The sequence below is a fragment of the Akebia trifoliata genome, chromosome 8 (genome assembly GCF_017979445.1).
Source record: "Akebia trifoliata isolate Shusen 1 chromosome 8, ASM1797944v1, whole genome shotgun sequence".
Lineage (NCBI taxonomy): Eukaryota > Viridiplantae > Streptophyta > Magnoliopsida > Ranunculales > Lardizabalaceae > Akebia > Akebia trifoliata.
In genome coordinates, this window is record NC_141382.1 from 5,474,254 (window position 1) to 5,546,342 (window position 72,089).

General features: G+C 33.6%; 3 protein-coding genes and 1 long non-coding RNA gene across 5 annotated transcripts; all 4 read left to right on the forward strand.

Moving 5' to 3' along the window:
* Positions 1-10,528: 10,528 nt before the first annotated feature.
* LOC147395678 (3-ketoacyl-CoA synthase 11-like) lies at positions 10,529-12,959 on the forward strand. The gene is made up of 2 exons (XM_086451633.1): positions 10,529-11,497; positions 11,979-12,959. The coding sequence occupies exons 1-2, from the start codon at positions 10,751-10,753 to the stop codon at positions 12,768-12,770; spliced, it is 1,539 nt and encodes a 512-aa protein (XP_086307759.1). The 5' UTR covers positions 10,529-10,750; the 3' UTR covers positions 12,771-12,959.
* A 15,245-nt stretch (positions 12,960-28,204) lies between these two features.
* LOC147395679 (3-ketoacyl-CoA synthase 11-like) lies at positions 28,205-33,433 on the forward strand. The gene is made up of 2 exons (XM_086450608.1): positions 28,205-29,133; positions 32,300-33,433. The coding sequence occupies exons 1-2, from the start codon at positions 28,375-28,377 to the stop codon at positions 33,080-33,082; spliced, it is 1,542 nt and encodes a 513-aa protein (XP_086306734.1). The 5' UTR covers positions 28,205-28,374; the 3' UTR covers positions 33,083-33,433.
* Positions 33,434-35,256: 1,823 nt separating this feature from the next.
* LOC147395680 (uncharacterized) lies at positions 35,257-38,525 on the forward strand. Of its 2 annotated transcripts, none has more exons than XR_015180530.1 (3): positions 35,257-37,647; positions 37,771-37,880; positions 37,984-38,525. It is a non-coding gene; the product is annotated as an uncharacterized LOC147395680 (long non-coding RNA). The 2 variants fall into 2 exon arrangements; XR_015180529.1 differs by having other exon boundaries at positions 35,258-35,775.
* A 16,777-nt stretch (positions 38,526-55,302) lies between these two features.
* LOC147395681 (3-ketoacyl-CoA synthase 11-like) lies at positions 55,303-58,971 on the forward strand. The gene is made up of 2 exons (XM_086451538.1): positions 55,303-55,985; positions 58,130-58,971. The coding sequence occupies exons 1-2, from the start codon at positions 55,356-55,358 to the stop codon at positions 58,898-58,900; spliced, it is 1,401 nt and encodes a 466-aa protein (XP_086307664.1). The 5' UTR covers positions 55,303-55,355; the 3' UTR covers positions 58,901-58,971.
* Positions 58,972-72,089: the final 13,118 nt, after the last annotated feature.

The following is a 72,089-nucleotide window of genomic DNA, read 5'->3' on the forward strand; positions in this document are numbered from 1 at the left end:
TCAGTGAGCCAAAAGAGATTAATGAATGTGGGTCATTGGGTGCGACGTATCTGTGAGCAACACCTCAGTTTTCTAATCTTGGCCTTGATTCACAAGAGATCATTTAGAAATGCAAATGATATGCATTGCAAATCTTTTGTGGTGGAAATGCAAATGAATTTACATGTACTTGATAGCCACAAGAAGATCTCTTGCAAAATCATTTTCTATGCTTAGTTGATTTTTTGCAGTGCAAAATTTGTGCATTTATTAATTTTTTATTAAAATAAAGCATGGAAATATTTCCAACTTATTCAATCTCATCAAAAACACTATTCTAATTACGAAAAACCAACACCTACTACGTTAGCATACATATGAATTTACAAAAGTACCCGTGATCAAAGAATTATTCAAATTATAAAAATACCCTCAATACTTAACATAAATATACCTTTACAAAAATATTTCCACAATAAAGGATATTTTCGTAACAACTTTCATTAGATGTATTGTTATATGCCGAAGTAATGGCACTATGTGAAAAGGGGTAAATTTGACAGGTCCGATGAATTTGATTAAATCCAAGCAAATTCAACAGACCTTGGTTTCGAATTTACCACTTTTTTCATTTAGTATATGAGAGTTATTTCTGTAATTTTCTTTTCAATATGGGGGTATTTTTATAATTTTATAAAGTATAAATGATTTTATTTATTTATAATTTGATTAAGTTCTTTAGCGAGGGATATTTTCATAATTTTGGAATGCATAGGTTGGAGTCAAATAATTTTCAAAATGATTTGCGATACTTTTTTATCACAAATCATTTGCCGAAATTTCTTTTGAATAATGGTGGACCATGAAAATTCTTTTTAATGTACTAAACAGTGCGGATAACTTGAAAGATAGTAAAAGGTTGAGATGCATAGATTTATGGGAAGGGACATAAACAAATAAAACATGGAGTCAAAAGTATTGTGGTAAATACATATCCCGATAATATATATGCTGTGTATACCTAAGATGAATATCAATTGCTGGATTTTTTATTTTTGACCTCAATTCACACTTTGCAGACGTGGAGGTGTGCACGAAACCAAAAAGATTGTTTTTCATTTGGATTCAATTGAAAAAGTATCAATGATTGCATGGGCACCTCTACATCAGCAAAGTGAGATTTGATGTCATACAGACCAAAAGAAGCGACGGGTTTGCTGTTTTTCTTGCGAAAAATTAAATTTGTTGTTAAGAAACAAAGAAATTATGGAATTCACCATGAGAAACAAATGAAGTGCGCAGTGAATTGTTGCTTGAAACAAACAAAACAACAAACTCGTTACTTTGAAACAAAGAAGCAAATAACTCAAAGCTTTGAAAGTTTCAAAGCGATGAACTTGTCTTTTAGAAGTAGAGGATTCACCACTTTTAGTTAGTCAAAATAGTAATCTATATATTTTCCTCACATTGAAGGTGCAAAATTAGCTAAGTTGGCAAGTTTTGTGGAGAATCAGATGACGACTCTACAGGGGCAAGTTATAATATCCTGATCATTCCTTTTGTTTCGAAAGAGTCGTGCTGGGGTGACACAAAGGGAGACACAAGGGTGACAAAAACTCGACATCTGTAGATGCTTTTCCACTAAGTATACTGTGATTCTCACAATTCTGACGAGGACATGCATACATAATCGTAGATGATTTTTACACGTATCATGAGGAAATACATCTATGGTTATGTGCACATCCCACGCCAGACTTCTGTGAATCGCAGTAAATGCTTTGTGTCATTTCAGCATTTTCCTTATTCTCTTTAGTAATTATGGGCTAAGATCTCTAAAGCCTATTTTTACTATTTAGGTCTACTCCTATCATCCAAATTGATTCATGAACCCATTAGATCACATCCAATACTCATGTGATTGTATGCCCAATCATCCATTTGTGTACAAAGACTTCCAAAAAGAGAAGAAGTTGAGTATGTGAGTTTCTCACACTTTAATAGGTTATGGGTACAACAAGTATAAGCTCAAAGCCCACTGGCTTAAAAAAGAGCCTGATCTCCATGTTATGACTCGTGGAGGTCCATTCTATTTTAAGGTCCATAAAGGCCTTTGCAATGATCGAGCCCATGAAAGAGCCACCACTGAACCCCGGCTCCTTATTGGTCCTTTACAGACCATTTGATTATCAGATTGATATCGGATTCATATCTGCCAGGTTTCAGTCTTGCCTAAACTAATCAGGGCCCTAGAAGCCCATTTGAGTTGAGCATGTTGCTTATTGTCCTCATATCATTCATCTTCCCTCTCAGGCAACAATTGCATGTTCCTTATTCAAAGGAATATGCGATTGCGGGAAGGTATTAGAGTATTGTATTATGATGCCTTGTATTAGGGTATACAAAGATACACCGAATCATTTTAATTAACATTGTAGTTAGAGTAGTTATGGAACCACTTATAGCAATCTTCTCTATTTAATATGAAACTCATACTAGAGATCTGGGTATTCATTTAATCTTGTGTTTGGTTAGAAAGTATCGTGCATTCAAGATTGAATTCGGTCCTTCCTAGGTAAGTGGAAAATTATTCTAAACCTGATTGGGTGTCATTCTTGCCACATGGAAGCTACATAATTAGATGTCTTTAAAGCTTGTTTGGAAAATCAATTTGTTTCCAAATTATGTGCAAACAGCCACATAAAAGAAAAGGAGGAACGATGTCTCAACTCGGAGACCACAATTTTTAACAAATACTAGTGTCAAAAAACAAAAGGAGGAACTAAAAATCTAAACTTTGTCAACTAATTAACCAATATATATATTTTTTTTGCCAAGTAAACTGACAAACAAATATATGTATTATAGAACAAACTAAAACAATGGAAATAGATAAACGAAATTTGCACTTAAACATAAGAAACACAGATTCTTCAATTATTTTAGATTTTAAAAACACAACAGAGAATTAAAAATGAAAACTTAGAGTTTAAATTTTTATTTTGGATGTTCTCCGGTGCACTATCATAAGATGCAATTCCTTGAATAATTCTATTGAAACGTAATCTGCACAATAACCAAGAATGGGTAAGAACCAATTTTTTATTGATGTGGTTGAACTTGAATAATATTACAGGTTGCCTTCATACCTAGAATGGGATCAAATCATAACATAATAAAAAACAATTTATTGTAACTGAACCTGGTGTAACTTTGTAGATTGCCTACGTACCCAATGTGAGATCAAGTCAAAGTGTATTTCAATAAGATATTTTTGGAATTGCTTTACAAGGAAAGATTAGGTTGGAAATCTTCATCAAAGGCAGTGTGACGAGTCCTTTTTTGTTGGCAGAAATGCATCATAAATGCTCAACCACACTTGTGTATCTTTTGATATATCACTTCCTTTTTCAGATTGTTGTCCATCAAGTCTAAAGGACTTGGAATAATTACTAGATGCATTATCATCATTTTCTTCCAATGCATCCATCTTGATTTAGTTGCGCATGTTGGTATAGAATAACACGTGCAGTTCCCTCTTTTTTTTGCTCGACCTAGATTTGGGTAAAGAATCTTCTTTTCTTTGATATGTGGTAATCGTCCAAGCTTCATCTTCAACATGGGCAGGTTGTAGTAGTTGATGTGTAGATCGTAACATCGCACATGTAGGCTATATCGTTAATGAACATGATTTTCCATTTGAAGAGTATTGTTGATGTTGAGGTAGAGGGAAAATGATTTTCCCCTAATTTGATAATGCCCCCAGTACAGATCGAAGATCATTGGCATTAGAGGATTTCAATGGGAGTTGGAGTGGAGCCAATATTGAACATGAACTCGTCAAAGGTATTGGATCGTTGAATTCGAATGTAACTGTCATCATGTGTGTAGTGGCCAGATTATTTTCAGATTCGAGTTCAATTTTTTCTTGATAAACCAAACCCATGATTTCTTCTTTCAAAGTTCAATACTTTTTAAGCGAGTAATTGATCATTCGGTGGTTACGACAATATCTTAGATGATCATCATGCTCTATTTCTTCAGGTCTGTTACAAGGAGACAACTTGGTCAGATCCGACTTTAATAAGTTGTTGAACATGTTGGAGATATCAGACTCGTGGAAAGGGTATTATTTTACTTTGAACTCTTTTGGTGTTAACAAAATTGTCGATGTGTCTTGGGATTTGTCAACTTTAGGCTTCCCATTTTTTTTTGTTGACGTTTTTATGGATGAAGTGAATGTAATTTCTTCTTTTTGAGATAATATTTCATCCTTTAACTCAAATTTTTTAGGCATGGCTGGTCTTAGATCCTCATGTGTAGCGATACTTTGCTCCATCTCATGGGCTTGTATGGCTAACTCCTCGAAGGTGTAAGGCTTGTTCATTTTTAGGATGTACAGAAGTCCCAATGCATCCCATGAATGCATATCTCAATGGCAAATGACTGGAAGAATCAGTCTATGTAGTCAAGAAGTAAATTCCTCTAACGCTCGATATATTCGATAATTGGTTCATATTTTCTTTGCTTGATAAGGGGGAGTTTCACCATACTTACTGTCTTTCTAGTACTGTATAAACGAGTAAGGAACTTACTTTCGAGTTGATCCCAACTGTCTATCAAATTGGGTTCCAAGTTGGTGTACAAATTAAAAGCTTTTCCACTGAAGGAGTGAATAATGTTTCACCATGAAGTTACCAGGTTGTCGTAACTTTGCTAGCGTTGTCATAGGTTTCGATGAAATAGGTAATGTGTTGTTTTGAATTGTCTTTTCCTTTGAACTGTTGAAATTTTGGTGGTTGGTATTTTGTTGGAATACGCATTTGCTCAATGCATTGGGTATAAGGTTTAGATTAGAACAACAAGGATTGTGGCATGCCCCCTATATTGAACACAGATGGTGTCAGTAGTTATTACTTATAGTTGTTGGATGGAGAACGAGGCGACATATCATTGGGGAAGGTCTCCTATAGCATTTTGCGAGCCTAAGTGATATCCTCATTACGCATTTTCATACGGGGCGGTATACCTTTCATGGGTAAAACCTGGTGTTTGATTCATTTGTTTTATCTTTTTACTCCAAACGATTGATTAGGGTGGAAATTTGAATGTTCTCTTTCATTGTATTTGTCAACCTATTGATGGTGTCTACTATTTAGGCTAGTTGTTCTTTCATTATTAATGCTTTGACTGTCATCTTCGTTCTGATAGAAGTGTGAGTCTGTTGTAGATACTCTAGCTTCGAAACCTTTGGGGAGATTGATAAGGTCCAATAAAGTCATTTTTAGGATCGTAATTACACAAGGTTTATCGACACTTAATTGTTATTTTTCCAAAATAAACATGAATTGTATTAATTTGTCAAATTATCAAAACTAATGAATTTTCTTACTATTTTCAAGTAAAAAAAGTAAAATTCAGAGGCAAATATATTTATAATAATTTTTGTTACAATATACGAGTCAAGAGGAAGCCACCAACCAAATCTGAGAGCAATTCGTCGCCACGTCACCACGCTACTGCATCACCCTACCACTTTGCGATAATCTTGAGGAATTATGCCTCGAGATTCAAACCAAACATGTTAGACGCTTTGGCCATTGTAATTGAAGGCTTTTCTCTAAATAAAACAAGCTAAAACTTGATCCTACAACCAGATTAAAAAAGCTATAAATTGAGGGGTTATCCTCTTCTTCTTCCAAATTCTCTATAATTCTTTTGATTTTTCTTTTAGAAAGAGTTCTTGATTGTAGTGAGAGCATCAAGAGTTTTTCTTTCATCGTTCTTTTTTAGTTCTAGTTATAGTTTTATTGTAAGATCATCAAAGAGGATTCAAAAGGTAACATAGTTATCTTCATCTTCTTCTCTACCACATTTTACTTATTTTACTATTACTGCAACTTGCTCATTGTGATGATTGGCTAGATTTTCCTTAGAGAGATCAAGGATGCCATAGCAAGTTCATCTTAATATTGTTGTTCTAATTCTATATCTCTACTTTGACTTGTATTATTATGAAGCCTCTTAAGATGAGATCATTTTACCTCTGATTCAAGCTTTAATGATTATTGCTTAGATAAGTTCAAGAATAATCATGATCTGTGATGAATTGAGATATAAATCGAGATAATTTCTTCTAAGTTCAGGATTCACATGGATATTCTTTGGTTACATTCAATTTTTAATCGATTTATCTTCCGATCCATGAGCAATGACTTGTTACATGGATCGAGTTAAAATTAGAATTCTTCAACAATAAAGATGACTTGCAAGGGTTGATTTGAACTCTCTAAGCCCTTTTTCATTATTTTTCAATCTCTAATTTCTTGTTTCAATTTCAGTTTATTTTTTAGTTGCAATTTTCTATTTTATTTTAAAGAATCTGTGTTTCAAACTCTATTTTGATTTTCAATTCAAAGTTTAAGTGAATCACAATTATCCCTGTGGAACGAATCTTACTTTCCTAAGTTTTATTTTAATATTTGTTCAATTTTAATCTGCAATCTACACAAAGTTTACATTGATCAAAGATTTTAGCTCATTTACATGAATTTATGAGTCACCACCATTAAATTAAAGTATGAATGGACACTATTAAATATATTTTTTTTAATTTTATTTTGTTGGCTTGTAGTGATTCACATATCTAAAAGATAAAGGAAAATGATCTTCCTAGAAATCTAAGGTAAGGAGATTTGGTTGAGGGACAAAGAAGGTGTTAAGCAATTTGTCTCTACCATTTTAAAATGATTATCAATGTATGGCCAAATGGTGTGATTAGAAAAAAATGTCTTTTTCATTTTTTTTTTATTTTGAAGACAAAGAAAGCTACATAAAACTAGGGAAAATTAACTATAATTTTGTTTTGAAAAATGAACAAATCAATATGATAAGCAAATCCCTATTAGAAATAGGTACTTGTTGGAATTTTTAGAGCTTGGGACTTTGAAGAAAACCCACATGGATCTCATCATTTAGGGTCTCAAAGCTTCAAAACAAGTTTATGTGCTATTTGGGGAAACTTTATTTATTGGTTTGATCATTTGGTGGGATTCATGATTTGAACCACTCCATATAGGAATAAAAACTACATGCATGAGATTTTTGTCTATTATTGAACTATTTTTATTGGCTATAAAGGTTGAATATAGATCCATAAGACCTACACTCTTGTTTGTAGTCCTTTTAGAAGTGAGTGTGTGCAAAATGTATGCATATAAAGGACTTATTAAAAGAAGATTACTTTTATTTTAGCTCCATTGTCATCTAAGGGAATAAGATAAAAGTTAATTACTCTAGAATTGAAATTACAAGGAATTGAAAGCATCTATGCTATAGAAATTAAATTGCATAATAATAGATAAAAGTAAAACAATTTAATCTAATGCTCTTAAGGAGTTTAATGAGGACTTATTGGGGGAGATTACCTTTAAGAGGGATTACTTTCTCTCCTAAGCCTTTAAATTAGAAATCTAGGAATCTACATTAAAAACCATGAAATTAAACTTGCAAATAGGAAAATTGATTAAAATAAATAAGGAAGCAACAAGAATGGAGAGATTAAAGGGGGGAATGGAGGGTTTAACCCCCATCTTAGTCTTCTTCTTATTTTTGTTCTTAAGTTGAGCTTCTAAAAAGTTTTAGAGAGGTTCTGAGAGAATAGAAAGGCTTCGAGAGGTTTGAAAGAGATTTAGGCATAATTTTAAATAATCAAAATGAACTATTCCCCTTTTTACCTTAGATAGGGGTTCTATTTATAAGATTTTGAGAGACCCTTGGGGTAAATTTGTCCTAAAACCTAGGATTCCCAATATTCTCAATAAAACATCCATGAAAAGTATCATTTTCACCTTCTAACCTTAATTTTGATGGTTTTTATCTTCTTATTAGGTCTTACTAATCTCAATCACCAATGGGTATGATGGTAAAAATCCAATAGTTCTAGAGAATTCTTAATAAAGGTTAAAATGGTCCTAAGACCTTGACCTTGAGTTAATTGTGAAGGAACTAACCCAAATGGTATGTAAGTAGATGATAGCTTTTTGGCCTCTTTGGTTATTTACCTTGAAATAATCTCTAACAAATTAGGAATATATTATTCATTAGGCACTAATTCTATAGAATTCTCTAGGGATGACAAGATAGTCATGGATTTTGGAATTTAATCAAATTATATTGAATGTTATGGAAACTCTTTAAATTATAAATAATTTGGGAAGAATAGAAGAGGGATTTGTCTTTGATGAGTCTCAACAAATCAAGGTTAATGGAAGTAATTAACCTTAAGTGGGGGCTAAACAAGATTAAAGTCTTTGTTAGAGGATTTGAAAAATTACTAAAACACAAGATGAAAGAACTATTTGGATAATTAAAGCAAGGGTAAAAGAGTAATGTGGTAGGATTTCTTATGGAAAAACTACTAAGGTGGGGGTAATTAATCACTACAAAATTGGAATGCACATGGGTCAAAAAAATTGCCCAACAAAATATGCCTTGGATGAACCATGGCTTGAGCAAATTTTATACTTGATCGTGGATCACCCTTAGACCAAGTAAACTTTTCTTCTGGCCGTGGGTTACCCTTGGCCAGGCTTAAAATCTGTTCTGGGCGTGGGTAACCCTTGGTTAAACTAAAAATTTTGCTTGGCCGTGAGTCACCTTTGGCCAAGTCAAATTTTATTGAAAATAGTCCTCAGACCTTGCTTGCTTGCAAATTTAGGTTTTTGAAACCTTTGAAAAGCTATAATGGTTCAAATCTTTTCTCGAAAAGTTTTAATGTTCTCATAGGCAAAAATAGGGTGTCTACAACTGTGATAGGGAAGTGATTGATAGAGATCTAGACGATCCCTAGCTTGACTTTGAATCGGATCTAGAATCCAATGAGTCGTCTTCCACAATGTCTTTGTTGTAAGTGTCATTTTTGTATCACTCTTTTTGGAGTGACGATGGAGAGGCTCAACAAGTTGGGAACCACTAATTTTTTTCATTGTTCGCATCATAGGATGATCATGATTGATAATCTAAATAGATTCAAACTTGGAAGAAATGATTTTCTTACCTTTTTTAACAGTAGTAGATGCGATAATATTGACAATGTATGATGCCATTGAGGTTGTTGTTAGTATTTTTATAGTTTGATTGAAAGATAAGAGACTAAGATAGTCCTACCGAGCGAGGTAGAAATTTGTCGACAACAAACTTCACAAATCTAGCTTGAGATTCGTGAAATAAGGTTGTAAATGATTTTATATTGATTTTGATGAAATGGAGATATAGATCTCAGTATTTTTCTTTGATTAATAGTCAAGTACAAAATAGTAGTGACACGTGTGTATTCTTCTCTCTGGGCTTCGCGCATGATCAATAGTTATTTTTGATGTATAGATAGTTATTTTTATGCTTGATCTTCTATAAAAGTTTTGTGTGAATGTCTTCTCCCTATGCTTCGCACTTTATCGGTTGAGAAAAATTTTGTTGGCTTTCGAAGAAGGGTTTTAGACTTGATCTTCTCTTTAATCTGAATCTGAATCTCTTGAAGATGTTGTTTTCTCTTTAAAAGATGGTTTGAGAACTTCTTCTTTTCTAGAGGAAGAACTTCTGTCTTTTGAGAGAGAGTGATCTAGGTTCACTCTCAAATGAGGAAGGCTTTGATATTTATAGACTTAGAGTAAATTAATTTTTCAACTATGCCCTTGATTTATGAATTTTATTAGTTGGTCTAAAAGTTAATTTGGTCAAATTCCAATTTTGAACTCTATGGATGTTTTATGGACTTCACTTATCTGCTTAAATGTAGGGCCCAATACTTAATATGTGGATCACTTAGATTTGATTGGGTCATGAGTTTTATCTGTGAAAATCCAAAATTCAAGTTTTAGAAGGCTTATTCCAATTAATAGATCCCATTTGGAATTGTGAGCTTTTTCTGACTTTTGGGGATTTTATTTTGAATTATAAATTTATAAAGGCCTCTATAAAATTTTGATGGCCACAAATGCTATAGAAAAACTTGTTCTACAATTCATAACATTTTTAATAGCATTCTGTATTGAACGTCATGAAAAAGTGATATAAAAGAACATTTTTGTTGAAGTAAGAGGAAAGACAATAAAGTTATTGGGACGAAAGGAAAAAGAAACAAAAAGGGGTAATGTGGACTCCACTTAACTATAACTAGAGTGGACATTTATATCTCGTAACTGTAACTGAACAACATCCTCCGTTATGTTTTATCAAATATATAATATCTAAATGAGTGACACGAAATTAACAAAAAGAAAATGCTGAAATGACAAAAAGTATTTATTGCAATTCTCACAAGTCTGACGTGAGATGAGCACATAACCATAGATGTGTTTCCTCCTGATACAAGTAAAAACCATCTACAGTTATGTATGCATGTCCACGTCAGACTTGTGAGAATCACAATAAATCCTTGTCACCCCATCACGACTCTTAACAAAAAAGTGGGTGCAAATAGTGCGGCCGATAATTTTATAATTTATAAGGTTGTTAGGGTAGTTGGACTCTCTCTCTCTCCACAATCTATTAATTCTTTGAACTTGCCCTCTTCAACCAAGTTCAGCTTCTCCTATCTTTATCTTTATCTTTTCTTTTCCTTCACACGTCTTCGTCTCATAATTCTGTGCACTGTGATTAGTGGATTTCCATTTTAATTTGTTTCATTAGCTTCATTTTGACAATAAATAGTAATTTGTTCTTGTTTCTCAAACTGCTATATTAGTAGATTTGTATTGTTTTGCCTACAACAATGGAGAAGAAACAAGAGCTCGGAACCAACTTGAGGAACACCAACCTTTCAGATTTTCTTCAATCTGTGAAGCTCAGGTGTGCTAAGCTTGGACACCATTACTTGATCTCGCATGCAATCTTCCTGATAGCGCTTGTCCATGTTATCTTCTTCGCTTACTTATCGCCGCTTACGTTCGACAATTTAATCGAACTATGGAACCTTCGCATGTTCAATATTGCATCAGTCATATTTTGTTCATCTCTCCTTATTTTCATAGCCACTTGGTACTTCATGACTCGGCCTCCAAAAGTATACTTAGTTGATTTTTCGTGTTACAAGCCTGAACCTAGTCAAATCTGTAGTCGAGAGAGGTTCATGGAGCTTGCGATGTTGTCAGGGAGCTTCAATGCAGAGAACTTGGCCTTTAAGAAGAACATTTTGGAACGATCAGGTTTGGGTCAATCGACTTACATGCCGGATGCAGTGTTGAGTGTGCCAATGAATCCTTGTATTGCAGAGTCAAGGAAGGAATCTGAGATGGTGATGTTTGGGGTCATCGGTGAGCTCTTAGAGAAGACGGGAGTGAACGTGAAGGATATAGGGATTCTAGTGGTAAATTGTAGCCTTTTTAATCCTATACCATCTCATACTGCGACGATTGTGAATCGCTACAAGCTCAGAAAGGATGTAAAGACCTATAATCTTGGTGGTATGGGTTGCAGTGCTGGACTTATATCCATTGATCTTGCCAAGCATCTTCTCCAGGTTATTGTTGAAACCTTTCGATAAATATTCTGATTTATTTCCTTTTGTCATGAAGCTTCACTTCATCAAATATTGTTTTATTTCAGAAAATCAAGATGTGCCTTTGAACATGCCAACTACTAGTAAAGTTTGAGACTGCTGATTTTTGAACTCAACCTGACAAGGTGACTCAAAAACTCACCTACGTGGCATGGGCAAGAACCGTAGATTCTGTTCCTCAGGATACACAACTGACCCGATGGACCAGCCAACTGCAGTTGTGAAAGAATCTATGATTCTTTGCCCATGACACGTGGGTGAGTTTTTGAGTCAGGCTGTCAGGTTGAGATCAAAAATCATTAGTGAAAGTTTAATTAAAGATCTGCCTTCACCTACTAATTATTGAACACTAATCTTGCTCGCCTATCGGAAAAAGGTGATCATATATAACCACCAAAAAATAATAAATAACCATTGAATCTCATTATTTGATCACATACAGGCACAACCGAACTCCTACGCCCTAGTAATTAGCATGGAATGCTTGTCACTCCATTTGTACTTGGGTAACAACCGTCCGATGCTTGTAACTAACTGCCTCTTTCGCATGGGTGGTGCCGCTATTCTCTTATCCAATCGACCATCCGATCGTCATCTTTCCAAGTACCAACTCATTCACACTGTCCGTACCAACAAGAGTGCCGATGGTCCTAGCTTCAGTTGTGTTTTTCAAGAAGAAGATGACACAGGCAGACTTGGAGTGGCCCTATCAAAAGACCTAAAGTCTGTAGCAGGTGAAGCTCTTAGGGTTAACTTCACAACCCTTGGACCATTAGTACTCCCTATATCAGAGCAACTTCTCTTCTTGATGTCTTTAGTTGGAAGAAAGTTTATCAAAATGAAGATAAAGCCTTATAAACCTAATTTCAGGCTAGCTTTTGAGCACTTCTGCATCCATGCAGGAGGAAGAGGTGTTCTTGATGAGTTAGAAAAGAATTTGGAACTCACAGAGTGGCAAATGGAACCTTCTAGAATGACACTTAATAGGTTTGGGAATACTTCTAGTAGTTCCTTATGGTATGAACTTGCTTACTCTGAAGCTAAGGGAAGGATCAAGAAGGGTGATAGGGCATGGCAGATTGCCTTCGGTTCTGGGTTCAAGTGCAACAGTGCAGTATGGAGAGCATTAAAGTCCATTGATCAGACCAAAGAAAAGAACCCATGGATGGATGAGATCGACGGGTTTCCTGTTCATGTGCCCAAACTGACATCAATCCCCGTAGTGAACAAGTAAAATTAGCTTATGAATTTGTATGTGTGTTGAAAAATATCTTAAGCATAGGAAAAACAATAAATGGGGTGTTTAGATTAATCAGGAGTATGGAATAAATGTAAACAAGATAAACCGAAACATAAGAAAGTTGTATCTCACGTTCTATGAGTATATTTTGGATTATATAATTATAAAATATCAATTAATTAAGTATTTGAAACTTCCTAATTAAGTTTCATTTTCTATATTTTGGGTTGGAGCAATTCTGTATAAAAATCCTATTAGAGTTCATGTAATGCTCAAGCAATTTGATTGAAATTATACCATCATCATGGTATCAAAGTCCAAGCACCTAGTACAATCTTGGCATGCAGTTTTTTGGGCCATGGCAGCACCATCGTCATCATCGAACCTAAGTATTTTCTTTGTTTCTCCAATAAAATCCTATACATTCCTCTATATTTCTGTAGATTCTTTTAATCTGCACAGGCATTCATTTATCACGATCCTTTCTTTTCTTCGACTTAATTACTTCTTACATATGCTAAACCCAAATTTGATGGACCAAGAGGTTGAATTGGCGTCGAATTTTTTCTTGTCAATTTTTTTTTTTTTACAGATCGAAACTGTCAAATTAATAAAGGATGAGAGAAATTCGACAGTTCTAAGCTATCAAATATGAGAACATCAAGAATTTTGACGATCCTAGACTGTAAAAATTTAGTTTCTAAAATTCTTAAGCCTTGGCCCGTCAATTTTTTCTGTGGAATATTGCAGTTTTCATGTGGTGATCTTGTGGACCACTAGCTTTGATTAAGGCTGCAACCTGGTCATGTTGCCCCAGGCTCAACCTGATTCACGGGCAAGCTTGGGTTAAGTTATGTAGAAGATGAGTTGAGTATAGGTTAGAATATCTTAACCTGACCTCAATTTGAGTTGAGGCTTCATGCAATCCAACTCAACCTAAGCCCGAAGCAATATATTAATATATAAAGATTTTTATGTTAGTTATAAATTTTTTATTTCTTTTTAAAGTATTTTTTTAATTATTCTTATAACATATATCTGTAGTGGCAAAGGAAAAAAATCTTCCTTTTTTTTTACTTTTCTTTTTATTTGAGCCTATTGTTGTCCAGATTTCTTGAAGATGAAAACTCATTTTTACTTAAGTTTAGAAGTGAAAAAATAATAATAAATAAGAAAAACCAGACTCCAAGAGTCACAATTTACAGCCACGCAGGGCGGAGCTAATGAGGAACTGGTGTGGCAATTGCCCTCGTAGAACTTTGAGACTCCCCTATATTTTCAACTAATGACATGTCCCATTTGTCCCCACTCCCTCAACTCTTTCCCCATTTGCCCTCACACCCTCAACTCCCTCCAATTTTGCCCCCCCCCCCCCCGTCTTTTCAATTTTTTGTTGATGACATTGCCTCTTAACCGACATTTCTCATATATTAATTGGAAATGACCTAAATATCATTTTCTTCAACTTCTAATAAAAAATCTCTGAATTTCTCCCTAAAACCATTCATCTTCAAGTTCTTCAACTATACAACTAACCATAATTTGCCCCCACTATAAGAAAATCCTAGCTCCGCCCCTAAGCCATGAATACTCACTCTCACCCTCTTCATTCTCTCTTCTTTTTCTCTCTCGGCATTCTTTCAATAATAGTTTTGGAGGGAAACAAATAGAGCGGTGAACTACTTTGCTTGTTTAGGATCCGTAGGTTGTGTTTTTTTTTTTTTGTAATGGAGGATAGTGATAATATCCCCTAAGATCTATTGCGGATTATCATGGAGGATTTCTCTTGTAATTATGTTCGAACATGATTGCTTAATAAAAGGGGTGAGGTCCCTCTAACCTCAGTTTATCGATCAAAATAATAATAATAATAATAATAGTTTTGGAGGTTGCATACAATTTTTTTTTGGTGTAGTGGTTTTGCTTTTGACATTGTTTATTTAAAATATATATATATATATATATATACATTTCCTAATCAAAATGAGATGAAGGTTCAATGGGCCCAACCTGCCCCAATCCATCCAACTCACCAAAAATCACCTAATTTGGGCTAACCTATCCAACCCAACTTTTATTACTACACCCTAAGAAAAGATTAAAACACACCATTCAATCATTACAAAAGTTTTTATTCACATTATTACCTCAACATTTCTAAGAACTATAGCACATTCAAACAACTTTGTTAGTTATTTACAATTAGGATTAGATTAATACTAGAGTGACCTCAATGGGGGACACACGGGGGATATCTTGACATGGTGGCGTTGTAGATGCATTTTTTCGATATACAAGTAAAAACGCATTTACGGACATGTGCAAGCCACCATGTCAAAGTGTCCCCCACGAAGGTCACTCTAGCACGACTCTTAGGATTAGCCTTATATAAAATCCTAAATCTAACAAATAGACATCTTAGTTACATAGTAACAAAAAATGACGATTTTTGAAGAAAAAAAAATGTGTCTTGCATCTCCGATGATTAAAATGATTCACAAATACAATTTTTTCATTTGTGATAAAAAAAAACGTCATTTTATTCTCGATTTTTTTGTCTTTTTCATAGGAAAAAAAATTAAACACTTTCTTATTTTTCAATGTGGGATTTGATACCTTATAGAATTTGGTCATTCATAAATCTAAAAATATGGGATTTTATGATAATAAATTGATTTTATGGATTTTTATTAAATATAAATATTTTTATAATTTTTAATATATTTTTTATCTTTTATTTTTATTGTTTTTTTCTCGTTTTTTCTTTGTTTTCTACGTTTTTCGAAAGTTTTCCCTTACCGATTTTAGGTTTAAATCCGTACTCTGAGTCTGTGGCTATGATTAGTTGTCGTTGACTAGTCGGTTAGACTGTAACCCTCAATGAAAGCTATAGAGGAGACATGACTAATGTAGAATGATGTCAATTTTACTTTATTTGTTATCACTTTTTTAGGAGACATGTGGCACATCTTACTGGCTGTCCTTGGACTCTCGATTAGAGTGCAACCCCTCAATGAAAGCTAGGAAAGTTATGGGTGGCGTCAAGATTTTTTTTGCAGTGGTGGCAAATTATAATTAATGGTACAGTTGATAAGAAAAAAGTTAAAAGATTTATTATAGAAAATTGAAGAAAAGACTATACAAGTCTTTTTCAATTAATACATGAGAGAAGGCCTATCAAGAGACAATGTCATCTTCAAAAATTATAAGGGGGTTGAAGGAAAAAATTGGAGAGAGGTGATGGGGATGGGGGCAAATAAGGAGGGAGATGAGTAAGTGGGAGCAAATGAGGCATGTATTTAGTTGAAAATACAGGATTGTCTTAAAGTTTTATAGGGGCAATTGCCCCCACAAGCTCCGCTTGGAGGAAAGAGACCTGAATAATGAAAGCTAATTGATAATCCACTATTAAACTTGTTCCAATCAATAGACTTTTTTTATTTTTTATTTTTTAAAACCTCTGATTTCAACTATCTGAATAAATTCCAACAGATCAATTATATATTTTAAGAAAGAGTAATGATTTTTGGACTCCCCCACGTGCCATACTCAAAATACTTTCCTAACATGGCATGTGTTAGAATCATAATGCAATTGTGTATTCAAAGGTAAAAAGATTCATGGTTCTAGCACATGCAATGCCAGGAGAGTATTTTGAATATGTCATATGGGGGAGTAAGATCATAGTGACTTTTTAAAAAAGATTAATGATACATCAATGCAGAAATACATATGCATTTTGTATGTGGTTGACATCGTAACACAAAACCCCTTATCTTTTTCCTTGTGTATCCTGAAGAAAAAAGATCTATGATTTTGCGCCCTTTCCACGATAACCACATTTAGACCACATATATTTTGTCGCATCTATTTATCACGACTTTTAAAAAAAATAACCAATAGGCATACTCACGTGACTCTTCTTTCTTATGGATTTCCTTCCAACTTTTTCTAGTAAATTCATCAATTGGGCAAAGCAAATCAATAACTGCATCAAGAATAAATTGTTTCGGTTCAATTAATTCGTCATCTCCGACTTTGGATCTAGATCGATAAATCAATGTTCTCAATTCTCCTTTGTATCCTTTTTTCGGATTGCTCTGATTTGATTAATTCTCATAATTATTTGAGAGAACAAGATTAGGTATAATCCAGATAATTATGAGAAGCAAATTAACTTTACTTGGAAAAAACTTTGAAACGGGCAGTTCATTTCGAAATTTTGAAGAAACCCTCTCCATTGATTTACAAGCGGTTTTTTAAGGAGATGTTACAAATTTTTGTGAAAATTCAAGGACATGAAATAAATTTAAAATGCCATGTGTCTACTTAGTATTTATGACGTGATGGTGCACAGTTTGGAGACAACCAAAATCAAAATTGATCTCTGTTTAAAGTGTTAAATCATAAAATATTGAGTGTTGCTATACTTAATATCTCACGAAAAATTCTTTCCTCAGTCCACACCCATGAAACTGTTTGCGCATTAATTAAGAACCATTGACAAGCCTTTTTGTAGATGTGGAAGTGGATGGTAACGAAAGATATTTTTTTCATTTCTCTTCCCGACTGTGAAGCGGATAGAAGGCTTGAAAATTTTGAAGGATCCCTCCTTGTTATAAGACATGTGGCATTTTAAATTTATTTCACACCCCTAAATTTTTGCAAAATTGAGAACACTTTGAAAATGCCAATCCAATGGAAAGCGTTCCTTCAAAGTTTTTTGTTTTTTTCCTTTCTCTTCTTATCATCTAATCCTGCCGGAGTTGGAAAAGTCCAAACAAAATGTACAAAGCCTTTTGATCATGGAAATAATCAAAGGCCTTTTGATTAAGAGTAGGGATCCGAGCACTAACTAAGGTCAGGTGAATCCTGTTTTATGCCACATGGCATTTTTGGTGACCCACTGACCACAAGGATATGTGATCCATCCCTTGGTGAATCTACACATAAAAGATCATTTTGATTAGTGAAGTGAATCCATTGACAACAATATTGTTGTAAAAACGATTTCTAATAGTTAGATTTAAACTATTTTTCAAGAGCTTAGATCCTTTGGATATAATTTATCAAACACTATGATTTTTGGTACGATAGATTCACCATGGGATGGACCACATGTCCATATGGTTAGTGGGTCACCAAAAATGCCACGTGGCATAAAATGGGGTGCCACCCACAATTTGAAAAATGCCCAAACTTGAGGGCTCAGGATTGTCAAATTTCATAAAATTCGATAGATAAAGGGGTTGAATTTTTTATTGTCAAAATTTTATTTTCAACAGACCGAAACTATTAAATGAATGAAGGATGGGAGAAATTTGACAACTCTAAACCATCAAATCTGGGAACATCAATAATTTTGATGGTCCTAGATTGTCAACATTCAGTTTCTAAAATCCGTGGGCCTTGACCCGTCAATTTTTTTTGTCGAATTTTCTAATTTTCTAATTTTCATGTAGTGACCTTACCTTGGTTAGGAACGGACACTGTTCTGGATCCCTTCCGTTTGATTAACAACACATGTTATAAGCTAATTAAATACACTTTGGAAATAAGTATTTGAGGATATTTTCGTAAGACTCAGGATCCAATACGATCTATTAGGAACGGTGTCTACGTAGGACACTTTTGTTGGAGTCTAAGTCACCTTGGGCTTGGGCTCCTAACTAAGCCGTTCACACAACTTAATGTGTTTATTTTCCTACCAAAGCTTTCCATGTAGATATTGTTCCTATGTTATAAGAAGAGTCATGATAATATGACTTGCCAGGTGGCATACTCAATCAACTCTCTGATGTGACAAGTTCAGAACTGTAGATGTGTACGCCTCAAGATACACAATTGCAAGTAACCTCAACAATGAAAGCAGAAACACCATTAACATATTAGACTAATGCGTCTCGATGAACCATTGATGCTCTCTATCCAAATTATATTGATGTTTACATATTAGATGAATGCATCTAGACAGGCTATTTTTACTATTTATTGCTACAGGTAATCTTTATACATATTTTTTTTCCTTCATGTATCCAATTTTTAGGGGATGTTTTGTCCATTTTTTATAAAGAAATAAGTATCTTTTGAATTTAAAATGATAGTACAGCATTTTTGTGGATAAAAATAATAATTATTCCTTTTATTTTTGTTACTGGTATTTAAAGGGGTTTTGTAATCATTTTTCCAGAATTCAAAATATTTTTCAAACAAAAATTTATGTTAGAAGTACTTTTGAAAATACTTCTCAGAACCCTGCATCCAAACGCAAAACACTTAAACGAATCGTTAGTATTCAATAGTCAACACCGTTGACCTTAGAAAAATCCATATCAAAGCATCTTTCCGTCGTACTGCTAGTTTCAACATATATGAGAATCATACGTATATAATCCAAAGAGGAAAAATGTTCATTTATGAAACCAAAATTACTGGCCCAGCTTGGGAATGATATTTCCCGATCGAACACTTCGGTCAATCAATTCAAATAAAGCACATATCTTAAGGTGACAAGGGTTAGATATGCTAGGAACCAATTTTTTCTACGAAAAATGATCATTTAACCAATTGTTAGTTATGTTTATTTGTTGACAGAACATCCTTATGGTCGATGTGATGGATGCTTTTAAATTCCTTCCAATACAAAAGGAATTTGTTTAAGCTCCAAAGGTGAAAAGTCTATACGATAGTAAGAAATTCGTTTTTGACAGAAAATAACTCAAATTTTTTTTACAAGAAGCTAAATTCAGTTGAATAATCAACCCCCCCGCAGTGGGTGGTGAAGGGAAAACAATTTTGAGCCCAAGGTAGAAAATTGCTTTGGGTTGGAAAATGAATTTCATGAAAAATACACATTCTTATGCCTCAAAATCATATTTTTCAAGAGAAATCATTTTCCCACCCATTTTTCATGCACAATTGTTAGGACTTGAAGATCCATTAGAAAAGACTAGTGATCTAGAAGGCGATTAAGTAGGATTTTTGGAGTTCATTTTTTCATTCAGCACTTAATTACATGAATTGTGGGTAATAACAAAATTTGATGTGACAATAGAGGTTTTCTAAATACATAATGGGTACCGACCATACCATACATTTAAGAAATAGTTGGACAATAAATCATTTGATCATTTTTTTTTCTTTGGCTATGTCTAAGAAGTTAATTGACCTATTACCTAGATGTCCGTATTATAAAAGAAATTTTATTGCTACACCAAGTTTTGCTAATCCCTGTCCTCTTCATATGTAAATCACCATAGAATTAGCACACATCTTGGCGTGGCGTTAGGACACATCTTGAAGATGCTTGGTGCAGGAACCCCTTGATTTTTCTATCTAAAATCCCATCCTCCTCCAAAAACCATATCTTTTTGTTGAGATATAAAGGTTGAAGGGGATAGAATCTTAAGGTCGATGACCAATTTACCCTAAAAATCTATTATCTTGAAGTTGTTAGTCTCTAGAATAAATTATTTTTAAACTATTCAACTATTTCACCAATCCATCATTTGCAATGTCTTACAACAAACCTTGATTTTCTACACAAAAATCTATGTTTTTACTCGGGAAATTCTATCATGTTCTTGGGAATTGAGGGTTGAAAATGAGAGAATCTTTAAGGTTGAAAGAAAGAGGGTTAAAAATGACTAGTTTTGGAAGAAAAATGACTAGTTTTGGGAGAAAATCAAGGGCTTCCAATAAAAGAATGAAAATAAATTCATTTGGTCCTTTATGGTAGTACAGAGAGACCTAGGTCTTAGAGGCATTACATCATGTTGCAAATATAAGTGTTAATCAAATATATTATGAGGATGCATATAAGATACGTAGGGTACTGGGCCGGGCCAAGCACAGCTCTATAAGGCCCTAGCCCAACCTAGATTTGACGACCTGAAAATTATTTAGCCGGGCCGCACTACGTAAATTATGAAGGCCCTAACCCCTTCGTTTTTTTGGGCACCAAATCCATGTAAAACTTTGACGATATCGGGACTGAGGGAGGTGCAATCGATTCTACTTGATTTTAGGACTACTTAATTAATTTGTGATGTGTTTGAAAAAAAAACTTGCAGAATGAAGAGAAAACTTAATTTATATACTTTCGTTGATATGTGTCTCTTCTTGTTTCTAACCATCCAATTCTTGTGCATGTTCTAACATCAAGGCTATCCTTAATTTTCTTTTCAAGGTGGAAGTAGAGGTGTTGATTATTCATTAAGAAAACATAATAACGGTTCATGGATAGGAGGATAATGAGACCTACCATGGAAATGCCCAACTATTGAACCCAAGTTTATGGTATTATCACAAAGAGATTTTTAGTACCAACTAGCCAAGTTGTCATACTTTATACCCCAAAAAATTTCATGATTCGCTATGCATGAAAGGATTATTTCATGCTTTAGTGTCTTTTCATTACTCATTGCCTCTGGTGGTAGGTGGGCCTGAGAAAAGAGTCGATGTAGCTTGGCTCGTTCAATATTGGTCATTGAATCTTTTGGGTCTTAGATGATGATCTAAATGTGGTTCCATCTTAGATTCGATCAAATACTTTTTATCAAGCGAACTTAACCAATTGATATTGAGTCAAAAGGGTTTTGAAACTTTCAGAGATAGGCTATTTGACTTAAAGAATGGACTTGTGCAGTTGGACTAAATTTGGGTTACTAGATTGGGTTCTACAATGGGACTCAACCGTATTCCCCCCCGAAAGAAAAAGAAAAAAGAGATACGCTTGAAGACAAAGACTTGTTTGCAGTGCTTAATTCAACAATAAAGAGAAAAGGGTAAAGCCCATATAAAGAAAATGAAAGATGAAGGAAATTTTTTTGAAAATGGTGAATGCACAGATCTGTAGCTCCTTGATCTTGAAAGAATCCACATAGGGCTCATATGAATGCAAGAGATAAATAACATAAATGTCAATCTTCCACTACGTGAAAATTGGAAAATTCGACAGAAAAACTTGCTTGGCCAAGGCCCACGAATTTTAGAAACTGAATTTTGAAGGTCTAGGACCATTAAAATTCTTGATGTTCCCCAGATTCGACGGCTTAGAGCCGTCGAATTTCTCCCATCATTCATTAATTTGATAATTTCGATCTATCGAGAAAAAAAAATTGACTATGAAAATTTTGATGCCAATTCGACCCCTTATTCTGTTGAATTTTTTGAAATTCAATGGTTTTGGGTTGTCAAATTTGGGATTTTTCACATTGTGCTCATCTGCTCATAGATTGGATTTAGGCTTGATGATTTTGAAATGCATCCAGAACCAAATATGAAAATTACATGTGAATGTATTTCAAACACCTACTTTTTAATTTTATTTTTTGTAGATTAGGCTCAGATACCATAAAGAATAATAATTTTACTGAATATCTTAGATGATTAGTTACAAGAATCATGCTAGGGTTTATATAGCGAATTGGACCAAATCCTAACTAGAGATAAATTGCATTTCACCTAATATTGTTCTAATCTTAAAAGTTAACTAACAAAATATTCATCGCCTAATAATAAAAACTGCATCTACCGACACCTAAGAATCAATTTCACTTGTCTTCTTTTGATGTACAAAGTTGACATTTCCTTTCAATAATGGGAAAGGGTTTTAGTTGGTAATTGAGGAGGGTAATTCTCGGAGCTGTTGACACATGACATTTTGAGGGATGTTTCCGACCCGTCGAGCTTAAGCACAAGTCAGATCATGTAGAGCTGACATGACAGATATGGTAGCACTCTAGTTTACAAGGTAGATGTGAAAACTTGTAGCTTAACAGATCGGTTGCAACTGCCACAATCCTGATAGGGCAGTTATAGCAACTCCTGCAGTTGTTAGGACTGAGAGCAGTTGAACAACTCTGAGAGAAATCACAGAGTATCTGGGGACACCCATCAGTCAGACCCCCTATAAATACCAGGCTGCAACTCTCGTCAAATATTAGAAAAATTCTTTTCTGAGAACCCCTTATTAGCTCGACACTAATTCTAACTTGATCGTCAGAGTAGTCCTGTTGCAGGCTACCTAACTGAACTAAGAACCTTTAAGGGAGATTTCGAGGTAGTGCAAAAGTCTGCATCTACAATAATTATAAGCAAATATCTCTACTAAAATCAGGCAATCAGAAATCCCTTCTAGAATCAAAGGATTGTATCATTCCCTGGCCAAGTATCCATCAAATGTTGTTCGACGAATTGATTAGATTAGAGGTTGAGATGTTTAATGTGTGCACAACCTAGTAGGATTGTCAATGGATCATATCAAATACGAAATTTGATTTATTTTGATCTGATAATTTCTAGTATGAGTCATGGTTTTGGATTCTTATAAGGATATGAACCAATAAGGTTCCAATTTGATAAGGAGCCAATATCACTATACCTGAAAAAAAGGGTAAATTCGACGTTAAGATTTGTCGAATTTGTTTAAATCCAAGGAAATTCGATGGATCTTGGTGTCGAATCTACCCCTTTTTCACATAGTGTATATTGTTTAAATATACGACATATCGGGTTTGACTCAATCCGGTCCTTATTTGACTGTTGATTATTTTTTTCTTTCGTTTCTCAACATTAAATTTTTTGTTTTGTTTGATTCAAAAAATAAATAAATTATGAATAATTCAAAATAAAAAAATTATGATTTTTTGTTTGTTTGTTAAGAAGTTTGAATTACAGAGAAGTTTAATCTAATAAAAAAAATTTTGAACATAATTTATGAATCATTCGTAGAGTTGCTAACTATTACTTTTGAAACTAGATATTTTTCAGGGGAACCACTCTTTATGAAAACAGTTATGTGTATCTATAATTTAGTTGTGTATTGTTGGGAATAGTAAATGCAGATTTAAAAAATACTGTTGTAGCTGTTCGCGTGGTCGGCTGGAGAAGGTTATATAGCGTAGTACGCCAGCAACAACCACCATTTATTATATGCCACGTGAAACGATACCGTCCAATTATTGTTGCGTGGGCTGTTTGCCTGATACGTTAACATCTTCTCACGTTTGAGGGATCCAATGACTGATCTAAATAAACCCACTGGGGGAAAGCCATAACTGCACCCTGAGTGGCAACTTCTTAACTTGCGACCTATAGTATCAGATAACTTAGGATTACATGTACGGGTCGGTGACTTATGAAGAATGACTAATAAAAAAAACACATGCTCGGAATCGTTTAAACACAAAATCCAACAAGTGAGTTTTATCTTTAAGACAAGTATCTTCAAGATGTGTGTTATATGGATGCGTGCATGTAATATCTTTGGATGGGATTAGTAATCCTAACTACCGCACATCTTGACCCCACAAAATTTTTCCAAATGCATTAGAGTAAGCTAGGAGGCTAAAGAGTTTTTAACACATGAACTGGATAAAATGCAAACTCATACTACCTTTGAATGTGGACTATTGTGAAAGATAAAATACTGAAAAAACTAGCATTATAATAAAAATTAACTAAAATAATTAACTCAGAAGAAAAACAAAATTAGAATGGTAGAAAAGATTATTAATGACTAGATTATTTTTGCAAGATATTTCAAAAAAGTATACTTAGTATGTAAGGTTAAATGGGCATCTATATCAAAAGTTAAACCTTTTTCAAATTAATTAAGGTGGTTTATCATCAAAGAGATCATTGGCCTAGATTTCATGTCAATTATAGGGTTTGAGTGAGCCCAAGACGTCTCCTTCATTTTTGTAATGACTTTATTTTTTATTTTTATCTTACATATAAGTATTCAAGTTGGTGGGCCCTCACGGATTCACCCTATATCAAGAATGCTTTCAAAATGAGTGTTGATTTTGTAATTCAATAAGGTAACTCAAAAACTCACTGACATGGTAGGTGAAAGAATCATAGATTTTTTCCCTCGAATACACAACTGTACATGGATGGGCAATTGTATATCTTGAGGGGAAAAATCTATGATTTTTGCAAGGTATACTTCAATTGAGTTTTTGAGCTATCCTGCCAGGTTGAATTACAAAATCATTACATTTTAAAAATTACAAGTTCCATCACTTTTAAGGATTTTGCTAAAGTGTGCCCTAAGACACATGTTAAAGTGCATTAAATACACCGTGGATCTGGATTTTGTATTAAAAATACCCTCAAAAAAAGATTTTTTTTAACCAAAAGGGTCTTGTTACCATGTGCTATAAGGGCACACGTTAATAAAACCCTAACCAAAAATACCCCTAGGTGCTTATTCCCAAGGTGTATTTAAATCATTTTTAACAAGACCCCTCTTTTAATAAGAGATTTTAGCACTAAAGGCACATTATCATCTCGTACCCATCTAGTTAAAACAAGATTTTTCACTATCTAATTGAGGAAAATGAAAGAGAAATCAGGGATTCCTTTCAAGAATCAAGACTGGTTCATCTTACTTGTTTTAGATGATGATATTATAATAATTAATGTTAATCTTATATATCAAATAAAATGCATTCATCGATCATTTTCAGACCATGAAATGGATTTCTTGATATTTTGAAGGATTGATCAATTATCATCACTCTACCTTTGGTTCAAATCTCTATTCTCTTGTTAGGAATTTTGATGTAGATTTGACTGGATGTTCTACCTCATGTTTTTTGTTTTTTTATTTTATTGATAAAACATGTTTTTAATGAGTCCAATATCTTGATGTTGGTAGGATTTCAACCTAGGTCTCTCATATCAACACTCAAATACTTTACTAACAAAACTAGCTGGCAACTGCATTTCTACCTCATATTATCTTTCCTTTTATCAATGTCATCCGCAACCTACTATTTGTTTGAGCTTGTTATAGGTCGCTTGTCCTTTCTTTATATGATCCTAGCATTCGTCTCTTGTCTAAACAATTTAGTCTGTGAAAATAAAAATGCCACATAAATGTTTTTGACCTAATTTTAAGCAGGTGGACTTGATATTATGGTGTCACATCGCATTTCTTGATGTGAAAGTTGATAGGAATCATATTCCACCTGTATCTTATGAATAGCACCTATGGGTTCCACACACTTCCACGTTTTAAGAAGATTGGATTTATGGTTCTGGCCTGAGGTCACTTCAGGATTATTCAAAAAAAAAGAAAAAATTAAAAAAAAAAAAAAATTAGTGAAGTGGGTGCATTAAAGTATCTTTGCCAGTACTGACCATCTGTTTCTTTGGAAAACTCTGATCAAGAAAAGATAATGTATCAAGTTAAGTTACGACGCACATCCCCAGTATTGCTAATCAATATGTTTCCCCTAAAATTAACTATCATTATTGTCCATCAGCATGCCAGCTCTCTTTCAATTATTTTCCAACAACTCTTCTAACTTGAATGGGAAAAAAAAGTAGAACCCTCATCTTTGGGAAAAAATATTTGGAGGGACAGGCCGTTTCTAAAATTTGAAGGAACCCTCCCCATTGGATTACATGTGACATTTTCAAATAGGTATTCCAAATTTTCGTGAAAATATAGGGCAAGAAATAGATTCAAAATGCCACCTGTCTTGTAATGAGAAGGGTTCCTTCAAAATTTTGAAGCAGTCTGCCCACTTAAAAGTTGGATTCCTTTGGATAATATGTGGCCTCTCCAAGGAGATATTCCAAATATTGATGAAAAATTAGGGGTGTGAAAAAAAAAATCACGTGTCATTTTACGGAGAGGGTTCTACCAAACTTTTGAAGCGAGTTGCCCGCTTCAAAGCCTGACTCACTTGCATGCATCTTCACCCAATGTCCGGCCTTGTCTCTAGTTAATGGTTCTATCATCCCAAAGTGTGCTTAATCTCATTTGACACAACTACGAGATTGGCGAATGAGAAAGATATCTTAAGGTTGAGGCTTCCCCATTCATTGTGCAATAATCAAATGTAAAATACACAATTCCTTCTAGAGTTTCACACAAATTGTGAAAATCCATCCAAAATCCTCGTCTTATTTAATTTACTTATGGAATATATGCAATTTATACATAGAGTATTCAAAAATTAATTTTAATACATAACTACTATAGAGAGCTACTATTGGCACCCAACCTTTACTTATTACACACCAATTTCTTAAATTATTTATCTCACCATATTTAAAGATTAAAACACACCATTCAAATATCACGCAAATATTGGAAGGTAATGGGGGTATCCAAATTTACGTCCGACTAGTGGGAATAGGTGAGCTAGGGCCTGAACCAAGGCACATGGGTCCCCTCCCCTGAGAACGTATAACGCCCACATATCACACACACCAAGTGAGGGTACATCTTCGCAGGTGGCCTTGAGGAGTCACTGATTCAATTAAGTTATGACTTCAACATTACAAAACATTATACATTTTCAAACGTCTTGAGTTGTTGTTTACATATAGGACTAGGCTCATATAAAATCCTAAATCTAACAACTAAAAATACAAAGGAGAGAGAGAATCTATTGGCACTGCAACTTTTTCTTATTCTCAATCATTAATTTAATTTTTATTTTTTTAATTGGAGTATAATAAGTAAAAGTTAAAGTGCCAATAGCAGCTCTCTTACTAAATCACAATAGCATATTTTTGCTCTTTTCAACTAACAATTCAAATTTTTTTCCAAAAAATTAAATTCATGCATTTTTTTAAAAAAATCATTTGGAATTATTTAATATCGTTCTTAATCAAACAGGCTCCAGTCTCTATTGTAATTAAAATAATGATTAAAGATGAAAGTAAACTTTTTTATTTATAATATATTTCCCCTATATTTTGTTACAAAATCAACCATCTATTAATTATACATAATATACGCATATAAAATATTTTAGCAGACCGGGTTGGACATTATTAAGCTCTATCCGATCATAAATTTCCATCCTTGAAAATTCTGAGATCAACCCTACCATTGTGGGAAGACCCTAACCCTTCTTTTTTTTATACGACCGGGATGGGTTAGCAGTCCGGCAGAGTCAATTAATAGATGATAAGAGGTTGAAAATATGAAAGATAATTTCAACCATCGAAGTAGTTAATTAGAAAGGGGTAAGATGGTCAAAAATCAAAATCTTAACTTCTAATGCGGTGAATTCAAGGCCACGGTAGTTCTTTAAGGAAAATACTAACCGTTCTATTCGATAACGTATCTCTTGGAATCAATTCTTTTCATGTCAGCCGTGGTTGGTAAATAAGGACTAGACCTTTAATGCTTTTCATCGAACCAAAAATGGAGAAGGAATGATATATTCCTTCAGATTCCAATCTGAATTAGATCCTAAGAAAATTTATACTGATCCCTAGGAATATCAGCTCCAGTTCAACCGCATTTTGGATGGTGACCCTCAAACGACTCTAGGGATACGTGTGCCCCCAGTCTAGGTCGTTGGGGGTAGTTGGCTCTCTCTCTTTCTCCCAGTCTCCATGCAATTCTCTTACCCTTTTATGACCTTTGAACATATATAACCCACAATACATCTTTTCCAAGTTGCTTACCCTATTTTGAGAAATAACATTAGATCTCTGCTAATTTACTCCTCATATATCCATGCACACTGTGCACTTTGATAAGTAGGTTCATTTTGACAAGTATTTTATACTTGTTTCTTAGTTCTTAGAGAGTATTGTTAGGATTCTACCTAGACTGTATATGTGTGTTCTTTTGTCTACAATGATGGAGAATAAACAACAACTTAAGACCAACTTAAGGAACACCAACCTTCCTGATTTGCTTCAACCTATTAAGCTTGGATACCAGTACTTGATCTCCCATGCCAAATATCTCTTTTTCACACCTCTCTTTATAATCTTCTTCGTTCACCTCTCGACGCTTACTTTCGACGATTTAATTGAGCTATGGAACCTTCTCAAGTTCAATCTTGTCTCAGTCATATTTTGTTCGTCTCTCTTGATTTTCATAACTACTTGGTACTTCACGAGTCGGCCTCGAAAAGTGTACTTGGTCGATTTTTCATGTTACAAGCCTCAACCTAATAATATTTGTAGTCGAGAGAGGTTCATGGAGCTTTCGGTTTTTACAGGGAGCTTCTATGAAGAGAATTTAGCCTTTCAGAAGAAAATTTTGGAGCGATCGGGTTTGGGTCAATCGACATACTTGCCCGATGCAGTTTTGAGGGTGCCACCGAATCCTTGTACCGCAGAGTCAAGGAAGGAGGCTGAGATGGTGATGTTTGGGGTTGTCGATGAGCTCTTAGCGAAGACGGGGGTGAAGGCCAAGGATATAGGGATTCTAATTGTGAATTGTAGTCTTTTTAATCCTACACCATCTCTTTCTGCCATGATTGTGAATCACTACAAGCTTAGAGGGAATGTTAAGAGCTATAACCTTGGTGGTATGGGTTGCAGTGCTGGACTTATATCCATGGATCTTGCCAAGAAGCTTCTCCAGGTTAGTATCTCTATTTCTTTTATAAGGGTGCCTATGAGAAAAGAAAAATATTAATATATATAGAAGATTTCTTTTCCTAGGAAAACAGTTATAAGAAAATAAATTTTGTTACTAAATGTTTGTGGGTGTTTAATTGCATCAAGGAAAGGGTGAACAGAGAGTTGATTTTTAATTATGGGGATGGGGTAAGATTTTCCAACCCTGACGAAGAAATCATTTTCTTTGGAGGCTGATTCTGAGAAAATTTTCCTAATGATAGGAAAATTGTTCTCTCTAAAAAAATGATTTTTGTCCGAAGTACACACAATAATACACAATATTTTCCTTGGAAAATCATTTATTTAGTTATTATTCCAGCAATCACACAGACCCAAAGTGTAAAATGAAACTTAAGGTACTCGAACTATTTAATTTATTTGTTGATTTTCGTTGGTAAATGTCTGGTTTATTTTACACTTTTCCTTGGTAGATGTTTAATTGAAAATTACATCAAATTATTTGTTCTATATCAACTCTTATTAGGAAAATAACAAATAAATTAGATTTGAAAGTTGCAACAAAACTCTCCCAATTTCCTAATTTGGTGTAGTTGTAACTCTTGCCCATCAGCGTAACTCCACCAAATTTGTACCCATACAACACGTGTTTCGAGCAATGTGGTGAGTGATGTTGACATTTCAACAATGCAAATTCTATGCTCTCATGTTAGCTCGACAACCAATTAATCGAAAGGGAGATTTACCAAGTAGATCTATCTGTTACAATTTTATTACAAATGTTACTAATGGTCATTGGGACTATATGAATTATAAAATTAGAAATCCAAGATCACATACTTCTTGATTTCATGGAAAATATCAGATTTAAAAGAAATAAATTTCAAAAATAAAAATCCTTTTTTTAGCTTGATTCAAGGTGTTGAAAATGGATGGTTACCGAACTCCCAATTTTAAATTTTAAATTCATTGGTGAAAACTAACTTTGTTTTTTTTAATTTTTTTTTTAAAGTTCTTAGAATTTTGTCATTTTATAGCCTTGTAACATCAGATCATGATTTTGGAAGCCAAAAATTGATGTGGTTTGAATCCACTCTAAGGTATGTTGAGTAACAAATTAACGCTTCAATTTGAATTTATGACATGTATCCCAACTTCAAGGTCTATTAGGTAATGAACTTGATAAAGTAAGGTTTGGTTGGTAACAAACTTCACAAAATAAGGTTACCTAAAACTCCAAGAGAATTTTTGTAATAAAAATGCAATAGTTACGCCTGCCAGGTAAATCTCTCTTCATCGAATTCATTTAAGAAATTTCCACTAATTTTAGCTACCACTCCTGTTAAACAGACCATCAGTCAAACTTTTGAAATCTTGCCACTCGATTTATTTTATTTTATGGAGAAACCGTCCCTTTTATTAAAATCAAACACCAGAATTGTTAATTATTAATTAAATCATGTGAAACATTCTCTCTAACTTTTGAGGGATACCATTTGAATAATGATGAATGCTCGTGGTTTTGGTACACAGTTAGGTATGAAGTTGACATGGCAATGACATAGAACCGTACATTTATTTCTTGTCTCTAACCCCTTGCATTGAAAATAGGAATAAGAACGTCATGGAAAAGTAAGACTAATGATAAACTGACGCTATTTGTACACTCCTTAACGTAGCATGTGAACAGAACCATAGATGTTTCGCCTTGTGTATCCTAAAGAAAAAGATCTATGGTTATGTTAATTTCTATGTCAGAGAGTGTCAATTTATCACAACTCCGAAACTAATTACACTCGTACAATTCTCTTGGGATTGAGAAAAATTACAAAATTCAACACCATTTTTATAGCCGCCACTCCAACTAGGAAATTTGTCGCTTTGTTTGTCTCTCTCCAAAAGAACACACATAGGCAAGAGGAAAATGGTCACTGAATTGTCATTTCATATTTTCATGAAATCCATATTTTACCATTAATACTCTTTAGAGTCGTGATAAATTGGCACTCTTTGTACGCTCTCTGATGTGGTAGTGCATAGAACCATAGATCTTTTTCTTTGGGATACACAAGGAAAAAGATCTATGGTCCTGTTCACATGTCACATCAGAGAACGTATAAAGAGCGTCTATTTATCAATAGTTCTTTACCTCATATCTCAAAAATAAACCTATAATCACATGGTTTGCCAGTAAAACTTTGCAAATTTAAATGCTTCAATCATTTCTAGAAGCTCTATAGCAATTATTACCTTTAACTTACATCCATACCCTTCAACTATTAACATGCAACAGTCACCCCTGGTGCACCTTCACATAAAAATCGATCTTATCGATAATTTCAAAAAAAGAAATTCAAGTTTAATGCCCTATCCACAGTTTTAATTTATAATTGAAAATGTATTCATTTACAATGGCTAAGATTCATCAATCAACTAGATTTTTCGTGTAAAGGTTTCAACTATAATTAACTCAAAAAATAATTAAGGGTTTAGATCTATAGACTCATGAAAAAAGACTTATAAATGAACTTGAAATGTCGATAGTGTAAACTGAGTACAACAGCTGGGCTTAATATATATATATATATATATATACATGTTTGGCATCCTATTATTTACCATATGTTTTGTCTTACATGGGTTAGAAATTTTGGAATGGATTAATTTTAGGTGAGGATGATCTCTATGGTGAGGAGATCATCCTCACAAAAAATCAGCTCATTCCGAAAATTTTAATCTCATAAAAAAATATTTATAAAAATGGACGGTCCATAATTCTTCAACTTATAAACATGGGATTAGAAATTTCGGAATGGACTGATTTTTGTTGAAGATAATTCATGTAAGACAAAACAGTATGGAAAAATGCAAGGTGCCCAAAATTTTCGAGATATATATATCTCCTAAGGACCCATAATGTCTCTCATAGATAAATACATAGTGACATTTGGATTTTGTAGGTTGGGATTTGTTTTCATTTATGACCCCTCTAACTGTAATAGTATATAATGATAGATAGTACGATAAAATTAAATTATAGACCAGAAGATTTTAATTTGTGGTTGTGGGTGTGACGTATACATTTAAGTCATCATGACAACCAACTACATCTGTTGGCCCAATAACGTCAACATGTGATATTTGTTTTACATTCTATGAAAAACAAACAGGTGCACCCAAACTCCTACGCCCTAGTAATTAGCATGGAAAACATCACACTCAATTGGTACTTCGGTAACAACCGTCCGATGCTCTTATCCAACTGCCTCTTTCGCATGGGTGGGGCCGCTATTCTCTTATCCAATCGACCATCCGATCGTCATCTTTCCAAGTACCAACTCATTCACACCGTCCGTACCAACAAGAGTGCCGATGGTCGTAGCTTCAGTTGTGTTTTTCAAGAAGAAGATAACACAGGAAGAGTTGGTGTGGCTATATCAAAAGACCTAATGTCTGTAGCAGGTGAAGCTCTTAGGGCTAACATCACAACCCTTGGACCACTAGTACTCCCTATGTCAGAGCAACTTCTCTTCTTCATGTCTTTAGTGGGAAGAAAGGTTATCAAAATGAAGATAAAGGCTTACATACCTAATTTCAAGCTAGCTTTTGAGCACTTTTGCATCCATGCAGGAGGAAGAGGTGTTCTTGATGAGTTAGAAAAGAATTTGGAGCTCACAGACTGGCACATGGAACCTTCTAGAATGACACTTAATAGGTTTGGAAATACTTCTAGTAGTTCCTTGTGGTATGAACTTGCTTACAGTGAAGCTAAAGGAAGGATCAAGAAGGGTGATAGGGCATGGCAGATTGCTTTCGGGTCTGGGTTCAAGTGCAACAGTGCAGTATGGAGAGCATTAAGGGCCATTGATCCAACCAAAGAGAAGAACCCATGGATGGATGAGATTGATGGGTTTCCTGTTCATGTGCCCAAAGTGGTATCGATCACTTCGTGAAAATTTAAATTTAGTTTTTGAATGTGTGTGTGTATTGATATCTATATGGATTAAACATAGAAGCGTTAAATGGGATGCTTAGGTTCATGGAAAATAACCAAAATGGTAATGTATTTTAAGAAAGTTATGAAACCAGCCATGTTTTTTATATTTACCAAAATGGTTATTTACCCTTTTTCATAATTTTCTATTTTACAATTTGATGATGAGTTGTATGGTCAATTTGATGAGTTTTATGCCCATGAGTTGAATGTAGGTTTACAATTGTAGCTAAAAGTCCATAATAGCGACAAAAATACTATCTGTCGCTAAAAGTTAAGAAATTTGACAACGGATATAGACGGTCTTAATTTTCTGTTGCTAAATGCATGTTATTTATATCCGTAGTTATAAATATACATATTTACTAATAGTTATTTATATCAGTCGCTATAAATATACTTATTAGTGATGGTGTTATTAACTGTCACTTTTTTCCACTATAAATATATATATATGGGTCAGGTTCAAAGGACAACCATTTCAACACACATATAGACAACGTGTTTTGTCTTATATGGAAAAAAATGTTTGGAATGGACTGATTTTTTGTGAGGATGATCTCTGTGATGAGGGATCATCCTGGCAAAAAATCATCCCATTCCAAAACTTGTAACCCCATCAAAATTGATTTACAAAAATTGGACGGTCTATAATTTTTCAACAAAAATTGGACGGTCTAGAAGTTTCATAATGAGCTGATTTTTGGCAAGGATGATCTCCTCATCACAAAGATCATCCTCACAAAAAATCAGCCCATTCCAAACATTTTTGCCTGTATAAGACAAAACACGTTGTCTATATGTGTGTTGAAATGGTTGTCCTTTGAACCTGACCCTATATATATATATATATATATATATATATATATATATATATATATATATATATATATGTGGATCCCGTTCGGCACCCTAAGTTTTACCACACACTTTAACAAACGCGTTTTGTCCTACATGGGTTAGAAGTTTCGGAATGAGCTGATGTTTGGTGAGGATGATCTCTATGGTGAGGAGATCATTCTCACTAAAATTCAGCTCATTCCAAAATTTCTAACCCCATCAAAAATGATTTACAAAAAATGGACGGTCCACGATTTTTCAACTTGTAAACATAAGGTTAAACATTTCGGAATGGGGTGATTTTTGGGGAGGATGATCTTCTAATCATAGAGATCATCCTCACCAAAAATCAGCCCATTCCAAAACTTCTAACCCATGTAGGACAAAAAACGTTTGTTAAAGTGTGTGGTAAAATTTAGGGTGCTGAACATTTCCCTATATATATATATATATATATATATATATATATATAAGGTCCCGTTCGCCACCCTTAGTTTTACCACACACTTTAACAAACGCGTTTTGTCTTACATGGGTTAGAAGTTTCGGAATGAGCTGATTTTTGGTGAGGATGATCTCTATGGTGAGGAGATCATCCTCACCAAAAATCAGCTCATTTAAAAACTTCTAATCCCATCAAAATTGATTTACAAAAAATGGACGGTCCACGATTTTTCAACGTGTAAACATGGGGCTAAACATTTCGGAATGGGCTGATTTTTGGGGAGGATGATCTTCTAATCATAGAGATCATCCTCACCAAAAATCAACTCATTCCAAAACTTCTAACCCATGTAGGACAAAAAACGTTTGTTAAAGTGTGTGGTAAAACTTAGGGTGCTGAACATTTCCCATATATATAGGGAAATGTTCAGCACCCTAAGTTTTACCACACACTTTAACAAACGTTTTTTGTCCTACATGGGTTAGAAGTTTTGGAATGAGTTGATTTTTGGTGAGGATGATCTCTATGATTAGAAGATCATCCTCCCCAAAAATCAGCCCATTCCGAAATGTTTAGCCCCATGTTTACACGTTGAAAAATCGTGGACCGTCCATTTTTTGTAAATCAATTTTGATGGGATTAGAAGTTTTTAAATGAGCTGATTTTTGGTGAGGATGATCTCCTCACCATAGAGATCATCCTCACCAAAAATCAGCTCATTCCGAAACTTCTAACCCATGTAAGACAAAACGCGTTTGTTAAAGTGTGTGGTAAAACTAAGGGTGGCGAACGGGACCCATATATATATATATATATTTTTTTTTTATTTTTATTTTTATAAACACTATAAATATATTTGTTAGTCACAATTTTTAAAAGCTGTCATTATAAACCCTATAAATATTTTTCTTTATTTTAATATTAAATATTTTTTATTTAAATAATATATTTTTAATTGACTCATTCGAGTCAATTTGAAAATTGACATTTGAAATTAAAATGAACGGTGTAAACCGAAATTTGGACATAAGTTGCACATATTTGCAGGAAAAATCCCTAAGAAATTTAGAGAGATTTTATTTCTACATCAACTTTAGCCGCTCCAATTCATATGTAAACTCACTGAAATTTTATTTCTACCCACATCTTAGGATGGCATTAGAAAAAGTTGGAGGTGAGAGCCATGAGAGGGATAGGGAGCTTTGTTTCTCTTTTGTTCTTTCAGGGGAGAGAAAGAGTTGGTGTCCAACTCCATTTAAACCTAATTTTTTTTCTCTCTCTCATCGAGATCGCATATTGGTGAAAAATCAAATTGACAAAAATCTTGGAACGATTCTTGAAGAATACCTTGGAATGATTCTCTATTGGTAAGTTTTCTTCAATTCTTTCTCCATTAGGTTAGTTTTTTTAGGATTGGTTTAGAATATGTTCTTTGTAGTTTTCTTGAAGGTTTTTTATCTGAATATAGTTAATGTAAAGTTGTTCATGTCTTGGAATTGTGGATTCTAAGTCATCTAGGGTTTTGTTGGTGAGGAAATCGATCCAAATGTACGTTGTTTAAACCTCAATCATATTGGATTGATCTGTTATACAATTCTCTCTGGCACTTGTTTTGATTTCTTAACTTTTGTTCTATGATCGTCTTTCATCTTCCATGGATTTCAGATTCATTGTTTTGAACTTTTAACCTAGGATTTGCATCATAGCAATCATAATTACATTGTTAACTGTGCTTTTTGATCTAAGTGAAGCATTTGAATTAGCAAAATATCTAATTGGTCTTGATTAAATTCTTTTAAATCACTTAATATGGACTATTGGCATTCATGACTACAGTCCTAACTGCTACAATCTCAAAAGGTTCTTCCAACTAATCAAGACTTGTTGTCCCCAATTTTTGTGTGACAATGGTAATTACTCGGAGTGTCCAAACCAAAATTGCAGTTTTGGATCCCTTCTGAAACCTAATAAGATAAGGTATAAAGAACCACACTGATTGAGAATCAGAACCCGACAAGAACTGAAAAGATTTAAAGAGTAGTGATATATCACAATAGGTCTCCATTGATGGTTACATATGTATAAGGCCAAATTGTGAAGAGTAGAGATCTATCGCAATAGGTATCCATTGACGTCTGTAGGTGTCATACATTCAAGTTGGTTCTATCCAACGGTTACATATGTATAGGACCAATTGAGAAAAGTACATATGTATCACTTAGATAGGTATCATTAATGTTTGTGGGTATCATACATTTAGATTGGTTTGTTTTTACTATTCAAACCGTATCCATCTAATGGTTATATATATATATATATATAGTGCCAAATTGAGAAGAGTATAGACATATTAGTTAAACAGGTATCCATTGACGTCTATAGGTATAGTTTAATTATTTGATTTAGTACTACAAATCATAAAACCAAATTGAGAAATACACGATAAAAATTATGATTTCGATATCATTGGTTCATACACATTTTAAAAATATTTGTCATAAGAACATATATTCATTTTGAAATTTTTATCAAAGTGGGTACTAGTTGAACCATCCTTAATTGAATATAACATTATACCCTTGTTTTGAACTTCATACAGATGAATTTAATATGATTTTTATTTGAGGTTTACCAGATGAGTATTAGAGTAAAGTCAAGTAACTGTACAATGTGAAGTAAGAGATACTACAACACTTAGGTTGCCCTGACCCAATTAGTAGCTTTGGGTCCATGACGATGAGGAGGGATCCAAATTTGAAACATAGATGTGCAGCTATGTTGGAAAATGGGGTACCCCTTGTCTTCCCTAATATTGGGACCTTTTATGGTTCCAATTCTGGTTCCATTAATTTGCAGGTGTCCATTTGTTGATCAAACCATTTTTTTTCTAATATATATTTCTTGTTAATTTCCCATTTTGGATAGAATTTATTAAGATATTTTTCCTTTTGCATCAAAAGGTTGATTCATAACTTGCCTGAGAGAAGAGGCAAAGCCATGACTTTTTAATTTCCCTGCATATGAACTCTCTTAATCTTTGAATTATTGTTTTTAATTCAGATATAAACGTAAGCTCTACAGCTATCAGTTAAGATCATTGCAGAATTTGGTCCATTGCTCAACCAAACGATGCACCAAATTTGATTAGATTTTTTATCTTACATAATTTCTTGATACAGGGGAATCTCAGCATAGATAAGATTTGGAATTCATAATCTAGAGTTAATATAGGATATGAAGTTAGACTCAAATGATTTCTCGATTATGCATTTACCTTACAATCATATGTCTTTTTTGTGTTTGCTTAAATTATTTTATTCTTACTATTCTAAATCAATTATTTATTATTATTATTTTTATAGAGCACCTCGCAGTGGACCTATGACTATGGGTCCTCCATTGGGTTCTGGATCACGAGATGGGACTACACAAGCCGCATCTGAGACACTCAAGCGAGATGTAAGATCGTCTAGTAAGTATATAGTTGGAACATTTAATTATTTTTCTAATAAAATTATAGATACTGTTTTCAATTATTATAAGTTGATTTATTCAATGATTCTTCCATGATATAGGTTCTCAGTGGACTTGAGGTCCTAATCAATTGATCCAAGTTCTTAACCAAAGAGTGCACCCCAAGATTCATTTCATTGAATATTGGCAGTCGATTGGGAACATTGAGAGACAGCTAGCATCATACATTGGCATGTTAGCATGTTAGCATGAGATGGGTGCATGACACCTATTGATTGTACAGATTGGAGAAAGATGCCACGAGAGAAGAAAGAGTATGCATGGACGACCGTTAAGGAATGATTTTTTTTATATGAATAAATTTTTTTTCCATGGTGATTTGTTTATAATTTTACTTGGATTGGCAGAATACAATATTTAGCCAATCACTTAGGTACTTTCTTCTCATATGATACAAAATCAACTCCTCCATACTAAGAAGCTTAAATCATCAGCAATGTTTAAAGCTTGATTGCATTTGTAGAATTTCTTGACCTTAAGATCTCTTTGTAGTGAAATTTTTTGTATTTGTAGAGCAGTATATGATGTCACCTGAGATTAATATGTAGAGAGACAGAATTGTGTCTAATGTTTGTTTTAGAAATTGGTAAGATATTGTTTTGTTAGTAATGTTTTGATGAGGGAATGCATGACAAATGTTTTCATCTCCTGTCTAGGTAAGTTTTTTTTTTTGTTTGATTTGATACATTTGGATTATTTGGTTGCATGTATTTTGTTTGTCAGAAGTTTGAGTGGCTTCTCTTGAGAACCTCTAATTGAAAAGATAAAATGTTATATAATGTGTACGCCCTTTGTTACCCTAAAAATAGAGAGATTATTATTTTGGTGTTGGGCACAAAAATCCTACCCTAAATCAAATTGCAGTTAGTTCCAAATAACTATTGATATGGGTCAAGGATTCGGTTTCCAATGAAAACCCAATACAATAAGAATTCGATTTGATGACTTACGAAATCGATTTTAGTTAACCATCTCCTGATCCAATAGAGATCCAGTTGTATTGTATTTGAAATGTCTATTATCTATTACCTATATAAAAAGAGAATTGTTTGGTACGACTTTTTCACTTGACAAGTCTACCCTTTTTTTTATAAGGAATTTCTCTTAAATCCAAAAAGGAAAGTCTCGTCGTCTCCCTTTGTCTCTACGACTTCTCTCTGCAAATCCTATTTGTTTTGTCCACGTCATAATAATTCTAAATTCGCGCCTTCATTCGAGGGATTAATAGTCTCTTCAGTTTGCCCTTTCGTCTTCAAAATGGTAGATGTTAATCTATTCTTATTATTAGTTTTTATCAACACTTATTCCTTTGGAACCTTAATGTTGGAATAAGTTCTTTGTTAGCTTTAGATAATTCGTTGGAAAAGCCTTACGATGGATTTGTTATATTTTCAATATTTTTTCTTCTCGGTTAAGAACCTACGCTTGAACGAAGTCTTTAGGCAAAAACACCAGAAAAAAACAAAAATCTGTTGCCTTCAACGATAAATCCGTAAGTTTACAATCTTAATGAAAAAAAATCCAAAACTTGTCACCTTCGACGAGAAATCCTTATGTGCTCATTAGGTGGATTTTGATGGTTTTGCATGGATGTGGTTGTAACACTTGTTGTGTTGTTAACGGATCGAAGTGTTGGAAACTTGTAGTCGATTTTTCACATAATGTTTTGAGAAATTTGTGTTTTAGATTGGTAACATAAGAGGATACTTTCTGATCTAGACAACTAAGTGTTTCCATACGATAGTCTAACTAAGGGTTTCCATCTTCTCGAACAATCATCCCCCTATCATTTCTATGAGTAGCCCAAGTAAGTCCCTCTCTCTGGTTTACGATTTCCAATGTGTGGGGTTGGGTTTTGCCTAAGGGTTTTTTTCCCTTCTTTCTTGAGGTTTTGTTGCTGCCAATCTTTGTTTGTCATTCATTTATGCACGATTTGAGCCAAAGAACTTGTTCAATAAATGAATGACCAACTCCCCCTAAAACTCCAGACTTATTCCTCAATCTATAATTCATTTTCAAATTTTAGTAAATGTATATACAAACCATCTTCAAGAACTTGTTTATAGTTCTTAGTTTTACAATTTGTTGAGTCTGACAATAGTGACAACCGAACTGTCTCTGCATCTGTTATTTGAAGTTCACAGCAATTCCCATTTCTTTTAATCTCTAGCACAAGTGTGGAGTGTGGGTTCACCGAATAAGCAATTCGTAGCAATTCTCATCTAAAACAATCGAAACTTAGATATCCCCTCCAACGTCTTCCTTGAAAGTCACACAATGACACTAGAAAAGTCACCTCTAGCTTTTATGGGACCCCCAAAAGTTGATCGACAATCATTGAAGCATTTTAGTGAAGTTGAAGGCTCAATTTCGCTCAAGCCCTATATTTCAATAGACTCAAGGGAAGCCATCATCATCCATACATTTTACTAAGAGAGCAATCTCCCTTCCAATTTTCTAAATAAAGAGCCCATTCAGTTTACTATTTAAAAAAAAAAATCTCTTTCAACAACAAGGTTGGCTAATTTATCACCATAGAATTTCCTTCTAAATGAATACAAAAAACAAGACCAGCTTCTAAATTGCAAAGAGGAAACTACAGTTTATAGAATAACATAACTCCACTAATTATTTATTCTGTGGTTCATTTTGAGGGTCGTATTAAATTGGCTGTGTCTTTTAAACTTTGAGAGCATTGCCAAAAGATTTTACCTTCAACTTACTTTACATTTTTGTTAACTATTATGTGCCGATGTATTTTTATGTGCTCTATTTTATTGGGTTATTCTACCTCTATTAGTCATCAAGATTGGTTATTATTTTAGGTTGTGGACTCATTTTGTTATTTCTGATTGTTGATGAACAGTTCGCTCATATTTGGTCATTCCTTGTGGAAGTCTCCTACATTGTTTAATTCAGACCTACATAATCAAATGATATCTATTCTAATTGGCACCTATTTTGCTAAATGGACATATAGGGTGCAGTCTCTTTGCTACCATTCTAATAAGTTATAAAAACCTAATAAGTTCACGCTATTCAAACACTCACTTAGATCGGCATCCAGAATATCATTTCATATTCGATTTTGTTGCAGATGAAAATGTTATCGATATAGACTTTAATTACTTTTTCTTTCTTATTGATATTATAACACTTCGTTCAAGTTACTTAACAAAAAATCTATTCAAAGTAGCCAGATTAACAATGATTGAGAATTGCATGAAAGGCTAGAACAATTGTATGTTCTCATATAGGTTGTTGAGTTTCTATCAACTTTCTATATCTTTACTCATACAAATAGTTTTGGTTGGTTTCACAGTTAAAGAATGATGAGAAAATGAAATAGAGAAAAGGTTGATGCAATGTGTTGCAAGAATAGTTAACATGATTAGGGTTTCAAATGTTTATTTGGGTTATTGTCTCTGATTCAATCGGTAATAATTCATGTGTGGGTTATTTTCTCTATTTTTCTCTGTATATGATTTTGGTTTCCAAGGCTTGCTTTAATAGATAAGCCATTTTTTAAGTTATTTTCATGATTAAGTCTTTTAAAACATAGGCTTTTATGCTTTTTACATCTATTTTTGCTCAATCATTTGTCTTGTATATTTGGATTTAAAATGCATATGAATATAGTATATAGGTATGTCTATACAGGTGTGTACCTTATATATTATAAATAGAGAAATTCTATTGGCACACCAGCTTTTACTAATGACACAGCAATCTATTTGTAAATATCTCTTTAAATTCAAAAGGATTAGTATGTTGTAAGTAAAAGACAGTGTGCTAATAGAAGCTCTCTATAAATATTTCCTTAATAAAATGATGTCTACAGTGGTAGATATTTCTGCAACTATATATAGAATATTGTTTAAATCTCATTTTCGCCGTTGAGTGATATTTTTGTTTTAATCGAAGGCATGTAATGGCAGATGTTTCCAACACTATAAACATGAAAATTTCTAGTGACGATACTAACTGAAGCGAATAAAAATTCTGCCATGATTCCACGGCAATACAGTATAGTGGCGGCTTATGTATCCTATGGCGGTGGAAATACCCGTTACAGACCTTTTTTCTTGTATTTCTGATCTAGACATCCTTATAATATTCTTCGAAAGTTATTTTTACAAGATATTAACAACCCATAAACGTGAAGGATCTTCAATAGTTACGGAATGAATAACTGAGCAATTGAAGGAGCACCAACAACAATAAGTTTTTCTATCTTATGAGGACTAATACAACATGTAACATCAAAAAGTGTAGGAGCACCAACAAAAAAAAAAAAGGTTATGTATTATGTTCTTAGAGATGGTGTTTATTTGATTTTTATTTTTATAATTTTTTTGTGTTTTTCTAATGTTTAACGAGGTACTGTAAGCCAACTTATCATTTTGATTAACAATTAGACTTTGTTGCTTTTTTATTTGAGTTGTTGTGTTCTTTGATCTTAACATTTTGCTCCCTATATTCACATTACATAGCGTAGTTTGTCAGATTAGTTTTACTCTTTTACTATTTATTTTTATTTTTGATGGATGAGTTGGACTTGAACCCACAACCTCAAGGTTGTTTTGTAATGTGTCAACCTACCTGAGTTATGAGTCTAAGCCCCTTTAAATTTGGAAATACACGAGTTGCAGATCACTCTTATCATCTAATTTTTTCTTTCATAGTTCATCTCTTTTCTTCTCCATATGCACACAAGGTTTCTTATGTGAATTGTATCTTCGACTATTCTCATCTTCATCATGCCTAAATGAACCATGTCATGAATGCCCTTCGTTGAAAATATATTTGGAAGACCACTAGCCTTATTTACTGAAGAGAAAAATATGAGAAAATTGTCCTTCGAGTGTTTCCATAACGCAAGGCTTGAACCCATAGCATTATTTATTGTTGTATTGCATATCAACCCATGAGAACATGTATTGGACCTCAGCTTGCCCACTGAAGCTAACCCTTTTTTTATGTTTTAGATGGTGATAAGTGTAGATGTGTTGTCTCTAGGGTGTGGATAAAGAAATAGTTGAAGTCCATCAAAAGACAATTAGGGTTTCCATCTAAATCTCAGAAGCTAGGTCAAAAGTCTGACTATGAATTTAATCCTTTATTTGGACTGTTGTCTTTCACATGTTGCCAAATGAAACGTGTAAACTGGCATTAAAGTCAAACCATGGAATTTCACAGCTAAGAACTAACAAGATCATTGTTGCCTCTGTTTTTTTTTTTATCACAATTTATTTGATCTGTATGTTTGCATTAAAAAATTTACCCCCTGAAAGTGTCATTTTCTTCTTCTCTCACAAGATCAACCATATTTCTTGAGAACATTACAAAAAAACTGTTTATATTTTAGTGATAGGGAGCGATTTGCAAGCCTAGGTTGTCGGTGAGAAATTAAACATGGAATTCTTAATCTTTATTGCCATGAGATGTAATAGTGCAAATACTAGCACTAATAAAAAAGAGAGTAAAAATGTAATATTTCAAATTTTGTAGAATTCTTCTGGTAATTAAATGATAATTCACGTGCATTTTACTAGTAGACGTAAAATGACAGATCCAATTTGGTCTGAATCTAATAAATTCCTTGTCAGATCAATACGCATTTGAAATCAATATGTCCAACACGATCTATTGATAGATCTACCTGTGAGGGTATGAGATTTCAAAATCCACGCCAAAACTTTCCTTGAGAAAGATGATGACAAAAGCATCAAAGGAAAACCACAAATTCTTTCTAAATTTATATTCTATATTATGCACAAAACTAGAACTTACTTACTGATTTATTTGGAAAAAGTGCACCTTGCACCATGAAAGCCTTCATTTAATGATTATAGATTCATTTTTATATAGTATATATTCTATGTTTCTCCAGTTGTTGGTTGAGGATTTTCTTTGTTCATTCAAATCTAATTCTGCTTTTCTTTTTTATTTCATTCATATCTCAAGCTTACTTTATACCAAACCTAATCCATTGTTTATTATGCTTATTATATATTTTATTTATAAATTATTATGCTGTGCATTACTTACTATGATCAAAGTATAAATTCATGAATATGTTGTAGACCAAATTCGAATTTGAGATAGATCTTTGGAAGAAATGGGTTTTACAAAAACTCACCGATAGTTGGTGGAATTGGAAAAGTCAATTAAAAAAGAAATTTTATGTTTCATTTACTTCTGATGCTGAGTGGTTGGTTATTACTATCGACAGGGTGCATCCCAAGTAGTAATTAGCATCACTCGTACATTTTTTTCGGTCCCAAGAGAGTTTGATATGAAAATTTGTATAAGTAACAATTAACAAATAATTATTTTGATTTTACCTTCCTTTTTTTACACATTGTAAAATTTAGCGTTTAGTTTATTAATGCATTTATTATCATTTATAGACAAAAAGTGCAAGAAATACTATAAATCTAGCGAATTATACAATGCCCCATACTTCAAGGACAAAAATTTATACACGATGTAAGTAGAAATATAAAATTTTAATTGATTATATTATTAAATAATTTATAAGTTGGATGCATGTTTATTCTTACAAACAACCATTTTTTTCATTAAAATAGATGGTAGCATATCCCAATGGACAAGTACCAAACCGGGTGAAGATGTTTAGTTTGACTCATACACGTAAGAATGGATTGCTTATAAACGAGGCATCAGCTAAAGTATTGGTATGATCTACTTTTTAATTTATAATTTCAATACTTATATAATTAATCAAATAACTTTTTGTCATTTATGAAATTTAGTACATGTGATTGATTATATTATTTGATTAATTTCAGTTAGATATTGAGGAAAAACTTAAAAAGCACTTAGAAGGATCATTAATAAGTAGCACTTTAAGAAATAAAATCTTCACACAAGTCATTAGAGAAGATAAAGGTGGTCGCATTAGCGGATTTGGGTTCGGTGTCACGTGTGCTGATACCTATGGCCCGTGTTGTATTATGCAGTATGAGGCTATGAAAATAGCTGAGAGTATGGCAGAGAAGTTGTTGGAGTGTGAGCAGGCTAACAGGAAGGCTACTGAGACTAAGAGGGCTGCCCAGTTTCAAATTTTGACCAACTTTGTTATTGAGCTGCATTCCTTCATGCGTGTACAACTATCTTATGTGTCTGATTCTATGCCTTCTATGTGTGAGTTTATGAGTTCCACTCAACTTCCAGAGAATACCGTTGGTAATTTGTGATTCGGGATTCAGATGAGACTACTATTGTTGATTTAGATATTTTCTTTGTTATCAGACATCGTTGATATCATATTACATATCGATGATTTGTGATTAGGAGGATACTAGTAGTGTTGATATTAGATATTTTCTTTGTTTTCAAACATCTTTTCATCATATTACATATTAGTGATTTGTGATTTGGAGGACACTATTACTATTGATATTAGATATTCTTTTTGTTTTAAGACATTTTTGCATTTTCTCTCACTATAAAATTATGGTGATGGTTTTTAATACTACCATTACTAAAAATTCAAGGTTTTTGTATTATATATATTTATCATTAACGATGGTTTTTTTTTTTTTTCATCTCTGTAGACTGACTAATAGTGATGGTAGTTAGATTCTGTAGCTAAAACTTTTAGTGACATAAACGTATAGCGTCAATTTAGTGATGGACACATATTTCATCACTAAAAGGTTTTAGTGACGGAAACTATAGTTTTAGTGACGATTTTTTTCCTTCGCTAAAAGTTGATTTTCTTCTAGTGTCATATATCAGATAATCATTTTTGTTAAAAAATAAAATATAATTATAAAATTAAGTATCCAACCATTCTTATAATATTAAAAAAAATCGCTGATTTGCAAAATACTTAACCATTTTCTTAAAACACCCTAGGATGTACGTTTAGTTTCTATTAGGGGTGCAATTTGATTCAGTTTGAGGTCAAATTGGAGCCGAACCAAATTCCATTGAAAGCAAACCAACCCAAACCGAACTAAAGTTGCTTTGGTTCGTTTTAGTTCTACGGACTGCCAATATTCTATAAATTGTAAGTAATATTTTTTAATGAAAAAATAAACATATAATAAACATGAAATTTCATACAATAATTGCTAATCTATCCATAAAAAACCATCCACAAAAAAATAATAATCTATATCCTAACTCCTAAAATAATTCATAATAATTATTATATATATATTAATTGCATAGGGGTTCAATTCTCGATTTGGTTCAGTTCTACACAAACTTAATCTGAGAACCAAACCAAATTGATTGGCTCTCCATGTTCGTAACCCGAAATCGAACCGCAACTTGTTCCAAACCGAACCAAGCCACCCCAAAGCAATCGGTTTAGTTTAGTTATCAGTTTGAACCGGACCAAGTTGCACCCCTAGTTTCTATGGAAAATTAGTGAATTAAGAGTTTAAATTTGAATCGTGATCATATGACTCCCCAAGTGGCATACTCAATCGACTCCCTGATGTGGACAAATACTGGAATCATAGATTTGAGTCATGATAGTATGAGTTTTGCCTTGATTTTATCTGTTTAAGAAAAAAAAATATTGTAATTGATCGAAAGGAGAAGTTGTGATAGTAATGGGGGATACTATTTAATCTGGAAGAGGAGGATGAAATAGAATTATAATAGATTTCAATGTTGGGATCATTGTTTGGGGAGTCCGAGATTGTACTAGTTAGATTCACGATAAATCATGTAAACAAATCATAATGTTTTCTATTTCTCTTTATTTCTTATATACTTGTGTGATTGGTCAAAAGGAGAAAAAAGTTACTTTTTTTTAGTGTAACCAAACTAGCTCTAAGAATGAAAATATAAACAAGAGTGTTGATCATTGGTGCTCAATTGTTAGGAGCCATTCTTAACTTAATGTTTTGCTCGATAATCTATCATATATGGCGTGAACGTAACCGTCAAATTTTTGAAGAAAAAGAGTTGAATGGGTAACAGCTTAGCCGTTTAATTATGACTGATGTGTGTGGCAGAATCGAAGGGAAGAAAACTAATAAAGCTAAATGTGTGAGATTCATACAGAGCTGGGGCTGTAATGGTACATTGAAAACAAGAGAGAAATATGTTTTTTGATGGAAATGCCCTCTAATAGGAGTAGTAAAGCTAAATGCCAATGGGTCCTTGACAGAGATAGGGGCAAGCTTTGGGTTTATTGCTAGAAATTCTATTGGCAAACAACTTACGGTTGGGATGGGTCGATCAAATTATACGAACATTATTGCAATCGAAATGGAAGCAATTCTAAAGGGCATGCAGCATCTTGGGGGGCTGGGGTACATGAACATTATTATAAACTAAAATTCGTTAATGGAATCAAGGAATAAAGGAAGAATGGAGTACTCCCTGGAATCTAATTAGCCTTGTTAGAGAAATCAAGTATGTTATGAGAAGTTTCAACTCAGTTATGCTGGAATTTGAGTGGCGAGAAACAAATAAAATAGTAGATTGGTTAGTGAGAAGAGGAGTGCTGAATGTATCTCATTGTTTTTTTCAATTCTTCTATTACCCCTTTAGATTTGTTAAATATCTTCTTGGAGGATATCAATTCTTGTTATTTTCGACGCAAGCAGATTTAACAAAAGGGTGGGGCCCTTCATAGCCTCAGCTTACTGATAAATAAATAAATAAAACAAGAGTGCTGATTTTCTAAATTAACTTGATAGAATAACTCAAAAACTCACTGACATGACATGTGCAAGAGCCGTAGATTTTTTTTTTTTTCCTTCGGATACACAATTGCACATGTTTTATGGGGATGTGCAATTGTGTATCCCGAGGGAAAAACTCTATGATTCTTGCACACGCCACATCAGTGAGTTTTTGAGTTAGACTATTAGAGTTGAGTTAGAAAATCATTACACTATAAGCAATCCTAATCTCATATCTTTCTAATTAATCTGTGTTGTTGATACTAAACCAAACTCTAATTTAAGACCGAGAATTTTGTTATGTTATGGTTTACTCATGTACAACCATATTAGAGTAATATCAATCCTATAATTAATCTAACTACCTATTGCTACAATTTTATATACGAAACCCTAGTTCAAAGTATCTAGTTTATAGTTAGAGGTCACTTTCGTTATTTCGGTTCAATCATCAATAATGACCAGAGAAAGCTGATGTGATGCATAGAGTGGTAGCCCTTTTTTGTTTTAATCGTTTGGAAGAATGATGAAAAGCTCAATTACATCGACCGTCTCCCTGATTCTTGCTATTGGACGGCTGGCCTATAGACATCGATTGGTTCAACTCATCAAATGCTAGGAGCCAAACACGCTGTTCCTTTGTGTGCGCTGGATGAATGATCTCGGAAAGACCATTTGTATTCGCGCCCAATCCTTTATTCGTCTCCATTCGGCCTTACCCTTTCGCAACCTTAAAGTAGGAGAATTAAAGTATTTAAGTTCTGAAAGAGGGTTGACGGTAGGAAAGATGGATAAAGGAACACTTTGAGGATTCTAGGTAAGATGTATCAATTAAAATTAAAATTTTAAGATGACAACAATTGGAAGAGTCATGCTCATGGTTATGGAGTTAAATGTTGCTAACTCAAGAAATAACATGTGGATAGAGTAGAAGTACTGAGGTGCCGGCTTGTTAAGTTAGTTGAAGTCTGTGGATGTTGATAATACCAGAACCTAGGTTTAAAAGATAGCTACAATTGTCACACCAACTTTTACTAATGCCACACCAATTCCTATAACAATCAGAATTTTACACAGTTAATTTGGCATTAAAAAAAATTGGTGTGGCAATAACAACTCTCTTAAAAATCTGCCTTTACTTTCTAATTACTGGCCATTAATCTCATTTGCTTATCAAAAGAAAAATGTACATAGAATAAAAGTAGTATGACTAAAACAATTGATATAAACATTAATATAAAAATCCTAATATTGAAATAGATGGGTGGTAAATCTAAGAAACAAAATTAGAAAATAGAGCAGTAGAGAAATTTTATGAATTGCACAATATAAGATATGAAATGGAGAAAAGTTGACTAAGATAGTTTGGACATACACATTAATGAAAGGGTGAATAACAATTTTGTGAGCTGAAAATAAGTTATCTATGATTCCGGCTCACTGTTCATTTTAATTATAAAAATGTCAATGCTCACATTTTCGTTAAAAAAATTTCAAAATGATAACGAATTCAACGGTTTTAAAGTGAGAAAACCTCTTAATTTGTTATTATTCACGTTTTGTATTAAAATGAACAGTGAGCCAAAATCGTAAATTCGTCAAAAGTTAATCACTTTTTTATACATATCCCTTAATATGAGAGGAGTCTAAAAAAACCAGAAAGAATGAAAATGACATGATTCAAGATAGAAAACAATTCCTAATTTGATGTTGTGATCATATCTAAGGAGTAATGTTATTGTAAATTATAATATAGAAAACATTGGTTTTATATTCGATACCTAGTACGAGCAATATTTCCTCGGGGCCGTCTGTGAAGGTGTTCCCCCACTTACCGGGTGCGTGTGATGTGCAAGCATTGCATGTGCACAGGGGAGAGACCTATATGCCTTGGTTCATTCGGTCCCCCTAGTTGAACGTAAGTCCGGACAATCCCGTTATTAATATATATATATATATATATATATATATATTAAGATAGCATTTAGTAGACAAAATTCTAGACGAAACTTTGTCTTATATGGCTAAATTTTTTTGGAATAGGTTGATTTTTTGTGAGGACGATCTGTATGGTGAGTAGATCATCCTCACAAAAAATCATCTCATTCCAAAACTTCTAACCCATGAAAAGTGATTACAATCTAACAATAAAATTTTGACAGTCCACGATTCTTCAACTTATAAATTAGGATGAGAAATTTCAAAGTTGTCTGATTTTTTGTAAAGATGATTTCTTCACATAAAGATCATCCTCACAAAAAATCAGGCCATTCCGAAACTTTTAATCCATGTAGGACAAAGCGCTTTGTCTATAATTTTTTCCTTTGAACCCGACCCTATATATATATATATATATATATATATATATATATATATATATATATATATATATATATATATATATATATATATATATATATATAACATTGAGAAATATAGGGATTCCATACATTTGTATTTGCTTGCTATTTTATTTTGTTAAAGTTAATATCAGTGACTTAAGCATCCAAGCTAATATTTCCCTTCTTTTTTGTTTGTCAATACTTGTCTCTATCCAACATTTAAAACATTGTCTCCAAGTTAATCCAACCCCCAAATTAAAAAGTGGACCTAGAAATGAAGGCATACAACAATAACAACAACAACAACAACAACAAGGATAATACTGAAGTAACATTAAAATGTACATCAATTGTACATTTTGATGTGGTGGTGCACAACCATAAATGCTTTTCATCGAGATACGAGTGAAAGAATCTATGATTATATGTGCACCACCACATTAGAATGTTAGAATCGATGTACATTTCAATGTTACTCCAGAATGACTCACAAAAAAAACCTTGTCCTAAAAAGTTATAGATGAATACTACTTTTTGAGAAAATTATAATTTTATTGATTTTATAAAAAGTGAGATACAAAGCTCAGTGTTTTCTTCTGATTAACGGTCAAATACAAAAATAAAGATAATGTGTATAACTTTCTTCTCTCCAGACTTCACATGTGATCGATTGAGAAAGTTGTTTTGACAATGACTTCGTTTGTGCTTGATCTTCTATAGAGATTTCTATAGATTTTCTTCTCTTTGAACTTCTCACTTTATTGGCTTAAAAGAATTGCTTGACTTCTAAAAAAGGGTTTTAAGCTTGATCTTCTTCTTAATCGGAATCCGAGTCTCTTGAAAAATTTTGCTTCATTTTTTGAAGAGGGCTTAAGAACTTCTTCTTCTCTAGAGGAAAAGTTTCTGTCTTCTGAAAGAGAGTTATTCAGATCTCTTCAAAAATAAGGGAGACTTTGGTATTTATAGACTTAAAATTAATTTAACTTCCCAATTATACCCCCATTTAAAAGGCTTTGATTGTTTTATTTAAATGACTAAATTTGATTTTAAGAATTTTATGGACTATTAATTAATGGGTTAAACTCATTTATTTGGGTGTACAGTCCAACACTTAATATGTGAATCACTGAAGTTTATTTTAAGTCATAGGATTTATTTGTGAAAATTCAAACACAAACTGTACGCGGTACATCTTAATCAATGAGTCCTATTTAAAATGTATAGGACCAAGTCTGATTTTAAGTATTTTATAATATTTTAGAGAGTTGTAAGGTCTGTTTAAATTTTGATGTCTATCATTATCTATTATCTACAATCTTTAAAACTTTATCTTTTTCAAATTCAATCCATCCTTCAAATTAAAAGGACTTATAAGTAATATAATTGTTTCTGGTCGATATCGAGTACCCACACATTTTATTCAAGAATTGAAAACAAAAACAACAACAACAAAACCATATCCCAAATATTTGGGTTTGGCTAAGTACTACTTTTTTTGAAAAGTAATGTATATATCGAAATTCATTTTGCAAAATTTGACGTTGGTTCGATTTGAATATCAGATTACCCATAATTGGAATCTATTATGTTCAATCTTTTATTGTTTTTATCTTTAACGATTTAAATTCTGATACAGAAATAACTAGACCCAGAACCGAGATTAACTCTCACGATCCTAAATCCAACAAAAAATACCAACGACTTCAAACATTAATATCCACCAATTAGAACTAGTTATATAGAAACATTTCATCCATGTGGCAGGCTTGCAATAAGTTGTAGGTAGCTGACTTGCTAGGACGGCTACGTTCACATTCAAGTCCTCGTATGAGAATATGTACACAACAGCTATGACCCTAATCTTCCTAGCTATTTACACTACAGGTGTCAATATTGGACCATGTGCAGGGCAGTTGAGGTTGGGCTTTAAATGGGACAATTTTAATCAGGCCGAAAAAATAAGTCCAATCCAACTTGGATACGAATAAATAGGTTCGGTCAGGCCATTCAGTGGCCTATCCCAACTCACTGGATTATTCATGTACACGTGCCAACCATTGCGGTTGGAGCATGGTTGATCAATCCAACTAAACAAACATCAATTGAGCAAACCATCTAAAATCTGATTTATAATTGTGAAAAAATCAAAATAGAAAAAAGAAAAAGCACAAAACACAAAGATTTACGTGGTTGACAGTGTGCCTATATCCATGAAATTGGATAAGAACAATCACCATTCTCTCATACATTTTACAACCTTAAAAATCTCTATTTATAAAATCAAGAGTTACTAAAACATATAAATCTCCTCCAAATAAAAAATAAAATTTCAAAAAATATAAAATCTTTAAGAAAATATTACAAGATTGCATTTTTTATACCCCTTAAAAAAATTCAAGAGAAGACATTTACACAATAATAATTACACGATTACCTCCTGCACCCCCACAACTCTGCGTAGCAAAACATAATAGTAGACATTTACACAACAATAATATAGTGAGCTAGCAATATTGCACCATACTTATACCAGTTATTATTGTCAAAAGAGAAATTCTTTTTAGGTCAAAGTAAGCAAAATTGTTCTATTCCGAAGGTTAAAGTACGTAAGGTTGTCCTATCTTGGAATTAAGGGTGCATATGGTGATCTTTGCTTTGTTTTTGTCCATCAAGTAATAGCAAAACATATATTTATATGTCTTGAAGGTGCCAACTTAATTAAGTTAATAAGATGTGTGGAGTGGATCTAATGACTTACGTTCAAATTCATTGAACCCACCTTTACACTAACTACTAAGCTTCACTTGCCCTGTAAAAAAAAATGTTATTTATGTCTTTTGTACCGACCATGAGATTAGATTATGTTTCTAATGATCAATTCTATTTTTATTTTTAAATATTATAAAGAGTAGTGTGTGGGATTACTTTTAGTAATAGAGTTTTTCTCCCATAGGTTTCGAAAGAGTTAAGATCAGGATGTATAAGGATATCAAGACTTGGGTTTGGGATTAGAAGTCAATTCTTCCTTCTTGTAATGATATTACAGTAAAGAAGAGTCATCTATCCATGGAATTAAGCAACATTGTTGAACTAAATAAATTTTGGTATTCTTTTATTTATTTTTATTAATTACTTTATTAATTATTTTCTTCGATATTCTAGTAAATAAGCATCTCCAAACACACAAGAAAATATACATATAATTTTTTTTGCTAAACATGTATTAGTAAAATAATAGATTAACGTAGATATATATTGAAGGATTAATTCCTTTCTTTAAGAAAAAAATTTCTAAAATAAAAAGATAAATATTTTAAATTAAACTCCTCTATTTAAATTTAAGATTTGTAATGTACGTAGCTACATTAAGATGCAACTCTGTTTTTCTTTATTGAAGTTTGAGTTACTTTTTAAACCCATCTTACCGATAAAATAAAAAGTTCAAAATTAAATTCAAATTTATTTTGATTTTTAGTATAGAAAATACATATGTTACCAAGTTGTGAAAACAACGATAAACAACTTGTGTGGATAGTTGATAGTTGGGTGTAGTGTCAGACGTTTACAGTTGTCGATCTTAATTAGATACCGACCCATGGTTCTGCTGACGTTATAAATGCTTTTTCCCAATTCTTCTGCGGTTCTGCCCACATGCACCGATTCATAATTTTAGCTGAAACTCTTACCAAAACAAATCTTATTCTTCGGCTCAAAACCCCTTTTTTTGACCTTACGTTTCTATTAAAAAGACTTCTTATATTTATATTTATTTTTATTTTTAAATATTTATCAAGAAGATAGATTGTGAATCAAATCCATATTTGAATTGAAATTGAGATATTAATGATGTAAGTTATTTCCTTATGAAGTAAATAGATTTATGTTTGCAAGCATTTTTTTATAATTTGATTTTTAATATCGTAGGTTTTCCACACATCCTTTTGAGATGGGACTAGTCCCTACCATCACACACCTAATAATATAGAAATTTTGCAATGTGCACAAGAAAAGTCCTAACACCACCTGATTTCTAATACAAGGTCAAATAGAACAAACCCCTATCACTAGGTTTACCGCTTAATCAATCCTTTTACTTGAGGTTCTAGGAGAGGTTGATAATAAGTTCTTTTAAATTTATGTTCTCAATATAAGTATATGAAAAATGCTAGAATGACACAAGGCATTTACTATGATTCTCAAAAGTCTGATGTGGGATATGCACATAACTGTAGATGGTTGTTTGCACATCCACGTTAGAATTGTGAGAATCAGAGTAAATCCTGTGCCACCTCAGCACGACTCTAAGAATATTAGTTACTTGAATTATTTATTATTAATTTGTAGAAAAGGTAAGCCTTAGGTAACTTTACCAACTTAAAACAATAATTCTCAAGTCAAATCAACTCTAAAACTCCTACTTGGAATAGACAAATAAAAATATATTCATTTTAAAAATATTTTTTGATAAAACAAATAAAAATATGTTTAGTTTTATTTCCTACAAAAATATTATGTATGACCAAATAGCTCAATCAAGTTTTTGTTTGACTCAATTCGGTACATTTTCGAGATGACTTATTTGACTTAAAGAGTTATCATGATAATTTTCCAAGTTGACTTAATAAGTTAGTGCTATCAATTTAAGGGATGAGTCACCTCAAAATCTAACGAGTCAACTTTAATGAGTTTTGAGGCGACTTAAGCAATTTTAAAGCTATTGTTTTACCCCCCCCCCCCCTCCTATTTGGATTGCCCCCGAAAAGATTTGAATATGGGTTTCCAACTTCCCGTCGAAGGTGAAAACTTATTTTTAAAGAACCAACAATCTTAAGGCTGCTTCGAACTTCTACTCTAGCGGGGAAGTACTCGTCGTTAGAGAGTCAAAACTCAGAAGTACTCCACCATCCAAAGCAAGGCCTTAAATTATGAAAGGTTGTAAAATATTTGACAGAGATATTGATGTATGCATCAAACTTTGTACACAGACCATATTTTTAAAACTCAACTCGAGGTCCACCAAATTGAGTCAACTCAATGCCTCGTGATTCAAATGACTCATTTCAAATTTTAAAATAGTCAAAATATTGAATATTGAATATTTAATTTTCAAAAATAATATTAAAAATAACTGCATAATTCGGCCAAATTTGGGTTGACTCCGAAAAAATACAAGTTTTAGGGCTGAATCAACTCGAAATTTAATCGAGTTAAGTACCATTCACTGGGTTTCGAGTTGACTCGACGACCACTGAAAATACAGATCTCTAATGGCCCACTGATTCATGGCTAGCTGCCACCCAACTTGCCATCTTCACACCAAGCTTCTTGTGATGCTCTCTTATAGTTTCCTATAAATATTTATTGAGCTGTTTTTACTTTGTAGTAGTCCCTCTAATGTACTTTCTGTCCTTCACTATGGCCCTTATCCCTACCGTTCTCTCCAACGTCACTTCTTGCTTTCTCTCCAACCTTTCCAACAATGTCAAATGCCAGCTTCTAACCATTCTCATTTCTTCAATCTTCTTCATCTCACTAGCTAAAATATTTCATATTTCTAGGCGTTGTAAGGTTTTTCTAATCGATTTCTCATGTTACAAGCCTATAGATACTTTAAAATGTAGTAGTAAAGTCTTCATGGAGAGATCTAAACTATTGGGAATATTCTCAGAAGAAAGTTTGATATTTCAAAAGACAATATTGGAGAGATCTGGGTTGGGTCAGTCTACTTATTTTCCAGAAGCTATGTGGGGTTTGCCACCAGACCCATGCATGGTAGAGGCAAGGAAGGAAGTAGAGACAGTGTTCTTCGGTGCTGTCGATGAGCTTTTGTTGAAAACTGGGGTGAAGGCTAGTGATATAGGGATATTAGTGGTGAATAGTAGTCTTTTTAATCCAACTCCATCTCTATCTTCAATTATCATAAATAGGTACAAGATGAGGAGTGATGTGGTGAGCTATAATCTTGGTGGTATGGGTTGCAGTGCTGGACTCATTTCCATAGATCTTGCTAAGCATCTCCTTCAAGTTGGTCTTTTTCTCTCTTCCTCTCTTTAAATTCCATAGTGTTTATTTAAGGACTAATGATAAATCTACGCGCAAAATAGTACGCGGCTGACTTGACAAGGGCAGGGAACTGTAGATCTTTTTCCTTTTGTATCCCAAGAGAAAGATCTATGGTTCTGTATCCCTGTCACATCAGCCACATACTATTTACCACTTCGATTTGTCACGTCTCTTATTATTGGAATGATATATTATGGATAAGTGATTTTACCATATGGTGTGATTTTACGATAATATGGCTTGTGATGTTTATTCATAATATAATGGTGTGGGAGTATCACAGCCCTTTTTCAAGAGCTGCTATTAGCAAACCATCTTTTACTTATAACACATCAATTCATATGTATTTAATTTCAAAGGATTTTGTCCAAATTTCAGTTTACAATGTTCATTTTAATTCTAAAAACATGCACACGATACACTGTTCACTTTTATGTATCTATGAATTCGTAGGTTTGTCATTTCTAATTATACGAACTTGTAGATGCGTAAATGAATGAACATCATACGGAACTTGATATTTTGGCATATTCAGCACTTGAAATGATAAATTCACCCTAATTTCAAAAGAATTGGTGTGTTGTAAGTAAAGATTGGTATGTCAATATAATTTCTCTACTTATTATACACCAATTAATTCATATGTTAACATAATTTAATTTCAAAAGAACTGGTGTCTTGTAAGTAAAATTTGGCATGGCAATATAATTTCTCATTTTAATGGTGTTTTTACATAGTAGGGAGTAAACCAAGAACTGTGAATCAACTCGAAAAGTGGTGATTCTCTGAGTGGATTAGGAGACTTGCGGAATAGTTTTTGTAATACTAAGAGAATTTATGTTGCCATACAGTTTCCTTGTTACACCCATCTTTACCTTCTTCGTGTTGTCAGAAGTGATTTTTTGCTCACAATCCAACAATAAGTAATTTGCATGTGGTGCAGATGGCATAAGTAATACAGAGAAAATTTCTCTCCTACCCACACATCTTCTGCTCGCAAATTTTAATTTTAAGATTTTAAAATTTTAAAAAGGGCACATGAATTATCATAATGGAAATTGAAAATCATAACTTTCACGATTTCATTAAAAAACTCATGGTCAAATGAGAGGGGCCCAAATTTGCTCACAGCACTAAAAGCAAAAAATCTCTCATAATTTCAGTACCACAACTTGACGTTTCTATAATTTAATACTGCTTTGACTTTTAACATTAATTAAACACATTTTTCATATCTCTAGAATGAAAAAAAATGACACTCCATCCCCAATTAAACAATTTGAGGAATATATTCTGTCCAAAGAAGAAAATTTTAATTTTCAAAAAACATAATTTAAATGCTAAAATAATAAAATTGGGATCAACAGAGTTTTAATATTAGCTGATATCGAAGTTACTCATGTAAATCATTTGAGTCTTAGGGTTCTTTGTCCAATTTTCCCACTACAAATTAATCATCTCAATGACTTAAAAAAAAAAAAACTAGTTTACTCGTTCCAGATTTTGAAAATATTCAACCTATTTTTGAAAGTTTAACCTAAGTTTGATTAATTTTGTATATAAATTAATATAATTTATATAATAAAACACAACCATGCACCCAACTCATTTTATCTTAATGTCTCTCTTCTTCCCTTTCTCGAGAATATTATCAACGTTATTATCTTTTATATTCTACCCTTTTTTAAAAACATCCTTATAATTTTTACATTACTTTTTCTTTTTTCTTTTTTTCAATAATACCTTTTCAAATTTATTATTTTTTCTCATTCACCATCCAAACCCTAAAGAGAATATTCATGTCTCGAACAAACACTTGTCAATTTTTAAGATCCCAATGTTATGATATCTCAAAATGAAATTTTATGATTATAGCACCTATTAATCCTTTTTATAATAGTAAACAAAGTTATTATAACTTTTTAGATTTAGATACTTAGACGGCTAAAAGAAACTCATAAACAAATATACAATCTTGATTGTTGAAATGTGAAATACAATGGTTAGGATATATATATATATATATATATATATATATATATATATATATATATATATATAATGAGGATACTAAATAGGTGGATTTTGTGTTTTGTGACCAACAGGTACACCCAAACTCATACGCCCTAGTAGTAAGCACAGAGAATATCACCCTCAACTGGTACTTTGGCAACAAACGCTCTATGTTAGTCACCAATTGCCTCTTCCGCATGGGTGCTGGTGCTGTCCTCCTATCCAACCGTCGGTCCGATCATCATCGTGCCAAGTACGAACTCATCCACACCGTTCGTACCCACAAGGGCAACGAGGACCGTGGATACAAATGCGCGTACCAAGAAGAAGACAACATTGGCAAAGTTGGAGTTACCCTTTCAAAAGACCTTTCCACAGTTGCAGGAGAGGCTCTCAAGATCAACCTATCGACGCTAGGGCTTACCGTACTCCCCATGAAGGAACAATTCAAATTTATCATCAATTTAGTAGGAAGGAAGTTGATAATGTTGAATATAAAAGCATACGTGCCAGATTTCAAGCAAGCATTCGAACATTTTTGCATCCATGCAGGTGGGAGAGCAGTTTTAGATGAGGTTGAGAAGAGTCTAGAACTTTCTGATAAGGACTTGGAACCTTCTAGAATGACTCTTTATAGGTTTGGGAACACATCTAGTAGTTCATTGTGGTATGAATTGGCATATTCAGAGGCTAAAGGAAGGATGAAGAAGGGTGATCGTGTGTGTCAGATTGCATTTGGGTCAGGATTTAAGTGCAATAGTGCAGTTTGGCATGCAATGAGGACCGTCGATCCTACCAAGGAGATGAATCCTTGGATGGATGAGATTGATGGATTCCCTATTAAAGCTCCCAAGGTGGTATAAAATATGGGTGTTTTACCAAACAGGCTAGGCGAGTTTGAAGACAAAATGACGAATCTTTTTACCAAATAGGATATTTACTGTACTTGTATTTACTTAAAATTATTTATATATTGTATTTGTAGTTGGAAATTATATAATAAAAAAAATTAAATTAATGCAAGTACACATAAGTAGGGATAAATTCCTGAGGGTGAACAATAAGGCTGATAGGTCCCAGTCAGACTACAATGAAAAACATTCAGTAAACTTAACTTTCTTTGGGTGAAAGACAACCACAAGTTTGAATAAAAATGCTTGACGTTCTATTCTACTCCCAATAAACTCTTTAAATAGAGTTTCATTACATCAACTCAATAGCTAAACTAACTCCTAGACTTCAGCTAGTCAAAACTACGACTTAGCTATTATTCTGGAGATGACTAACCCCCTATGACTATGACTAAGCAATAAAATTCAAAACAATGAATAAGAAAAGAACAATTCAATCCTAAGCTAAAAACTTGGGATTTTTCTTAGGAATCCTAGAGGATCTTCTTGGTGTATCAATACTTTCCCCCCCAAGTGGAACCTTGTCCTCAAGGTTCAATGCAGGAAATTGTTGTTTGAGCATCTGCGTATCCTCCCAGGTAGCATCTTCTGTCGGCAAACTTTTCCACTGCACCAAACTTTCTTCAATAAACTTGGTATCATGCTTGATCCATCTTGTATCGACCACCTTCTTAGGTTCAACTTGGATCTGTCCTTCATCAGAAATTGATGGCAGGTCGACAATCGCAGGCAAAGAAGTACCCACATACTTCTTTAAAAGAGAAACATGGAACACCGGGTGAATCTTAGCTTCAGGTGGTAAACATAGACGGTATGCTACCTTGCCCAACTTCTGCTCAACTGAAAATGGGCTATAGAAACAATTAGCAAGTTTTTGATGAGCGCGTTTGAACACAGAGTGTTGGCGGTATGGGTGCAATTTAAGTAGCACCAAATCTCCTACTTGAAACTCTACTTCTCTTCTCTTTTGGTCAGCCACATGTTTCATTCTAGTGGCAGCTAACTCCAAATTCGTTTTCAATTGCTGCAATACTTCATCCCGAGTAAGGAGACTTTGATCGACCTCGTTAACACGAGACAACCCATCTACATAATGAGGGATTAATGGAGGAAAGCGACCATATAAGGCTTGAAATGGTGTCATCCCGATTGAGCAATGATAGGTGGTGTTATACCAATACTCTGCCCATGGCAAATAGCTATACCATTTTCGAGGCCATTGATGGACGAAACATCGCAGATACTGTTCTAAACAACGGTTCACCACCTCCGTTTGTCCATCCGTCTGAAGATGATAAGTTGAACTTAGCTTCAACTTAGTACTCGACATGGTAAAAAACTCCTGTCAAAATTTGCTTACAAAAATGGGGTCTCGATCACTAATGATGGACTTCGGCATTCCATGAAGTTTAATAACATTTTCCACAAACCTTTCAGTAATAATTTTCGCAAAGAAAGGATGAGATAAAGCAATGAAATGAGCGTACTTACTAAGTCTATCCACGACCACCATGATACTATCCTTGCCATGTGAAGACGGCAACCCTTTGATAAAATCTAAGGAGATGTCATCCTAAACTAGATAAGGAATTGGGAGTGGTTGTAGCAATCCAGCTGGTGCTAGTGTCTCAGATTTTATCTTTTGGCAGGTTGCACATTGTTGAATGTAATCTTGGACATCTTTGTGCATAGAAGGCCAATAAAACTGTTGAGCTAGTCTCTTGAAAGTTCTTAGAGCTCCAGAATGTCCAGCCACCTTACTGTCATGAAACTCTTGGAGCAACTGATCCCGCAATGCAGTTGGAACCACCACCTTTTGCTTGTAGAAACACAACCCATTCTTTACTACATAATTTTCGATGGGATTATTTGCTGCTCGATGGACTATTTTTTTCATGTACAAATCAGTTTCTGCTGCCTTTCGAATTTCATCCCATAAAGAAACCTGTGAAATAAATATTGGGTTGAGGAGAGGGCTATTGGGGTGGCGAGAGAAGGCATCTGCTGTTGAATTTTCTTTTTCGAGTCGATATATTATCTCATAGTCGTATCCAAGAAGCTTAGCGGCCCATTTTTGTTGCTCAGAAGTGGCTACTCGTTGCTCCAAAAAATATTTGAGACTGCGTTAATCGGTGTGAATGAAAAACTTCCGACCCAAGATGTATGGTCTCCAAGTCCGAATGGCCTCCACAATTGCTAACATCTCTTTAGCATAGATTGACCAAGTACGTTTAGTAACCCTCAAAGCTCGACTCATGTATGCAATTGGTCTTTTTTACTGAGTTAGAACAGCTCCAATTCCATCCCCAGAAGCATCAGTCTCGATGGTGAATGGCTCATTGAAATTAGGCATTGCAAGAGTGGGTGTGGTCGTCATAGCTTGTTTGAGCATTGTGAATGCAGTAGTAGTATCTTCATCCCATTTGAAATTCCCCTTTTTGAGCAGGTGGGTAAGAAGACGAGCTAGTACTCCATAATCACGGACAAATTTCCTGTAATATCCTGTTAAGCCTAAAAAGCCACGCAATTCAGTAATATTAGTGGGTTGTAGCCATGCGACCATAGCCTCAATCTTCTTGCCATGTACCTTGACACCTTGATTTGTCACAATATGGCCCAAAGACTCCAATTCCTGCTTACCAAAGTCACATTTGGTTGCTTTGACGAAGAAGCTATGTTTCTTCAAAATCTCTAATGTTTTCCTCACATGAATTAAATGCAATTCCCATGTAGGACTATAGACTAATATATCGTCGAAGAAAACTAACATGAATTTTCAGAGGTAAGGACGAAAAATAGAGTTCATTATAGCTTGAAAAGTAAATGGAGCGTTACATAAGCCGAAGGGCATAACAAGATACTCAAAGTGTCCATTATGCGTCCTAAATGCAGTTTTTGGAATGTCGGGAGCATGTACGCGTACCTGATGATAACCAGCTCGAAGATCCAGCTTAGTAAAATAGGTAGCTCTGTACAACTCGTCCAACATGTCGTCTACTATTGGAATAGGAAATCGATCTTTAATTGTAGCTGCATTTAGTGCTCTGTAATCTGTGCAAAACCTCCAAGTATCATCTTTCTTTTTCACCAGAAGGACAGGGGATGAAAATGGACTAGTGCTTGGTCGGATGATTCCTATGTCTAGCATTGCTTGCACTTGTTTCTCAATTTTTGCCTTTTGAAAATGCGCATACCGATATGGTCGAACATTGATGGTCTGGGTTCCTTCCTTGAGAGGTATATGATGGTCGATTTCTCGTAGTAGAGGCAGCTTAGAGGGTTCTTAAAAGACGTCCTCAAAGTCGCTTAAAATTTGTTGCATATCCGGTGGAATGCCAACCCACCCATGGAGATTCTTCCAATTTTTGAACATAAACAGCAAAAACCATTTGACCTTGTCGATGCTCCTTTGCAATGGTCTCAAGTGAGGTAGCTTGAATAGACTTTTGTATCCCTTGTAGCCTTAGTGCTTGATTCTCCCAATTGAAATCTATGGTTAGGTGCTTCCAGTTACAAACTACAGACCCCAGCATCTCCAACCATTGTATTCCCAACACCATGTCTAGTCCTGCTAATGGCAAAGAGTAAAAAGTAAGAGAGAATGGAATGCCTTGTAAATTTATCGGTACCTTCTCAAATCGCCCTTGACACAAGAGTCGCTCTCCATTAGCGACATGGACTGTGAAGGACTTCGTAGGAACCACTGGAAACCACAATATTCTAGCCACTTTGTTGCTCAGAAAATTGTGTGTAGATCCACTATCAATTAACACCATTATTGGTTGGGACTTGATGGCGGCAGCTACTCGCATGGTCCGTGGAGATGCCCATCCTGTCAAGGCATGTATAGAAACTTCAAGTTTATCTTCTCTGTTGCTTTCTTTTTCTACATCTTCTTTTTTATCCTGAACATCATCATGGCTTTCAATGAGTAGCAGTCTAGGTCCCTGGCATTTATGGCCTGGTGTGAATCGTTCATTGCAGCTGAAACATAGCCCCTGAGCTCGTCATTTTTGCATCTCTTCCCAGCCCAATCGTTTAGGAGCTATCGCTGTTTTTTGAATGATCGGAGTGACGGTTGCCAGAGGGCGATTTTGTGGGATTGGGCGAGTAAACCTCCTTTGCCGTGTCAGTTGTTCATCTCTAGTCCTAGCTAAACTGATGGCCTCTTTTAACGTCTTTGGCTTGAACATTCGTATCCCATCGGCTATCTCTGATTTTAATCCACCTATGAAAGTTCCAATGAGAGTCTTTTGAATCCACCCATGTACTCGATTGCCCAATTTCTCGAATTCTCTTTGATAATCCCGAAGAGAACCACTTTGTTTTATATGTGAGAGAGCCTCGTCAAAGTCTTCTCCATCTGTTGGACCGAACCGTGCCCACAGCTCGTCGGCAAACATAGTCCAAGTCACTGTTCGATTTTCTTCCTTGTATGTCCGATTCAACCATTGCCACCACTAGTTTGCTTCACCTTCCATGTGGAAAGATGCCAAGCTCACCTTTTGATCTTCAGGAGTTCTTTGAAATTCAAAGAACTATGCTACTCTATTAAACCACTCCGTTGGATCATCTCCTACAAATCGCAGAAACTCGATTTTGGTTCGAAGAGGGGGTATATTCAGACGAGAACTTTCTGTTTCGTCATTTTGGTATTGATACGTGTGTCCCTGTGTTGCCGAGTGTGAAGACTGAATTGCCTTTGAGGAGAGAACAGCATCGGATAAAGCTTTCAAAGACTCCTCCAGTCGGTGCATACAATCATTTATTCCGAGTCCAAGCCGCTGCACCTCATCCTGTAAGCCTCCCACTCCCTGCTCTAACATTTCAATACGCTCTTTGTTGGTTGTCATTGTAGCTCTGATACCAATGATAGGTCCCAGTCAGATTACAATGAAAAACATTCAGTAAAATTAACTTTCTTTGGGTGAAAGACAACTACAAGTTTGAATAAAAATGCTTGACGTTCTATTATGCTCCCAATAAACTCTTTAAATAGAGTTTCATTACATCAACTCAATAGCTAAACTGACTCCTAGACTTCAACTAGTCAAAACTATGACTTAGCTATTATTCTGGAGATGACTAACCACCTATGCCTATGACCCAGCAATTCAAAACAGACTTAGCTATTATTCTGGAGATGACTAACCTCCTATGACTATGACTAAGCAATAAAATTCAAAACAATGAATAAGAAAAGAACAATTCAATCCTAAGCTAAAAACTTGGGATTTTTCTAAGGAATCCTAGAGGATCTTCTTGGTGTATCAAAGGCTTGGTCTCAAGGCCGCCTTCTTGGTCTCAATACTCATTGGTTACAATAGTTATCTTGTTTCATTAAATATTTATCTTGTTAGTTATCTTTAATTATTTTAAAGATCCCTAAAACACAAATATTTTGTACTTTAATTTCCCAATATAAAACTTTATTATGTGTAATCCTTTTGTTACTATACGTAGTTTAAAGATTATGCCTAGCAAAGAAAGTGACACGTGGATTGCACCTGATGTGTAAGTAGAAGAGTCCTCAATCAAGTAGTTGAATCATATTTTGAAGAACTTATTAAGAGAGTTGGGCTGCTTTAAAGAATTTATTGGAGAGTTTGGTTCCTGTGACCCGTGAGAAAACATATGATCTCAACCATGTAAACATGAAAGCCAATGGTCGGGATTTATACGTATCCCAGTAACACACATTCTGACGATACTTATCCTGAAGATAGATCCCAACCACTAAATTTCATGTTTAGACAATTTCATTGAGTGTTTTTCCAATGAGTCATTCTTCATTAATCACTAGAGCCTAATCATTTATTAAAATCCTAAGTAACTAAATTAAACTATGAGGAGTTTTTCATTGATAAATTTTGTACAATCCCCAAGTGAGAGGCCAAGGTGTTTTATAAATTTAAAAGCGCACACCATGACCTAATAAGGTTAAGTATTCACACCACATTTTTCATTCAAGATTCAACTTCGTTTATGTGATGTACATAGGGTTTGGATATTATTATCTGATTGCCAAATGGGCTGGGATTAGTCTGTAGTGGCATTGACATGAATCCCGAGGTGACACGTGGATGAAGAAGTAACTGTACATTCTGACTGCCACATTATGATAGTGTATAGCTAAAATGCAAACAAACTTAGTATACAATTGAAGCTTGAAATGACTAAATAGTTCAAATCTACTATTTTAGATAACAAAATTAGACCTTTAAAGATTAATTCATAAGGTTTAGACATTTTAATACATGTATTCTAAAATCTTACTAAAAAGGCAATCCTATTGTCAACACAAAACTTTATAAAGATAAAGCAAATATTAACTCAATTGAAAGCAATTTATTAGCAATGATGCCCATGTAGAGGAATGCTTAGTTAAAATTGAGAAGCGATGGATTTTGTTATCTAGGACCAATTATATATATATATATATATATATATATATATATATATATATATATATATATATAGGGTCACGTTCCATGTACACATATATCTACTTATATTAGGGGTGCACATTGGATTGGGTAAATCCGAGAATCGAATCAATCCGAAGTCTTTTGAATTTGATTGGTTCGGATTGAGCATGGTTTGGTTCAAGTGCAGATTGTATATAAAAAAATCCGATTGATTTGGTTTGGTTCCAGATTAGGGGTATAATAGAACCAAACCAATCCGAGAACCGAACTAATCCGAAGTATCTATTATAATACAACTCGTTTATTTATTTATTTAAAAATAAAACTCGTTCTTAGTTTCGTTTTTCTATTATCTATTTCTCTCTTCTTCAAGTTTGAAGAAAACCTAGCCGTTATTCATCTCCCTCACTTCACCACTTGCCACCTCGTTAGAAAACGAAATGCTGATCCATCTCTCTCTCTCTCTCTCTCTCTCAACTGTGTTAGTATGTTACGAAGAGGTAACTCATCAAAGTTTTCAACTTCATCTCCTTTATTTTTTTTTTCTAACAAAAACTCATAAAAAAATATACACAAATCTCTCTCTCAATTCTCAAATGGATTAACCCATTTAAAGAAAAGCTTTTTCAAAGAGTTTAATTCTTTATTTTTTTACGAGAACCTTTATGCCGTGTTTGTTAGATGAAATATACTAGACGAACCTAGACTTGGATTCGTTAATCTATCATTTATGGATTAGTTTCCTCACTAATCCATCCAAAATACCAATTTTAAAATTGTAATTTTTTTAGTCACATTGAGCTTCCTCTAATTTTCAATTTATACAGATTTCTGTTAAAATTTAATTATAAAATCATTTTCATTTTAAAAATAGGCATTATTTATGATCTGATCCAAATGGTTCGTCTTTTGAAAAAAAAATACTAGTTTTTCATTTTGAAGGTATGAGAACCGAGAACCAATCCAAGCCAAGGTTGGTTTGGATTTGTTCGGTTCTATGGGATAATTGGATTTGTTTTGTTCCAAATTTGAAGAACCGATCATGTTTGGTTCAATTCCAATTTTGCCAAAATCCGAACCATGTGCACCTTTAACTTATATCTCTACAAATTATAGTAACCGTTGGATCAAACGAAAATCCAACGGTCGAGATCCGTGTACACATAAAATTTTCAGTATTTGCTTATTCCTCTCCGTGTGAGCCATAAACAAAACAAAATCCAACCCTTTCTTCACTCGTCTGATATCCTAAACGAAACCAACTTCGCATTTTCCATCAATCTCTTAAACCACACAGCAATAGTCCCTTTTCTTCTTCGTTCATTATTCCTCTTCCCCTTCATTTTCGTGTCGAATCATGATTTTTTATTTATTGTGCGTGTTTGGGATGTTTTCTATAGCTAGAAATAAGGGTTGTAGTTCCAATCAATGTGGATGAATTAGTTTTTCTTTTATATTACATTAATGATGGTAAAGAATTAGATTAATACTGGTGTTTCAATTCCATGGACAGGTTTTATTTCATCGTTTTTGTTTTTAACAGTGGATACTATATTTTTCTCAAGGCTTTGATCTTATTGTGTGTTTTCTTCAAAACGTTTAACTACTACATACCTATATCTTCATTACTGTTAGCTTACACAATTGAAGTGCAAGAGCCAATGCGCCATTAGGGTTTCAGTAAGTTTATCCATAAAAAAAATTAGAAATTGATTAAGTGCAAAATTAATAGTCGAAATGGCAGATTTTCATGGGATTTATTCAATGAATAAATGAAAAATAAAAGGAAATCGAGAGCTACTGGTTGCCGAAGCAAGAGAACAAGTTCAGCTTGAAGAAAATGGTTTGGGTTTCAGATGAAAAAGACCCCCTATTTATGACGTGGGGAGGTAATAGCAAATATCAAAAATATTTAGTGAAGAAATAACCCACGTGCTCTGTTTTAGAAAGCTTTAAATCACGATCGTTAATTCATGTTTAATCCGACGAATGATGTGATTTGTGCGAATATGAGTAGCTTTATGTTTGGGGCCCTTCTATAGCCCTTCCTCCATTTTCTCAAGGAGGGGAGTGACATGATATATAGGTAAAGGCTCACCCTATTTCTATCATGTGTTCCGCTATATTGATGTAGATAGGCTTGTTGATACTTATCTTAATATCTATGATTAAGTTAAAAAGCATCAAAGAAAGAAGTCAATAGTATTAACTAAGTCAAATATGTTTGATTGAATCAACTCGATCCAATCTTTGACCGATCCTCAAGACCTATCCAAACTCTCTTTAGATAATTTCTTTTATTGAGTTTTTATTTTTTAAGTTGCTTAAGTAGTCCTAGTTAATTTTTATTTCAATTTTAGAAAGTTCATTTTCCTACTCAGTTTTTATTCTTTTCTAAAATTTATTTTTATTCTTTAGGTTATAATTAGAAGTCCTTATAAGTGTTCAAATTGAATCTAATATGATTAGAAGGTTGGTAATATGTTATACATAGATTAAAAAGTTATTTTTAATATTTTAGAAGGTTTCTAAGTTGTTATGAAGGAGTTATATATATAAGGAGCTCCAATAAATAAATTTAGTTAGTTAGTTTTTTCGAAAATTGATTAATAAAATAAAAAGAAGAGATTTTTCTTCCTTTTCTTTATTTTTATTTTTTTTAACATAAGAACCTGCTATTAGTTCTTCATTTAATGGTTGCAATTGATTTCTATCAATTTTAAATCTAGATTAAAGTTTCTAGTCTGTTTTGCTCAACATAGAGATTCTTTATCACTCTTAATTATTGGGATTTTACTCTAGAACCTAATTTTTTACATAAACTCTATGTTTGTGTGTTCAACCTTACATCACATATATTCTAATAAATTTATATGATTGGTACATCTATAAAAAAGTATGCACCTTAGTTATTTAATTATTTATGTAAGTTTTAATTTCTACCAACCTCTACCTAATCAGTTTAGCAGAGCTAGTCTTAGGTCTGACGATTGACTTTAGTTGGGTACTTTTTTTCCTCTTATTTTGGATCCCATGATAGACCATGTGCTAATGTTCCCATTTCATGAGTTCGGACCCCATCTTGGGTGGAGTCTAACTTTGAAGTGGCTAGCCTGCTTCAAATTTTTGAAGGAACCCTCCTCGTTACAAGACACAAGGTAATTTATGTTTAATTTAGGTCCCTACATTTTCGTCAATATTTAGAATACCTCTTTAAAAATGCCATATGTAATCCAAAGGAGAGGATTCCTTCAAAATTTTGAAGCGGGATTGCCCTTTCAAAGTTTTTTCCTCGTCTGGAGGGTTGATTTGGCAACACTTGTTGGTCGGTATTGTTGTGCATATCTTGAAGTGCTACATGCACGATGACTATTACCACCACAATATTTATGATTGGAACCACATCTAACTTGGAGTACCTTCTGATGACTCTAATTCCAACAACTAGGCACTATAGCTCATTTCAAGAGTTCCTACAAATTTCAAGATTATAACTTTGACTTGATCCAATTCCACTTCATATAATTTCACCTTCCAAACAAACCCTATCAAGTTGTTTACCAATATCAATTGGACTTTTCTAGTCTTAACCCAGAGTTGAGAATCTCCATCAAACAGATGATTACGATTAGGATTTAAATAAAAAAAACATAGATTTCCTAAAGATTAGTATAAATTTTTTAGGGAATAGCATAATTTTTTCTTGAGATACATTTTTTTTTAAAAAAAATCCCTAACCCCTTGTTTGATGGAGAACCTGAGGAGGAATTATCACTAGTGTTTTCCACAAAAAAAAAAATTGGTATAAAGCGGATTTTTTATAAGAATTCGAAACCCTAATCTTTTGTTTGATGAAGACCCTCAAATATGGGTTGAGGCTAGTGTTTTCCAAATCAATTTGGTCAAGGTGGGTGAAGTTGTTATCTCTTTTATGATGATGCTTACCCCTGCAACACCCCCCACCCCAACCCTCCCTAATGATTATGTTGTAGATCACATGATATAACATTACATTAAATAAAGTTTATTTTCAATATCAAAGGTTGTTTTCTTGGGGTGATGTTATTAAATAAGTTTTGTCACATAGTGGCATTACATAAACATAGAGATTCTTTAGCACTCTTAGTTCTTAGGATTTCACTCTAGAACCTAATTTTTGACATAAATTTTATGTTTGTGTGTTCAACCCTACATCACATATATTATATGGAATTTACATAATTGATACAGCTATAAAAAAGTATGCACCCTACTCATTTAATTATTTATGTAAGTTTTAATTTCTACCAATCTCTGCCTAATCAATCTAGTAGAGCCAGTCTTAATTCCTTATAAATTACTAGAGCTAGTCTTAATTCCTTATAAATTTTGAAGCGGGGTGGCCCTTTTAATGTTTTCTCCTCTTGGGTGTAGGATTGATTTGGCAGCACTTGTTGATAGGTATTGTTGTGCATATCTTGAGGTGCTACATGCATGATGACTATTACCACCACAATATTTATGATTGGAACCACATCTAACTTGGAGTACCTTCTAATGACTCTAATTCCAACAACTAGGCATTATAGCTCATTTCAAGAGTTTTTACAAATTTCAAAATTATAACTCTGACTTGATCCAATTCCACTTCATATAATTTCACCTTCCAAACAAACCCTGTCAAGTTATTCACCAATATCAATTGGATTTTTCTAGTGTTAACCCATGGTTGAGAATCTCCATCAAACAAACGGTTACGATTAGTATTAAAAACACAGATTTCCTAAGGATTAGTACAAATTTTTTAGGGAGTAGCATAATTTTTTCTGAGGATACATTTTTTTTAAAAATCCCTAACCTCTTGTATGATGGAGAGCCTGAGGAGTAATTAATGCTAGTGTTTTCCAAATCAATTTGGTATAAAGTGGATTTTTTCTAAGAATTTGAAACCCCTAATCTTTTGTTTGATGGAGAAGCTCAAATACGGGTTGAGGTTAGTGTTTTTCAAGACAATTTGATTAAGGTGGGTGAAGTTGTTCTCTTTTATGATGATGCCTACCCCTGCAACAGCCACCACCCCAACCCTCCTCCACTACTGATTATGTTGTAGATCACATAATATTACGTCACATTAAATGAAGTTTATTTTCAATGGGGTGATGTTATTAAATAAGCTTTGTCAATAATGGCAGTGCAGAAAAAGTCGTGCACTCAGCCTTTTGCGTTTAATCTCAAGTCAAAATGTGTCACATTGACACCAAAAGAATTAAATACACCTTCAAAAGAATTTACTACCTAAAATGTCTTTAAAAAATTCCCTCAAACGCTTATTTTCAAGTTGTATTACTGCACCTTAACGTGTGTCTTTCAGGCACATGTTAACATAAAACCCATAATTAAGTTGGTAGTTGATATTTTCAATTTTCATGACCTAAACAAATAAATAAATCCACCAACTTCAACTGTTTCTCATATTGGTAGTTGATGATTCCACAATTAAAAATTAGCTCTCTATCCAAAATATTTATTAGCAGGTGACAGTCTTTCATTATTAAATATTCTCCTTTATCTCCTGCATTTATTGCAACCATCTACTGTTCGGAGAATTGGCTCAAAATTATTCGACTTGTGTACAAAGATAACATTTTGAAAGTATCGAAGACTATCATCTCTTTTTTTTATAATGATCAAATCTCAATATTTGGGCCTGATAATAATTGGATTGGGTCCCAATGGCATCAAATCTGATTTTATGTTCTTAAATTCATGATGGGATGACACCTACCGAGATACAAAAGTAACAAAATAATGTGGTGTCGCGTATATTATTATAGATATTTCTTTACGAGATACGAGTAAAAAATATCTACAATTATGAGCGCACCACCACATCATTTTTGTCACCTTTGTGTCTTTGATTGTGTCATTCCAATATTTTTCTTTTGATTAAACTTCATATATTAAACAAATATACATTATAATTTACATACTTTCACATTTTTAACTGGTTGAGATCTAATACTTCTAGACATAAAAATTTAGAATTGATCTAAACAGTTATCAAGTCAGATTCTTATCAAAATCCAAGTCCTTGATCCAGATCTGAAGTTATTTAGGTGGGAATGGATCATGTTAGTTTGTGAATTTCAATATGAAATGGCTCAAATAAAAATTTAAGTAGGAGTTACTTAAATCTCATTGTGATGCTTTAAAACACGTATGTAGGGGATTTTGATTAATGCAACACTAGGAGACTATTTTTGTGTCTTGGAAATCATGCAGGGACCAGTACTTAATGAAGTTCAACTGTCGGGTTATTATGTATTAATGGATTTTGAACCCTCAGTTTTTATTATAAAGATTTGGTGTAGGGTAGGGAAGGCAAGACAAAAAAAAAATTGTTTTAGACAAGTGATGAAAAGATTGGGAATGCCTCTTATTTCCATTAAGGCTTTTTGGTGTTGCTAACTATGATTGATCTAGTCGGGTCTAGTTGGGTCGGGTCAGGTTTGTCCCACCAGCTCACTGCATTGGTCCCACACTCCCACTTGCATTAGCTCAACTGCATTGGATTTAATGCTAAATACATTTTTTTTTAATTTAAATTTAATGGTAAGACCTTTTTAATCATTGTTGAAAGTTTGTCTATAGGATTTGTTCGGCAAGCTTTGATTACAATGATGGGACTTAAATTTTGATGGTTGTAGTTTGAAGAAATGTTAGATTTTAAAGTC

What these genes read in the sequence shown, in the direction of transcription:
- LOC147395678 (XM_086451633.1), top strand. Translation starts at nt 10,751, where the DNA reads ATGGAGAAGAAACAAGAGCTCGGAACCAACTTGAGGAACACCAACCTT. An exon ending in TTGCCAAGCATCTTCTCCAG is followed by an intron (nt 11,498 to 11,978) that starts GTTATTGTTGAA and finishes GATCACATACAG; the next exon opens with GCACAACCGAACTCCTACGC.
- LOC147395679 (XM_086450608.1), top strand. Translation starts at nt 28,375, where the DNA reads ATGTGTGTTCTTTTGTCTACAATGATGGAGAATAAACAACAACTTAAG. An exon ending in TTGCCAAGAAGCTTCTCCAG is followed by an intron (nt 29,134 to 32,299) that starts GTTAGTATCTCT and finishes AAAAACAAACAG; the next exon opens with GTGCACCCAAACTCCTACGC.
- LOC147395681 (XM_086451538.1), top strand. Translation starts at nt 55,356, where the DNA reads ATGTACTTTCTGTCCTTCACTATGGCCCTTATCCCTACCGTTCTCTCC. An exon ending in TTGCTAAGCATCTCCTTCAA is followed by an intron (nt 55,986 to 58,129) that starts GTTGGTCTTTTT and finishes TGTGACCAACAG; the next exon opens with GTACACCCAAACTCATACGC.